Source organism: Bufo gargarizans, chromosome 6, assembly GCF_014858855.1.
Source record: "Bufo gargarizans isolate SCDJY-AF-19 chromosome 6, ASM1485885v1, whole genome shotgun sequence".
Classification (NCBI taxonomy): Eukaryota; Metazoa; Chordata; class Amphibia; order Anura; family Bufonidae; genus Bufo; species Bufo gargarizans.
Genome location: NC_058085.1, coordinates 39,448,092 through 39,520,180, shown reverse-complemented (window position 1 = coordinate 39,520,180; position 72,089 = coordinate 39,448,092). Strand labels below are relative to the sequence as shown.

The window sequence follows — 72,089 nt, the reverse complement described above, 5'->3', positions numbered from 1 at the left end:
AGTGTAGATAATGTAGAAAAAGTAGAAAAAAGAAGGCAGCACTCCAATAGAAAGTGAAAAAGTGGACGGTTTATTCACTCATCAGCTCAGCGACGTTTCGGCTCTCACTATGGAGCCTTTTTCCAGCTGAGTAACATGTGCCAAATTACATCCATATATAGTGCAAACAATTAATCAAATATAAATTGATGTAAAATATAATAAAGTGCAAATGCATACATATTACAATCATAATATCAAGCTGATAAATGTGACAAGGTAATTCAGAGTAGCAGCATTATACATACATTCAGAATGTTTCGTGATGTGAAGAAAACGATATAAAATCACAAAAACTTCATAATTGTTAATTAAAAGTGATCAGTGAACATATGTGTAAACTAGAAAAAATTAAAACCTTAGAATGAATCACATCAGGCATGGTGGACGTAATGGGAGCTTGTTGGCGTCCGGAAGGAAACACGGCGCATGCGCCGTAACAGCCGCTATCGCGAGATTCACAATGAGAATGCAAGAGATGGAAACCACATCAAAGATGGCCACTATGGATCATAACTTCAGGGCGCATGCGTGTGCCCGAACACCGCCCATAGAAATTTGACAGGTACTAATATAGTACCAGAGCGCCGCAGCAAAAAGCAGAAAGGGCTGTAGAAGACATCAGCGGCTGGCGGGTCAACGTCGGTCACCAATGCAGTATCTGTATTTACATGGTGGTACGGTTGTCACGCCGTCATCACCAAGTAATCCAGAATTACAGCGCATCCGCTCCATGGCCCTCAAACCAGTATAGCGTAATCCAAGTTAAGAAACCACCATCTGTCAGAGGGGCATGGAGAAAGCTGCATCGGAGCTCATAATATATCAATATCATATTTATATAATATGGCAGTAGCTGTCGGCCTGGGTGCCACCGGAGTCCCAGGAGGGGCTAGGGTTGCACAACCTCGCAGACAACAACTGTCCAAGGATAACCATAATATATATTGGAGAATACAGAAAAATAAACAAATGAATAGAGGTCGCCAACAAGATTCCTACAGTCATCGCCAGATGTGAATATTCTTATGCTGTGTTTCAGAATCATATCCTATAAAAAGAGAAGGAAAAAGAAAAAATGATTTTCTGTTATCATATAGCACATGTAGTTCTCCATATACATTATCAGACTAAAGAGAGAAAGAACACAAAGCATGACTAGACAATCCTAAACTCTACATTTAAACCATGAGGTTTAAGGGTGCCAAGTGTGTAGATCCAGTAAAGCTCGCGTTTTTTTAGAAGTTTTACTCGGTCACCACCTCGCCTAGAGAGAGATATCTGCTCCAAAATTCTAAAACGCAGGTCATTCTGTGTGTGTTTGGCTTCAGTAAAGTGTTTAGATACAGGGAGATCCATTTTTTGTTTTCTGATGGAGAACCTATGTTGATTGAGACGAGTCTTGACGTCCCATGTCGTCTCCCCGACATATAGGAGGCCACATGGGCACGTCAATAAATAAACAACATAAGAGGAGTCACATGTTAGGTACTGTCTGATCTTAAACCTCTGACCAGAGGTAGGGTGCATAAAAGAATCGCCTCTCTGCATCAATTTGCAATTGATGCAGTTGTAACAGGGATAACACCCTTTACGGGTGGAACCAAAGTAGCTTTCACATGTCTCCCTGTTGGAGCCAATATCGGATTTGACCAATCTATCACCTAGATTGGGACTACGTCGATAGGAGCATAGGGGTGGTAGTTTAAATTCTTGTACTTTATCAAAGTTACTAGTAAGAATTCGCCAATGCTTTTTAATTATAGCAGCAATTTTGCCACTATTGGTGCTGAACTCCGATATGAATGGAATTCGGGCCTGAGGACTTTTTTGGTTACCAAATCCCTCTCTAATAACATCTCTGGTGAGTGGTTTGACTCTATTGATCTGATCATGGATAAGTTTTTTCGGGTACCCGCGTATCTGGAATTTGGATCCCATTTCTTGCAATCTTTTATCAATTGTAACTGGATCTTGAACAATTTTTTTGACCCTTAAAAGCTGACTAAAGGGAAGAGACCTAATCATAGGCTTAGGGTGATGACTGTCATAACGTAGCAACGTATTTTTGTCTGTCGGCTTCACATATAGATCCGTTACTAATTTGTCATTGTAAATGCTAACTTGAGTGTCTAGAAATTGCAAAGAGGTCGCTGAGTGTGCCAATGTAAACTTAACACTAGGGTCAATTGTATTCAAAAAACTGTGGAACGCGATGAGGTCCTCCGTGGCGCCGACCCAAACCAGGAAAATATCATCGATGTAACGCCACCACCCCAGCACATGGCTGAAGTGGTGGCTCACATAGACGATAGACTCCTCAAGGTGTGACATGTAAAGATTTGCATAAGTCGGCGCCACGTTGGACCCCATCGCAGTCCCACGTAACTGTAAAAAGAAATCATCCTGAAATAGGAAATAATTTCTAGTTAGAATGAATCTCAACAAAGAAATCAAAAAACGTTGACAGATGAAACTATAGTCGGTTTTATGTAGAGCCTGTTCTACAGCCTGTATGCCCAGTTTATGCTCTATAGAGGTATAGAGGCTTACAACGTCGAAAGATGCCAATAATGCCCCCTGTGGAACATATAGACCGTCAATTTTAGTTAAAAAATCACTAGTATCTCGAACATATGATTTAGCTGATTTTGCAAGGGGACACAGAATCTTATCCAAAAAAATGGCAGTTCTACAAAACAGTGAGTCCATCCCCGCGACGATAGGGCGTCCAGGGGGTGAAGTCAGTGATTTGTGTATTTTAGGTAGGGTATACAAAATTGGAGTGGCAGGTTTATCACAGTATAGGTAAGTAAAGATCTTTTCATCAATAATATTTTTATCCCTGGCATCAATTAGTATATCCTTGAGCTCTCTCAGGAGTATAAATTTCGGGTCATTATAGATCTTTTCATAAACGTTGGTATCTGAGAGCTGCTGTCTAATTTCAGCAATATAGGATCTGGTATCCATGACCACAACCCCACCACCCTTGTCAGCAGACTTGATGGTGAGGTTGCGGTCCGAAGCCAGATCACTAAGTGCCGTGATCTCTGCTTTAGTCATATTTGCAAATTTAAATGGTTGCTGGAATGACTCCTGCTTGAGGCCTGCAATGTCGCGTTTGACCGCAAGACCAAAAGCCTCAATAGCAGGATGGTCAACAGGGGGAGTGAAATCACTTTTAACAAAAAGACCAAGATTTTTTAAGGTCAATTCACTGACCCTTACATTTTCAGTTGTAGGTCTATCAATTTGTTCAGCAAACCACACCTTTAATTTAATATTACGCAGAAATCTCTGTAAATCAACTTCTAAATCAAACCATTTAGTTGTGTTAACAGGACAAAATGACAGGCCCTTATTTAATACAGACAGCTGTGCAGTGTTCAAAGGTGTTGAAGAGATATTTACCACTATATCTTGCGCCTTAAAGTCCTGCCCTGGTGGGACTGTATATTTTTCCCTTTTCCTTTGTTTATGTTGTCTCCTGCCCCCTCGACGGGTCCTGCTGGCCCGGGGGTTCCCCCTAAAAAAGATGTGGATTGCGTGGCAGAATTTGAGTCCAACTGTGTAGCTGTAGCATTATCACGGCTATTGTATCCTTGGGGTTTCCTGGTGGTGGAGGGGGACCTGGATCCATATTTTTCGCCTGGAGTCCTGCGGTTTCTTCTTTGGTCACCCTGCCAGTTGTATATAAAGCCTGTAGCATAATCATCGACATCACGCATCCATTTATGACGTTTCTTGCTTTGCAGATCAGCTTTAAATTTATCAAAATATACCATGTTGTTGGACACATAGGCATCGGATTCCTCAATGGAAAGCACATTTTTCAATTTATCCGTCAATTCAGCCAAAATCACTTGTACTGCTGCTTTTTCTTTTTGTAAATATTCGACATTTAGTAGAATGATATCAAATGCATACTTGTTTGAAATTTGGACAAATCTGGCGCAGAACTCAGCATTATTGATAAAAAGATCCGGTCTCAAGTGGGACCGCATCCCTCTGGGAATTCTATGTGCAATATGATATTCGCTCAAAGTTGCAAGATGTAATTCCAAGCTGATTAGGCGTTTGGTTTCATTTTCGAATTTCTTTTTAATGTCAGTGGCAGAAAAAGTAGATAAAAAGGTAATGTCTCTCACCGAATCATGCAATATTCTCTCCTCATCTTCAGGCGTATAGGAGAACACATCTGAGTGGGTACATCCAGAGGTAGTATTCATATTGCAGGTGCTTGGCTTCCCTGGGTCCAGGAATATACAAATAGAAAAAAGAGAAGCAGCACACAAAACTGTGGGTGCAAAAAATCCTCCAAAGAGACCTGCGACCAAGGTCCCAAGTGTAGATAATGTAGAAAAAAGAAGGCAGCACTCCAATAGAAAGTGAAAAAGTGGACGGTTTATTCACTCATCAGCTCAGCGACGTTTCGGCTCTCACTATGGAGCCTTTTTCCAGCTGAGTAACATGTGCCAAATTACATCCATATACAGGTCCTTCTAAAAAAATTAGCATATTATGATAAAGTTCATTATTTTCTGTAATGTACTGATAAACATTAGACTTTCATATATTTTAGATTCATTACACACCAACTGAAGTAGTTCAAGCCTTTTATTGTTTTAATATTGATGATTTTGGCATACAGCTCATGAAAACCCAAATTTCCTATCTCAAAAAATTAGCATATTTCATCCGACCAATAAAAGAAAAGTGTTTTTAATACAAAAAAAGTCAACCTTCAAATAATTATGTTCAGTTATGCACTCAATACTTGGTCGGGAATCCTTCTGCAGAAATGACTGCTTCAATGCGGCGTGGCATGGAGGCCATCAGCTAGCTGCATTGACCCTGCCCTTGATAAAACACAGTGGACCAACACCAGCAGCTGACATGGCACCCCAGACCATCACTGACTGTGGGTACTTGACACTGGACTTCAGGCATTTTGGCATTTCCCTCTACACAGTCTTCCTCCAGACTCTGGCATCTTGATTTCCGAATGAAATGCAACAGTCCAGTGCTGCTTCTCTGTAGCCCAGGTCAGGCGCTTCTGCCGCTGTTTCTGGTTCAAAAGTGGCTTGACCTGGGGAATGCGGCACCTGTAGCCCATTTCCTGCACACGCCTGTACACGGTGGCTCTGGATGTTTCTACTCCAGACTCAGTCCACTGCTTCCGCAGGTCCCCCAAGGTCTGGAATCGGTCCTTCTCCACAATCTTCCTCAGGGTTTGGTCACCTCTTCTCGTTGGGCAGCGTTTTCTGCCACACTTTTTCCTTCCCACAGACTTCCCACTGAGGTGCCTTGATACAGCACTCCTGGAACAGCCTATTCGTTCAGAAATTTCTTTCTGTGTCTTACCCTCTTGCTTGAGGGTGTCAATGATGGCCTTCTGGACAGCAGTCAGGTCGGCAGTCTTACCCATGATTGCGGTTTTGAGTAATGAACCAGGCTGGGAGTTTTTAAAAGCCTCAGGAATCTTTTGCAGGTGTTTAGAGTTAATTAGTTGATTCAGATGATTAGGTTAATAGCTCGTTTAGAGAACCTTTTCATGATATGCTAATTTTTTGAGATAGGAATTTTGGGTTTTCATGAGCTGTATGCCAAAATCATCAATATTAAAACAATAAAAGGTTTGAACTACTTCAGTTGGTGTGTAATGAATCTAAAATATATGAAAGTCTAATGTTTATCAGTACATTACAGAAAATAATGAACTTTATCACAATATGCTAATTTTTTTAGAAGGACCTGTATAGTGCAAACAATTAATCAAATATAAATTGATGTAAAATATAATAAAGTGCAAATGCATACATATTACAATCATAATATCAAGCTGATAAATGTGACAAGGTAATTCAGAGTAGCAGCATTATACATACATTCAGAATGTTTCGTGATGTGAAGAAAACGATATAAAATCACAAAAACTTCATAATTGTTAATTAAAAGTGATCAGTGAACATATGTGTAAACTAGAAAAAATTAAAACCTTAGAATGAATCACATCAGGCATGGTGGACGTAATGGGAGCTTGTTGGCGTCCGGAAGGAAACACGGCGCATGCGCCGTAACAGCCGCTATCGCGAGATTCACAATGAGAATGCAAGAGATGGAAACCACATCAAAGATGGCCACTATGGATCATAACTTCAGGGCGCATGCGTGTGCCCGAACACCGCCCATAGAAATTTGACAGGTACTAATATAGTACCAGAGCGCCGCAGCAAAAAGCAGAAAGGGCTGTAGAAGACATCAGCGGCCGGCGGGTCAACGTCGGTCACCAATGCAGTATCTGTATTTACATGGTGGTACGGTTGTCACGCCGTCATCACCAAGTAATCCAGAATTACAGCGCATCCGCTCCATGGCCCTCAAACCAGTATAGCGTAATCCAAGTTAAGAAACCACCATCTGTCAGAGGGGCATGGAGAAAGCTGCATCGGAGCTCATAATATATCAATATCATAGTTATATAATATGGCAGTAGCTGTCGGCGTGGGTGCCACCGGAGTCCCAGGAGGGGCTAGGGTTGCACAACATCGCAGACAACAACTGTCCAAGGATAACCATAATATATATTGGAGAATACAGAAAAATAAACAAATGAATAGAGGTCGTGTGCTATATGATAACAGAAAATCATTTTTTCTTTTTCCTTCTCTTTTTATAGGATATGATTCTGAAACACAGCATAAGAATATTCACATCTGGCGATGACTGTAGGAATCTTGTTGGCGACCTCTATTCATTTGTTTATTTTTCTGTATTCTCCAATATATATTATGGTTATCCTTGGACAGTTGTTGTCTGCGAAGTTGTGCAACCCTAGCCCCTCCTGGGACTCCGGTGGCACCCACGCCGACAGCTACTGCCATATTATATAAATATGATATTGATATATTATGAGCTCCGATGCAGCTTTCTCCATGCCCCTCTGACAGATGGTGGTTTCTTAACTTGGATTACGCTATACTGGTTTGAGGGCCATGGAGCGGATGCGCTGTAATTCTGGATTACTTGGTGATGACGGCGTGACAACCGTACCACCATGTAAATACAGATACTGCATTGGTGACCGACGTTGACCCGCCGGCCGCTGATGTCTTCTACAGCCCTTTCTGCTTTTTGCTGCGGCGCTCTGGTACTATATTAGTACCTGTCAAATTTCTATGGGCGGTGTTCGGGCACACGCATGCGCCCTGAAGTTATGATCAATAGTGGCCATCTTTGATGTGGTTTCCATCTCTTGCATTCTCATTGTGAATCTCGCGATAGCGGCTGTTACGGCGCATGCGCCGTGTTTCCTTCCGGACGCCAACAAGCTCCCATTACGTCCACCATGCCTGATGTGATTCATTCTAAGGTTTTAATTTTTTCTAGTTTACACATATGTTCACTGATCACTTTTAATTAACAATTATGAAGTTTTTGTGATTTTATATCGTTTTCTTCACATCACGAAACATTCTGAATGTATGTATAATGCTGCTACTCTGAATTACCTTGTCACATTTATCAGCTTGATATTATGATTGTAATATGTATGCATTTGCACTTTATTATATTTTACATCAATTTATATTTGATTAATTGTTTGCACTATATATGGATGTAATTTGGCACATGTTACTCAGCTGGAAAAAGGCTCCATAGTGAGAGCCGAAACGTCGCTGAGCTGATGAGTGAATAAACCGTCCACTTTTTCACTTTCTATTGGAGTGCTGCCTTCTTTTTTCTACATTATATATATATATATATATATATATATATATATATATAGAGAGAGAGAGAGATAGCAGAGCTGAGTGTGCTGGGGCAGCTGTCATATATAGATATATATTAGAGCTGAGTCTACAGTAGTAGTCTCATATTTTTTCAGTCAGTGGCTATGCAGCTCTTATAGCTGTGTGGGTAAGTGCATTGCCTCTGATACAGAAAGTCATGGGTTTGAATCCCAGCAGACACTCCTCACCCTCTCCTTCTGCAGCACATGCAAGGTATTTGTATCGCTGTCCTGAGGATAGCAATACAGATGACCATGCCCGGGATTCGTTGGATTTGAATTTTGTAAATGAGGTCAGGATTCGTATCCAGCAAGATTCGAGGGATTCGTGGATTTGACGGATTCGTCGTCCCACCTCTAGTTTTTACAAATCCCCTACCTTGTGCAGACCTAACACTTCAAAGATAGATGCAGGTTATGATATTGTTAGCTGGACTCTAAAGAACTTATTAGTGATGAGCAAACATCTTGAAATTTGTTTTGTGTCCAATTCATTGAATTTTTCCCAAAATTTATTTTGTGGCCGAATCGATTCTACACGAATCAAATGTCCTCTATTTTCCCTGGTATATGAGACTCTGGTACGTGTTTGTGTTGGAACGCACATGACTTATTTTAACCCTGCAGATTTTGCACACGGCTGTGGCCTTGTGTGCCAGCGTTGTGGAGAAAAAAATGATCGGAGCAGCTGAGCTTGGTGACGGTCTGGCACGTTTTGAGCCTGCACCCTGTCACGGTAAGTGGGGAAAGGAAGAACTCCAAATAAACAAAGTACAACAGTGACATAGACTAGGCCCCAAAGCTAGTGAGGAGGGAGATGGTAACCTCCTAGTTATCCCTGAGTCTCTCCCTGACTGCTCACAGTATGAGCTAATCTTAATGGTGAAAGAACTCATACACAGGAACCTAACACCTGCTGAAACTATCACAAACCCTAAGTTAGGGAGCGGGGATGAGACTGCCGGGACCTTCCACCGTGAAGGGACTAGTGTCTCCCTGAGACCTAGACACAACACACACACACACACACAAAGTAGAAACAGGAGGACTTAGCTTGAGATGAGTAAAAAGCAGGAGAAACTCTAACAACCAGCTTAGAACTCCAGAAGGAAATAACAACCGCAAGGTCTGCAGTGAGAGGCGGGCATACATAGAGCCACTAAAAACCAAATGAGCAGAACCTGAGGAGAGGTGAGATCCTGCCCACAACAACAGAAAGACCTGTCAGATAGACTCATGTGCTGCAAGTCTATATTATCTTCTGATACCTCGCACAGGGCAGGCAGTGACAGTACCCCCCCCCCCCCCATCTTTCTACGGGTGACCTCCGGGCACCTAGGACCGACCTTATCCGGGTGTGCCATGTGAAAGGTCTTTAGAAGGCGACTAATACTTTGCACAGCTACAAAGTGAGTTTGCGCTCCCGCATTCAGCGTTCTATCAATTTTTACAATTGAGGCATGCATATCAGGCACAGTTTGCAGGGAGTGCAAAGGTTTTAGCTACTCCAACGATTATGCAACAGCTATTAAGTAAGGGCAATACGAAGGGGTTGATCTCATTATTCAGACATATTAATGGCATCATTTCTCCTTCAGAGACCCTTCCGGTTAAAGATAAATGGGAGACTGAAGTAGGACATATTACTCAGGAACAATGGAAGGATATGCTGTCCCTAACACTCTTTTTGACTCGCAATGAAGCACAGCGTCTGTCACAATTATACTTACTACACAGGGTTTACAAAACCCCTGTTTTTATGTACAAAATCATGTTGTCCTCGGTGCGCAATGGAAAATGTATCCTTAATGCACATGTTTTGGACGTGCTCTAAACTTGAAAATTTTTGGAAGGAGATAGTGAAGTTTATTAAGCAAGTTACACAGATAGACATACCATGTAACCCTAAAGTGTGTCTCTTGGTTCAATTGGAAGTGGAGGTCCAGGGTAATGATATATTTCTTTGTATACAAAGAATGCTCTTTCAAGCACGTGCACTCATCTAAAGAATTATTAGGAACACCTGTTCTATTTCTCATTAATGCGATTATCTAGTCAACCAGTCACATAGCAGTTGCTTCAATGCATGTAGGGTTGTGGTCCTGGTCAAGACAATCTCCTGAACTCCAAACTGAATGTCAGAATGGGAAAGAAAGGTGGGCTACAACAGCAGAAGACCCCACCGGGTACCACTCATCTCCACTACAAATAGGAAAAAGAGGCTGCAATTTGCACAAGCTCACCAAAATTGGACTGTTGAAGACTGTAAAAATGTTGCCTGGTTTGATGAGTCTCGATTTCTGTTGAGACATTCAAATGGTAGAGTCCGAATTTGGCGTAGAATGAGAACATGTATCCATCATGCCTTGCTACCACTGTGCAGGCTGGTGGTGGTGGTGTAATGGTGTGGGGGATGTTTTCTGGGCACACTTTAGGCCCCTTAGTGCCAATTGGCCATCGTTTAAATGCCACGGGCTACCTGAGCATTGTTTCTGACCATGTCCATCCCTTCATGACCACCATGTACCCATCCTCTGATGGCTACTTCCAGCAGGATAATGCACCATGTCACAAAGCTCGAATCATTTCAAATTGGTTTCTTGGAAATGACAATGAGTTCACTGTACTAAAATGGCCCCACAGTCACCAGATCTCAACCCAATAGAGCATCTTTGGGATGTGATGGAACGGGAGATTCGTGCCCTGAATGTGCATCCCTCAAATCTCCATCAACTGCAAGATGCTATCCTATCAATATGGGCCAACATTTCTAAAGAATGCTATCAGCACCTTGTTGAATCAATGCCACGTAGAATTAAGGCAGTTCTGAAGGCAAAAGGGGGTCCAACACCATATTAGTATGGTGTTCCTAATAATTCTTTAGGTGAGTGTATATTAATAGCTAGACATTGGATTGCACCTGACCCTCCCACGAGACGGGAATTTGTTAACAGACTGAGCGTTATTCTGTGTTATGAGAGAGGTATCTATCTGAAGACGAAACGTCCAAATAGGTTTATGTCTGTGTGGGGGGGTTGGGTGTCTGATCCAGGATTAGTCTCAAGGGCGCTAGCAGATGAATGTATCCGAGATCAAATGGCTGGGTTAGGTAGATTACGGTAATCTTGCCCACACCCTATAGACACTTTATGCAGTGTTGGTTCGCTGAGTGATGGAGTTTGACTCCGTGGATTGCCCCATACTCATGGAGAAATGATATGCTCTGTTAGCAATGACAGGATATTGTGTGATGTTGGGTTGGCCGTCTCGCCGCACAATGCAATATAATGCAGTACTGTACAACACTAGACAACACAATGCACTTTTTTGTTATGGGCTAGTGTTGGGGTGGGGGTAAAAAACAAATAGACAAATAGACATTGTAATATTGATGCACTTAATTGTGTCAACAAATGTCACTTGCTGATTGTCATTTTGCTGCAACTTGCTCGACAATAAAAAATACACTGATAAAAAAAAAAAGAAGGTGACTAGCACCGACATCAGTCACCAGAACCTACATTCTTCTGGACCGTAACCCTTCCAATGTACCAGATACTGAAGGGAACCACGAAGAATACGTGAGTTAATTATTCTGGAGATCTGAAACTCCAGATTACCATCTATCATGACAGGAGGAGGTGGCAAAGGAGATGGTTAAGCAGGCTCCACATAGTTTTTCAACAAAAATTTGTGAAACACATTATGGAGCTTCCAAGCCTACGGCAGTTCAAGACAAAACGCAACCGGATTAATATTGGCAGAGATCTTGTAAGGACCAATAAATCTTGGGCCCAACTTCCAAGACGGTACTTTTAACTTAATGTTCTTAGTGGACAACCACACCAAATGACCCACACACAGGTCCGGACCAGTCATACGACTCTTGTCAGCCAAAGGTTTAAATCTTTTGCCCATTTTTTTCAAATTGATTTGAATCTTCCGCCAGATAGATGACAATGAGGAAGAGAATATCTCCTCTTCAGTTATACCAGAGGACTTAGTCCCAGAAAAAGTACCAAACTGAGGGTGAAACGCATATGCACCAAAAAATGGTGACTTATCAGTGGACTCCTGTCTACGGTTATTCAAGGCAAACTCAGCTAAAGACAAAAATGAAGACCACTATTCTGGATTCTCAGAGACAAAACACCTCAAATTAGTTTCCAGGCTCTGGTTAGTGCACTCAATTTGTCCATTCGACTGAGGGTGAAAAGCCGAAGAGAAAGACAACTGAACACCCAAACGAGTACAGAACCCCTTCCAGAACTTGGAAACAAATTGCGTCCCCCTATCAGACACCACATCAGAGGGAATGCCGTGTAATTTTACAATGTTATCAATAATCACTTGAGCGAGAGTTTTGGCATTGGGCAAACCTGATAATGGTATAAAGTGCGCCATCTTACTGAAGCAGTCCACCACCACCAAAATCACAGTCTTCCCAGAGGAACTAGGTAAATAAGTTATGAAGTCCATGGACAAAGGAAGAAGAGATCCTGAAGGCCGATTATGAGTCACCTTGGCACGTGCACAGGTCTCACAAGCTGCCACATAGCCCTCCACACTTTAACGTAAACCTGTGTCACCACCAGACATCTTAGAAGCTCTGACAGATGTTCTTCAGAACCTCCTGCTTGAGGTTCCTTTTGTTTTGCTTTCGTTTTCTCATCTCGTTAGCCTCTCTCAGCTGTCATGTAGTTGCACTGATTGCATCCCTTTAAATCCCTTCCCATACTGCATCACTTTGCGGTTTATACAACTTCCTGGAGTGTGCTGATGCTAGAAGCTGTTACTACTGCATCCACAAGATAAGTCTGTTTTCTTTATTTCTGTTTGCCTGTGGGCTTGATCCTAGGTGACCCTGACTCCCTCCGTATTAAGTGTAGGGAGCCGGTGGTCGTGTCCCCTCACTATTATAGGATGTTCAGGTGCATACAGTCGAGGAACGGGGATATGCAATTTTCTACCATTGAGATTTTTGCATAGGCTGAGCAGTAAGGGAGAGAGCTAGGGCTCTTACAGGGCTTACCCTCCTGTTCCTTAGTTTTGGATCAAGTCAGTTCATTTGTGTCTTCTAGTTTTCTGTAACACCATCCGTGACATTATAAACCGCCAAAACAGTCTTAAGCATGAATCCGGTTTCAACCTTGATTGACCGCATGCAGGGTCTTTCACTGGAGGTAGCAGATCTCCGGAAAACTGTCTCTCAGTTTGAGGTGACCGTTTCTGCTTGCGTTCATTGAATTTGTTCTGAGCCTAAAATCTCGCTTCCGGATACGTTCTCGGGGGGTAGTGAGAATTTTGTTCGTTTTAGAGAGGCTTGCAAACTCCATTTTCGCCTACTTCCCCATTCCTCTGGTGATGAGGAGCGGAGGGTGGGGATCATCATCTCACTGCTCAGGGATAACGCTTAGTCCTGGGCCTTTTCGCTGCCGGTGGGGGCACGGCCCTCTGTTCAGTGGATGAATTTTTTTTTAGCCCTGGGTCAGATATATGATGATCCGGATCGTATTGCTCTGGCTGAGTCTAGACTACGTCTTTTATGCCAGGGTAAACAGTCCGCAGGGATATACTGTTCAGAATTTCGGAGGTGGGCAGCTGATACTGGTTGGAATGATGCTGCACTCCGAAGTCAATTTTGCCATGGTCTTTCAGAGGGATTGAAAGATGCATTTGCTTTTCATGAGAGACCTACCTCCTTGGACTTTGCCATGTCTCGGGCCGTTCGTATTGACAGGCGTCTTAGAGAGAGGCGTCTTAAGTTATAGTAGGCGGGTCTGGGAGAGAAAAACCTCCCAGGCTGTGAGCTGTGCGCTGCGATTGGCCAGCGCTGCAGCCTAGGAGAAGGAGATGCCCACAGGACAAGGGAAGACCCGCCTACTATAACTTAAGGAGCAAAGGTACCGGAGCCTATAACGGGAGAACGGAGCGGCGCCCGGGGATAATAGTAAGTGCAGTGAGATCCCCGGGCGCCGCTCTATATGGCAGCATACTCAGTTCACATAATTTATACAAGTGAAAGGTCCTCTTTAAGACCATGTCTGGATTTCAGGGAGCTGAACGTATCACAATTCGTGACCCTTATCCGCTTCCTCTGATCCCGGACCTGTTTAACCAGATTGTTGGGGCTAAAGTTTTTTCCAAGTTGGATCTAAGAGGGGCATACAACCTGGTCAGGGTCAGAGAAGGAGACGAATGGAAGACGGCCTTCAATACCCCTGAGGGCCATTTTGAGAATTTGGTTATGCCTTTTGGTTTGATGAATGCTCCAGCCGTCTTTCAGCTTTTTGTGAACAGCATTTTTTTATCATTTAATGGGGAAATTTGTATTAGTGTATCTAGATGACATTTTGATTTTTTTCTCCTGATTTCAAAACTCATAAGGACCACCTATGTCAGGTCTTGCTCATCCTGCTGGAGAATAAATTGTACGCTAAACTGGAAAAATGTGTGTTTGCGGTTCCAGAAATTCAATTTCTGGGGTTTCTTCTCTCCGCTTCTGGTTTTCGCATGGACCCCGAGAAGGTCCGCACTGTGCTTGAGTGGGAGCTTCCTGAGAATCAGAAGGCGCTGATGCGCTTTTCGGGTTTTGCCAATTATTACAGGAAGTTTATTTTGAATTATTCCTCTGGAGTTAAACCACTCACTGATATGACTAGAAAGGGGGTAGATTTTTCCTCCTGGCCGGTAGAGGCGCGTAAGGCCTTTTCTAGTATCAAGGAGAGTTTTGCTTCCGCTCCCATCTTGGTGCAACCTGATATCTCTCTGCCCTTTATAGTTGAGGTGGACGCTTCTGAGGTGGGTGTGGGTGCGGTCTTGTCTCAGGGTCCCTCTCCTGCCAAATGGCGACCGTGTGCCTTTTTCTCGAAGAAACTCTCCTCCGCAGAGAGAAATTATGATGTGGGAGATAAGGAGTTGTTGGCCATCAAGTTAGCTTTTGAGGAATGGCGCTAGTGGCTAGAGGGAGCCAGAAACCCTATTACCGTGTTTACTGACCATAAGAATCTGGCCTACTTGGAGTCAGCCAAGCATCTGAACCCGAGACAGGCCAGATGGTCTTTGTTCTTTTCAAGGTTTAATTTTTTTGTCACGTTCCGCCCTGGGGTTAAGAATGTGAAGGCGGATGCCCTGTCACGTTGTTTTCCGGGAGGTGGGAATGTTAAAGACCCGGGTCCCATTTTGGCTGAAGGTGTGGTGGTCTCTGCTCTTTATCCTGAATTGGAGGCAGAGGTTCAGGTAGCCCAGTCAGAGGCTCCTGATCTTTGTCCTCCTGGGAGGTTGTTTGTGCCTCTCGCTTTAAGACACAAGATTTTTAAGGAGCACCACGATACTGTCCTTGCTGGGCACCCGGGGGCAAGAGCCACAGTGGATCTCATCGCTCTGAGATTCTGGTGGCCGTCGCTTCGTAAGTCGGTTGAGGGTTTTGTGGCAACCTGCGAGACCTGCGCTCGTGCCAAAGTCCCTCATTCACGGCCATCAGGTCCTCTTCTTCCGTTACCCATTCCTTCCCGTCCTTGGACACATCTGTCCATGGACTTCATTACGGACCTGCCTTGTTCCTCGGGGAAGACTGTGATTCTGGTGGTGGTGGACAGTTTTAGCAAAATGGTGCATTTCATTCCTTTTCCTGGCTTGCCCAATGCTAAGACGCTGGCGCAGGCATTTATTGATCACTTTGTCAAATTGCATGGTATTCCTTCAGACATAGTCTCTGATAGGGGCACGCAGTTTATTTCCAGATTCTGGAAGGCTTTCTGTTCTCGCTTGGGGGTTCGGTTGTTATTCTCTTCTGCTTTCCACCCGCAGTCGAATGGCCAGACAGAGCGCGTCAATCAGAATCTGGAGACATATCTGCGCTGTTTTGTGGCGGAAAATCAGGAGGATTGGTGTTCTTTTTTGTCCCTTGCTGAATTTGCTTTAAATAACCGTCATCAGGAGTCCTCTGATAAGTCACAATTTTTTGGTGCATATGGGTTTTATCCGCAGTTTGGGACATTCTCTGGAGAGGGGTCTTCTGGTTTACCTGATGAGGACAGATTCTCCTCGTCTTTGTCATCTATTTGGCAAAAGATTCAGGATAATCTAAAGAGCATGAGTGAGAGATATAAGCGTGTGGCGGATAAGAGACGTGTGCCTGGTCCGGACCTGAATGTTGGTGATCTGGTGTGGTTGTCTACTAAGAATGTCAAATTGAAGGTTCCCTCCTGGAAGTTGGGTCCTAAGTTTATTGGGCCTTACAAAATCTTGTCCGTCATCAATCCTGTTGCCTACCGTCTTGATCTTCCTCAGACTTGGAAGATCCATAATGTTATTCATAAGTCCTTATTAAAACCTTATGTCCAACCCATTGTACCCTCGTCTTTGCCTCCTCCTCCGATTGTGGTTAATAGTAATCTTGAATTTCAGGTCTCTAGGATTGTGGATTCTCGTGTAGTCCGCGTTCTCTCTCGAGTACCTCGTTCATTGGGAGGGTTATGGTCCTGAGGAGAGGATGTGGGTCCCAGTGACGGACATTAAGGCCACTCGTCTCATCAGGGCTTTCCATAGGTCCCATCCTGAGAAGGTGGGCTCTGAGTGTCCGGAGTCCACTCGTAGAAGGAGGGGTACTGTCACCACCAGACATCTGAGAAGCTCTGACAGATGTTCTTCAGAACCTCCTGCTTGAGGTTCCTTTTGTTTTGCTTTCGTTTTCTCATCTCGTTAGCCTCTCTCAGCTGTCATGTAGTTGCACTGATTGCATCCCTTTAAATCCCTTCCCATACTGCATCACTTTGCGGTTTATACAACTTCCTGGAGTGTGCTGATGCTAGAAGCTGTTACTACTGCATACACAAGATAAGTCTGTTTTCTTTATTTCTGTTTGCCTGTGGGCTTGATCCTAGGTGACCCTGACTCCCTCCGTATTAAGTGTAGGGAGCCGGTGGTCGTGTCCCCTCACTATTATAGGGTGTTCAGGTGCATACAGTCGAGGAACGAGGATATGCGATTTTCTACCATTGAGATTTTTGCATAGGCTGAGCAGTAAGGGAGAGAGCTAGGGCTCTTACAGGGCTTACCCTCCTGTTCCTTAGTTTTGGATCAAGTCAGTTCATTTGTGTCTTCTAGTTTTCTGTAACACCATCCGTGACAACCTGGCCACCAGAATCTCTGAGAAATAAGATCTACAGTGGATCTGCTCCCAGGGTGTCCCGCAAGGACAGAATCATGATGCTCCTTGAACACCTTGTGTCGAAGCCCAGAAGGAACAAACAACCTCCCTAGAGGACAGGAATCAGGTGCCTCACCATGAGTTCCCAACACCTCCACCTCAAGTTCAGGATATAGGGCGGATACCACCACCCCATCAGCCAAAATCAGAGCAGGATCGTCCAAATCCCCCCCTCCCTCCCCCCCCCCCAAGGAAAGTTACTCAACAAAGCATCCGCTTTGACGTTTTTGGCCCCAGGGCGATAAGTGACCACAAAATTAAATCTGGTAAAAACAATGACCATCTGGCCTGCCTTGGGTTCAGAGGCTTCGTTTATTGCAGGTAAGTCAGATTCTAATGGTCAGTAAATACTGTAATGGAATGAATCGCTCCTTCTAACCAATGGCACCATTGTTCAAAGGCCAATTTAATGGCCAGCAACTCTCTATTACCAACATCATAATTTCTTTCGGCAGTAGAGAGTTTTTTAGAAAAAAAAGCACGAGGGCGCCATTTGCCAGGACAGGGACCCTGCGACAACACTGCTCCCACTTCTAATGCATCAACCTCCACAATGAAAGGTTGAGACACATTGGGTTGTACTAGAATGGGAGAAGAAGCGAAACATTCCTTTATTGCAAAAAAAAGCATGTAATGCCTCTTCCGACCAGACTGAGAAATCCACACCTCTCTTGGTCATATCAGTCAAAGGCTTGACAATAGTGGAATAATTCAGGATACATTTTCTGTAGTAATTAGTAAATCTTAAAAACCGCATCAGCGCTTTCTGATTCTCAGGTCGATCCCAGTCTAATACAGCACAAACCTTTTCAGGATCCATACAAAAACCTGAGGAAGAAAGCAAGTAATCCAGGAACTGCAGCTCCTGAACAGCAAACATACATTTTTCCAACTTAGTATACAACTTATTCTCCCGGAGGATCAATAATACTTTTCCTATATGATCCTGATGAGTCTCCATATCGGACGAGTAAATTAGTATGTCATCAAGGTAAATACAATAAACCTCCCGACCAAATGATGAAAAATGTCATTGATAAAGTGCTGAAAGACCGCTAGAGCATTAATCAAACCAAAGGGCATGACCAAGTTCTCGAAGTGGCCCTCAGGGGTATTGAAAGTCATCTTCCATTCATCCCCTCTCTGATTCTTATCAGATTATAAGCCCCTCTTAGTCCAACTTGGAAAACACCTTGGCTCCGACAATCTGATCTGATATATAATATATCTGAGGGGTATCAGGGTGAATTATACAGGAGGTAATATAACTAGGGGTATCAGGGTAGATGAGGGGTAATATAACTGAGGAGGGCTAGGCTACTATCAGACATTATACAGAGGTAATATAACTTATCTTACCCCTCACCCCTGTATTATGTCCCTGATAGCCCTCCTCAGTTATATTACCCCTGTATAATGTACCCTGATAGATACCCCTTAGTTATATTACCCCCTGTATAATCTTATTGGGGGCCCTCTTGGAGACCCTCGGGACGTTTAAATCAATAAACTAAACGGTCAATGGACCAGGACAAAAATCCCTTTAGGGGTCTCTACTAAATAGTATGATAAAATTAAATATCTTTATTATGACTCGATTAAAACTAAAAGGGTGAAAAGAAAAACTATGTCTTAAAATTATCAGTGACAGTGAGGTTGGATATTTTATTTTAGTAGCCGCCAGTGGTTGCTGACGGCAACTAAGGGATTTGTGATATGCCAACTTTCAATACACTTAGGTGCAGGTATTATTTACCCCTGTAACCTCTATAAATTATTACTTTTTGTATGAATTGGCAAACCACAAATGGTTAAGTGGATATATTAGACCCTTCTGGTTGCCGAGCTGCATGTGGTCCATAAGCATGTGGGTTTGTTTGTTTGCACTGTGAGGGTGGCCACATATGCTTCGTTATCTAGTTGTGTATGATCTATATTATACACTGCCATGTACAGGTTTTGAAAGGGCCTAGCGTGTATTGGCCATATACTTCCCACAAATTTTTGCAAGCCTGTTTATTTCACAGGTCACACATTATTACACTTGCTCTGGGATACCCCCTGTATAATGTACCCTTATACCCCTCAGTTATATAATATAACTGAGGGGTATCAGGTTAAATTATACAGGGCGGGGTAATATATAACTAAGGGGTATCAGTGTACATTATTATACAGGGTAATATAACTAAGGGGTATCAGGGGACATTATTATACAGGGGTAATATAACTGAGGAGGGCTATCAGGAGACATTATACAAGGGTAATATAACTTATATTACCCCTTTATAATGTGCTTGATAGCCCTCCTCAGTTATATTACCCCTGTATAATGTACCCTGATACCCCTTGGTTATATTACCCCCTGTATAATTTACCCTGCTACCCCTCAGTTATATTACCCCTTGTATAATATCCCCTGATAGCCCTCCTCAGTCATATGTCATCCACAAGTTCCCCATAACAGTATGTCATCCACAGATCTTGCATAACTGTGTGTCATCCACAGATGCCCCCAAATCAGTGTGTCATCCACAGATCCCCCATAGTGTGTCATCCACAGATACCCCATATCAGTGTGTCATCCACAGATGCCCCCATATCAGTGTGTCATCCACAGATACCCCATATCAGTGTGTCATCCACAGATGCCCCCATATCAGTGTGTCACCCACAGATGCCCCCATATCAGTGTGTCACCCACAGATGCCCCCATATCAGTGTGTCACCCACAGATGCCCCCATATCAGTGTGTCATCCACAGATCCCCCCATATCAGTGTGTCATCCACAGATCCCCCCATATCAGTGTGTAATCCACAGATCCCCTCCATATCAGTGTGTCATCCACAGATCCCCCCATATCAGTGTGTCATCCACAGATCCCCCATAACAGTGTGTCATCCACAGATCCCCATAACAGCGTGTAATCCACAGATCCCACATAACACTGTGTCATCCACAGATCCCCATAACAGGGCACCTGCGCACTGAGGAGAGACTGAAAGGAGGAGAAGATCCGTGGAAGCAAGCAGAGGACGGCACAGCAGACGACTGAATAGCCACTTTTGTAAGTAAATTATTTTATTATAGTGCTGAAACTGCTTTAAACTATAAAGAAAAGTTTTGGAGAGTGTTTCTCTCTTTCTCGGGTCTGAAGCAATACCGAGGAAGAAAGGAAAACTCTTGAAAGCTTGTCTTTTAAGTATTAGGATAGTGCAATAAAAAGGTATCCCTGCATACTGCAATACTCTTGTCTTTTGTAATCTTATTTATACAGTCCTGATCAAAAGTTTAAGACCACTTGAAAAATGGCAAAAAATCATATTTAGCATGGCTGGATCTTAACAAGGTTCCAAGTAGAGCTTCAACATGCAACAAGAAAAAATGGGAGTGAGACAAAACATTTTTTTGAGCATTCAATTTAATGAAAACAACGAATAAACTGAAACAGGCTGTTTTTCAGCTGTTCAAAAGTTTAGGACCACACCTCCAAAAAAAAACTAAACCCCCCCAAAACAGAAATCCAACTTCCAAACATGAACTCAGTAATGAGTAGCTCCGCCGTTATTATTTATTATTTTCAAAATTTGTTTCGGCATGCTTGATGCAATCGTTTCCATGAGGTGAGTGGGAACATTTCTCCAAGTGGAGAAGACGGCCGCACGAAGGCCATCTACTGTGTGGAACTGTTGTCCATTTTTGTAAACTCCCCTTGCCATCCATCCCCAAAGGTTCTCAATTGGATTTAGATCAGGGGAACACGCAGGATGGGCCAAAAGAGTAATGTTATTCTCCTGGAAGAAGTCCGTTGGCCTGTTGAAAAACCCAGTCGTTACCACACAGTCATGAGGAATGCTCTCTGCAATATCTGGACATAGCCAGCGTCCGTTTGACGCCCCTGCACTTCCTGAAGCTCCATTGTTCCACTGAAGAAAAAAGCACCCCAGTCCATTATGGCGCCCCCTCCACTGTGGCGCGTAGAAAACATCTCAGGTGGGATCTGCTTGTCATGCCAGTAACGTTGGAAACCATCAGGACCATCAAGGTTAAATTTTTTCTCATCAGAGAATAAAGCTTTCTTCCACATTTGAATGTCCCATGTTTGGTGCTCTCTTGCAAAGTCCAAACGAGCAGTTCTGTGGCATTCAAGGAGACGAGGTCTTTGAAGACGCATTTTGTTTTTGAAGCCCTTCAGTCTCAGATGCCGTCTGATGGTTATGGGGCTGCAGTCAGCACCAGTAAGGGCCTTAATTTGGGTCGAGGATCGTCCAGTGTCTTGATGGACAGCCAATTGGATCCTCCGGCTCAGTGCTGATGAAATTTGTTTGGGTCTTCCACTTGACTTTTTTTGTTCCATAACCCCCAGGATCATTTAAGAAATTCCAAATGACTGTCTTACTGCGTCCCACCTCAGCAGCGATGGCGTGCTGTGAGAGACCCAGCTTATGCAGTTCAACAACCCAACCACGTTCAAAAAGGGAGAGTTTTTTGCTTTTGCCATCACAAAATGTGACTATCTGACAGAAAATGACAATGAATCCACATCTTTGCACAGATTTGCCCTTTTAAAGGCATGTGGTCCTAAAATTTGGATCAGCTGAAAAACAGCCTGTTTCAGTTTAATCGTTATTTTCAATTAATTGAATGCTCAAAAAATGTTTTGTCTCACTCTCATTTTTTCTTGTTGCATGTTGAAGCTCTACTTGGAACCTTGTTAAGATCCAACAATGTAAAATATGATTTTTTTGCAATTTTTCAACTGGTCTTAAACTTTTGATCAGGACTGTATATACTTACGTGCGCGGGGCGTGTGTGTTTGTGCTTTAGGGTGCACACCCTAATGCAATAGGCTGCGCACGCCTATGACCGGACAATCATACTCTCGGTGAGGGGTAACTCCTGATCTCCACCCTCAGAGAATACGTGTCACGGATGGGAGTACTGGAAACCCCCATCGCGCAATGTCCTAGGCTACCGGGCTGCAATGCAGGGAAAAGGGAGCTGGTCATCTCCTAAAACTTCCCTCAATAGGCCCTAGTCTCCTAGCTGTATGAGCCCCCTTCAAAGGTAAGGGGACTCATACCCACGAGCCTAGAAGTCTAGGAATCCCTGCATTGCCCTACAACTGGTGACAGGGCAGAGAACACCTGTTCATCCACGACATGGATGACAGAGGTCTCCAGAGGCCCAGTAGCTGGCAGGGTGCAAGACTTTAAGAGAAATAGTACGGCAGGTAAATAGCACAGCAACATAACAAATGCTATCAACACTTACCTGCCGCAGCCGAGATGGAATGACAGCACAAACGACAACCCGGACCTCCCTGCGGCTACAAGATGCATGGAGGATTCAGGCTGGGAAGCACACAGTCTTGCTTTTGCTTAAGCCCCTCTGGGAAAACAAGCCCCTTTCGGAGCACCATATACACACCAATAGGAACATGTCAAGCAGCCATGCTGGTCACAACACCACAAATACCAGACATGGCACACCACTCTAGACATACAAAAAAAACTGAGAGGAAGGGTACAGGAAACAGACACTAGGGGGTAAGCAATGGACATAGAAAACAACAATGAGAACTAAGGGTGGCTCACACAGAAGGTACTCAAACAGCCCAGGAGCAGAGCTCCACACCAAGCTGACAACAAGCAAACTGACCTCAGACTCCAATACATCAGAATATAAAGAAACCTGAGGCCACACCCAACACATTCCAACAAGTTAACCCCGTGCAAACCAAAGCAGGGAAAACACCATGAAAAGGGAAAGACGCGCACATATAACCAAAATGTGGACCAGGCACCCACATGCGCGACAACCGTGCCTCGGCCAAAACAGCCAGCCGAGACACTTGTTGCCAATGGCAACCGCATGTGAGGCTAACATACATAAGCCACACATGCAGCAACCATCAAACGTTGCCACAGGCAACAAGATGAAGCCACGACCTTAACACAAGGTCGTGACAATACGTCTGAAAAATCTGAAAGAAACGGAGGTAACACCTTAGTGGATACCATAGAAAGTTATGCGCCAAGACAGTTGTCCATACAGAAATCACTTCAATTACGATATGTCTTGCTTGCCAATCTATGGTAGGATTATGTCTGCGCAAACCATGGTAAACCTAGCACTAGAGGAGCAGGCAAACCCTTCAGCACAAAACAAGAAATGAACTCAACATGAGAATCACCCACCCTCAAATGAATATCCTGCACCATATGAGTCAGACACCTTTGCGAGAGAGGAGCGGAATTAATAGCAAACACAGATACAGTGGATACAAAAAGTCTACACACCCCTGTTAAAATGTCAGGTTTCTGTGCTGTAAAAAAATGAGACAAAAATAAATCATTACATATAAAATATAGGAAAAAGAACTGGATCGCACATCCTCAATACTATGCTTTTATCTAACTGCTTCTCAGCATAATTAACATCGCTTCTCAGCGCAATATATTGTATACCTACCCCTATGCTACATACTGTACATGAGGCATTAGTATACAATTTGATCAAAAAGCATAGGCCCACTCACCGCGACAAGGCTGCCTCTTTGAATGGGACCCCAACCTAAATTTGGGGCAGCACTGCACAGCGACCACCAACACTGCAGCACCACCCCAGCAGGCAGCAGGACCCAGTAGCCAAACAGCGGCCCTGCTGTCTGGCAAAGCCACCTTGGCACTGGGCCCCGCCAACTCACTAGGACAGCACGCTGTTTGGCTACTGGGTCCTGCTGCCTGCTGGGGCGGTGCTGCAGCGTTGGTGGTCGCCATGTAGTGCTGCGCCAAATTTAGGTTAGGGTCCCATTCAAAGAGGCAACCTTGTTGCGGTGAGTGGGCCTATGCTTTTTGATCAAATTGTATACTAATGCCTCATGTACAGTATGTAGCATAGGGGTAGGTATACGATATATTACGCTGAGAAGCGATGTTAATTATGCTGAGAAGCAGTTAGATAAGAGCATAGTATTGAGCATGTGCAATCCAGTTCTTTTTCCTATATTTTATAAAGATAAATCATTTCAGAACTTTTTCCACCTTTAATGTGACTAACAAACTGTACCACTCAGTTGAAAAACAAACTGAAATCTTTTAGGTGGAGGGAAGAAAACAAAACAAACTAAAATAATGTGGTTGCATAAGTGTGCACACCCTTTTTCAACTGGGGATGTAGCTGTGTTCAGAATTAAGCAATCACATTCAAAATCATGTTAAATAGGAGTCCGCATACACCTGCCATAATTTAAAGTGCCTCTGATTAACCCCAAATAAAGTTCAGCTGCTCTAGTTGGTCTTTCCTGAAATTTTCTAAGTCACATCCCACAGAAAAAGCCATGGCCCACAGAGAGCTTCCAAAGCATCAGAGGGATCTCATTGTTAAAAGGTATCAGTCAGGAGAAGGGTACAAAAGAATTCCCAAGGCATTAGATATACCATGGAACACAGTGAAGACAGTCATCATCAAGTGGAGAAAATTGAAAACTGGACGTCCCTCCAAACTTGATGAAAAGATGAGAAGAAAACTGGTCTGAGAGGCTACCAAGAGGCCTACAGCAACATGAAAGGAGCTGCAGGAATATCTGGCAAGTCCTGGCTGTGTGGTCCATGTGACAACAATCTCCCGTATTCTTCATATGTCTGGGCTATGGGGTAGAGGGGCAGGACGAAAGCCTTTTCTTATAAAGAAAAACATCCAAGCCAGGCTACATTTTGCAAAAACACATCTGAAGTCTCCCAAAAGCATGTGGAAAAAGGTGTTATGGTCTGATGAAACCAAGGTTGAACTTTTTGGCCATAATTCCAAAAGATATGTTTGGCGCAAAAACAACACTGCACATCACCAAAAGAACACCATACCCACAGTGAAGCATGGTGGTGACAGCACCATTTTTGGGGCTGTTTTTCTTCTTCTGGAACTGGGGCCTTAGTTAAGCTACAGGGAATTATGAACAGTTCCAAATACCAGTCAATATTGGCACAAAACCTTCAGGCTTCTGCTAGAAAGCTGACCATGAAGAGGAACTTTAGCTTTCAGCATGACAAAGACCCAAAGCATACATCCAAATCAACAAAGAAATGGCTTCACCAGAAGAAGATTAAAGTTTTGGAATGGCCCAGCCAGAGCCCAGACCTGAATCCGATTAAAAATCTGTGGGGTGATCTGAAGAGGGCTGTGCCCAGGAGATGCCCTCGCAATCTGACAGATTTGGAGTGTTTTTGCAAAGAAGAGTGGGCAAATCTTGCTAAGTCAAAATGTGCCATGCTGATAGACTCATACCCAAAAATACTGAGTGCTGGAATAAAATCAAAAGGTGATTCAACAAAGTATAAGTTTAAGGGTGTGCACACTTATGCAACCATATTATTATTATTTTTTTCTTCCCTCTACCTAAAAGATTTTAGTTTGCTTTTCAATTGAGTTGTACAGTTTATAGGTCACATTGAAGGTGGAAAAAGTTCTGAAATGATTTATCTTTGTCTCATTTTTTTACAGCACAGAAACCTGACATTTTACCAGGGGTGTGTAGACTTTTTATATCCACTGTATCTCTTTGTTTAATGTGCTTGTTTTAAAACCATGACTCTGAACAAATTGATAATCAACAAGGTTAACCCCTGCATCACTGTCAACAAATACTTCTAATTCAACATTTTCGGAGTCTAGCGCCACCATGGCAGGCAGGAGAAATCGGGTACTACAGGTAAAAGACAAAAATACCTTCTCTGACTCCCCATCCACACTACCAAGAGTTAGAGAACTAGATCTATTAGTTAGAACCCCTTTTTTATTTTATTTTTCACCTTGAGGTTTAATATAAGGACAAATGTTAATAAAATGTCCTTCTTTTCCACAGAAGAAACAAAGTCTTCTCTGAACCCTGAGGTTCCTATTGCCAGGGCCTGAAGAGACCTGTCCCAACTGCATAGGCTCATCACCAGACACTAGCTCAAGTGACTCAGAACCCCGAGGGACAGAAGAGATTGTTTCCCCATATGACAGTGCATCCCGAGAGAAGGGAACCTTGCATCTCTCTCTCAGGCGTCTATCAATCCGCACGGCAAGGGACATAGCCGCCTCCAAAGAATCAGGGTTTTCATGGAATGCCAGAGTGTTTTTTGGTCTCTCAGACAGCCCCTGACAGAACTGACTACAGAGTGCTGGGTCATTCCACTTCGAATCAGTCTCCCATCTCCTAAATTCAGAACAATATGACCCTGAAGAACGTTTTCCCTGACTCAAGCTACGCAGCTTAGATTCGGCCAGAGAAACCTGGTTTGGGTCATCATAAATAAGGCCCAGGGTGCCGAATTTTTTTTCCACCGATCGGAGGGATTCAGAACCGATCGGTAGAGAAAAAGCCCAGGACTGAGCATCACCTTTCAGCAGAGAAATAATAATCCCCACTCTTTGATTCTCGTCCCCAGAGGAGAGCGGACGCAGACGAAAATACAATTTACAAGATTCTCTTAAGCAAACAAAGTAATCACTTCTCCCAGAAAATCTATCTGGGATAGCGACCTTAGGTTCAAGGCTGACCTGGTTCCCACTGGCTGAACCAGACGCCTTATAATCCCAAAGCTGTGCAACAGAATGACGGGGGTCAGCTAGCTCCAAAGATAATCCTTGCATATGATCCACTAGTGCATTCACAGTATCCATATCTGCACAGAGCAAGGAAAATAATGGCGGTAGTTAATGTCACGGTAAGTGGGGAAAGGGAGAACACAAAATAAACAAAGTACAACAGTAACACAGACTAGGCCCCAAAGCTAGTGAGGAGGGGTATGGTAACCTCCTAGTTATCCCTGAGCCTCTCCCTGACTGCTGACAGTATGAGCTAATCCTAATGGTGGAAAAACTCATACACAGGAACCTAAGACCTACGAAGACTGTCATAAACTCTAAGTTAGGGAGCGGGGATGAGACTGCGGGGACCTTCCACAGTGAAGGGACCAGCGTCTCCCTGAGATCTAGACACAACACACACACAAAGTAGAAACAGCAGGACTTAGCTTGAGATGAGTAAGAAGCAGGAGAACCTCTAACAACCAGCTAAGAACTCCAGAAGGAAATAACAACCGCAAGGTCTGCAGTGAGAGGCGGGCATACATAGAGCCACTAAACAGCAAATGAGCAGAACCTGAGGAGAGGTGAGATCCTGCCCACAACAACAGAAAGACCTGTCAGATAGACTCACGTACTGCAAGTCTATCTCATCTTCTCAGACCTCGCACAGGGCAGGCAGTGACACACCCACAGTATCAGCGACCTAACCAGTTCCAGAGCTGACCACAATAGAAGCAGATCTGGTCCTGTCAGCTTTTATATAAAGTTTTGGTCGTACATTGCCTCTGCTCTTTATTGTCGCTGCAGCCAGCTCCTTCCTCCTCTGATGTCACCTCCTCCTCAGCACCCGATCTGACTCCCAGATCCAGTCCAACACACAATCATCATCATCATCATAGTCCTCACCCTCCCCGACACTTTTATCAGACTGTGATACATCATCATGGGATCCGTGGCTCCTCTTTATTCCCTCCTCTGTATTTCGCCTTCCTTCCACCACCATGACTACACGTGCCACTACTACTACGACGACTACCAGCACCACCAACACAGCTATGAATGGGGTCTCCACCTGAACTTCATGACAGTCCAAATGTCGATGCTTCTCACACAAGTCTTCAATAGGAAGACTATCTTCAGTATCAGCAGCACATGGGGTTATGTTTTATTCTTCTTATGAAAAAGTGATGTATAACGTGAAGTGCACTGATGTTTTCAGCAGTACAGATGTGTTTGTCTCCAGTTCACGAAGCACACACATCACTTTTCCCCGCTAATGTGGAAACACATTCTTAAGCTTGACTCCTCCCACACATAGTCACATGGTCATGACATCATCACAGGTCCTTTACTTCCTCCAGCAGCACAGTTTGGTGCCTGACTCCTCCCACACATAGTCACATGGTTATGACATTATCAAAGGTCCTTTACCTCCTTCAGCCACACAACCTGGAGCCAGACACCTCCCACACACGATCACATGTCCATGACATCATGAAAGGTCCTATAGCCTACTAGTCTCTCCCCTCCCCCCTCCACCAAAACAATAGCTGATCTTGGGGAGACCAGCTACAAAAGGCACTGCGGAGCCTCATTAGAGTCTTAACATAACAATCCAAAGTGCAAAGCTCCCTGGAAAACAGTAATATGCAAAATAACCGTGGAGCCCCAGTTATGGGTCTTCAGCACAGTGAAAGCCAGATATCCCTCCAGGGAAGGGAAACCAAGCATTATAGAGATCACCAGATCCACCATATTTCTTTAACACCCCTATGTCAAGATCCAGCTCTGTTACAAGCCTTAGGGATGTAACAGAGGAAGACCTAAGCCAGTTATCCATTCACAGACAGCTGTTTCGGGATTTTGCCCCTCATCAGTGTGGAGTAGGATTCTGGCTAAGCGGGAGCAATGCCTTGGAGACTCCTCAAACACAACAATAGCTGATCTTAGGAAGACCAGCTACAAAAAACCCTGTGGAGCCTCATTGAAATGTCTCAACACAGCAATCCAAAGTGGAGAAAACCCTGTGGAGCCCCAGTTATGGGTCTTCAACACGGTGAAAGCCTGAAATCCCTCCAGAGCAGGAAAACCAAGCAAAGGGGTGTCCTCATTATAGAGATCCTCCAGCAGCACAGCTTGGAGCCTGACTCCTCCCACACAAGATCACATGGCCATGACATCATGAAAGGTCCTTTACCTCCTCCAGCAGCACAGCCTGGAGCCTGACTCCTCCCACTCATGGTCACATGGTTATGACATCATAAAAGGTCATTTAGCCCACCAGTCTTTCCTGTCCCCCATACATCTGCAGCTGGAGGTATGTGTATAGCTGGGTGCACATAAACGGGGATCCTCAGGCTTATTGGAGATTCTTTAATCAGAGCTCTGTGCTCGACAGTTTTGCTTCAATAAGCAAGAGTAGCCTACATAATTTCTGGAGATCCTTTAGCTTCGGTGGCTGCCCTATGAGGATGATTACAGAAGACTTATCAGATACCTTTTATAATGAGTTATCTGGACATAAATAAGATTGCCACTATGGATGAGCTTTGGATTCTAGATCCGAAATCTCTTCGCTTAAAACTTCGGATTCGTCTCTGTACAGCATTAAAATGTATGGCCTCCGATGAGGCGAAGTTTGTCATTCCCAAAGTATTGCAGGACTTTGGTGAATAACTTCGGGATTAGATTTTTCAGCTTTATATATGTGTATATAGTTTCTTAAAATTTGTAATACATTTGCACACGAAACGGGAGAAAAAAAATATTTTTTAAATGGTTAATCCTGTCTTAGATACTGTCTTAGATATATACACCACAGTCTTATCTTTTCGGTGCATGCAGATGAGAAGTGAAGATGTGTACTTGTAAGGCCTCTTTCACACGGGCGTCATATTTTTGGCCCGGATAAGAGGCGGGTGCGTTGTGGGAACACGCACGATTTTTCCGCGCGAGTGCAAAACATTGTAATGCGTTTTGCACGCGCGTGAGAAAAATCGCGCATGTTTGGATCGGTGTTCTGTAGATTGTAGAAATAATAGCATTCTGAATACAGAATGCATAGTAAAAAAGCGCTGGAGGGGTTAAAATTAACTCACCTTAATTCACTTGATCGCGCAGCCCGGCATCTCTCCTGTCTGATTGCAGTCAAAGGACCTGTGGTGACGTCACTCCGGTCATCACATGGTCCGTCACATGATCTTTTACCATGGTGATGGATCATGTGATGACTGGAGTGACGTCACCACAGGTCCTTTGACTGCAATCAGACAGGAGAGATGCCAGGCTGCGCGAGCAAGTGGATATGGGCGAGTTAAAAATTAAAAAAAAAAATTTTAACCCCTCCAGCGCTATTTTACCTATTACCTATTATTTTCCCTTATAACCATGTTATAAGGGAAAATAATAATGATAGGGTCTCCATCCCGATCGTCTCCTAGCAACTGTGTGTGAAAATCACACCGCATCCGCACTTGCTTGCGGATGCTTGCGATTTTCACGCAACCCCATTAATTTCTATGGGGCCTGCGTTACGTGAAAAACGCACAAAATAGAGCTTGCTGCGATTTTCACGCAACGCATAAGTGATGAGTGAAAATCACCGCTCATGTGAACAGCCCCATAGAAATTAATGGGTCAGGATTCAGTGCGGGTGCAATGCGTTCAACTCACGCATTGCACCCGCGCAGAATACTCGCCCGTGTGAAAGGGGCCTAAGGGAGGCATTTTTTTTTTACAGTAGTCTTATCTCTCTCTTCCGCTGCTGGTATTTTCAGTGAGCACTCTGGTATGTGGTGTACTACCAGCGGAGCTTTCCAGCTTTAGTTTAGAGCCAACTTCGGCTGAAGTGCCGCTGTAAAAAGGCAGCACCCCAGCCCAAGACCCCTTAGTGACTGCCATAAAAAGCCATATGGGTGGTGACTAAATGGTTAATACAGTGGCTCTTGACCCCCTGCTGTGTGGCTTACCATGGGAGTCCTGAGTTATGACCATACACTACTCCCAAAAAGTTAGGGATATTTGGCTTTCCGGTGAAATTTATGGAAAACATAAAAAGTTCCCGCTCCTGTGATATTATATCATGAAAGTAAGACATTTAAGTAGAAGAAGCAATGATGATCTCCTCATCTCAAACAATTTATTGAAACAAAAGCCAACACCAGTGCTGGGTACACCCCCACAAAATGTCAGTGTCTCAGTAACTTGTCATTTGGCCTTGAGCATCAATTACAGCTTGACAATGAGGTCTCCTGCTGTTCACAAGTCGACTTATTGTCTGCTGAGGCATGGCATCCCACTCTTCTTGAAGGGTCCTCACGTCATTGAAGTTCTGGGGTACAGAGTTACGAGCCTCTACATGGTGACTCCCAGCTGATCCCATAGGTTTTCAATGAGATTCAGGTCTGGAAAAAGTGCAGGCCCACTCCATTTAAGGAACCCCAGTCTCCAGCAGCCTTTCCCTAATGATACGACTTTGGTGAGCTGGTGCATTATAAAAGATGAAATTAGGCCTGTGTTGTTCATGCAGAGACACAATGACTGGATTAATGATGTTATTTAAGTAGTGTGGGCTTGTCACTGGACCATTCAGAAAGTGTATAGCAGTTCTGTATTGGTTAGACACACCTGCCCACACTGTAACACCACCACCACCAAACGCTCAGTTACCTGATGCATAGCATTCTCCTTGACATCTCCAACATCGTTGGTGGCCATCATTTCTGCACAGTGTGAATCAACTTTCATCGGTGAACAGCACTGAGGCCCACCGGTCCCTTGTCCAACGTAGATGCTCCCTGGTCCTTGCACAACGATGAAGCCTGTGGTCAGGTACCCTTGCAGGTCGTCTACCACACAGACCACACCGATGTAAATGGTTTCAACTGGTCTGACATGACATTTGGTTGCCTCTCACCTCCCATAAATGTGCCTGGAGTTGTGTGGCATTCATCATCCAGTTTCGCAGGACATTGTTCACAAAGAAGCGGTCATCAGTGTGGGATGTGGCCAAAGGACGTCCACTTCTCTGCCTTTCTGTGACTCTTCCAGTCTCTCTGTATCTCTGATACAACCTGCTGATGACTCTCTGTGACACTCTAAGCTCATTGGCCATATATGTCTGAGAACATCCTGCTTGAAGCCTCGCAATGTTGAGGTACTGTTGATCAATAGTTATGTGTCGTCTTGGTCTCATGATGTCAAAATGTGAACAGCATGATGAGGAGGACTGTTTAAATAGTTAGAGAAGAGCAAGTTGTGCAAAGAGTCCTGAAACATTGAACAGTTCGACATGTGCATTCAAAAGTTTAGAGAAGGTCACAAAAAGTTCACCTGTAAAGGTTAGACTGCATTTTAGGTAGTAGTGTATGTAGATTATGTAAGCTATCTGATCAAATTGACCAATGCGGATAAACTTGTTTTTAAAACTATTTCAGTAATCTTTTATGTCTGTTTCCAGGCCGGTCTTCCTGGAAAGTGCTATTTCCTCTCATTACTAAGAGTTTGCTGATGTATTCTCAAGGTGGAGACGATTTCACCTCACCCCTTTCTTTCATTGTGCTATTCCTCAATATTGGGTACTGAGCCTCCAAGCGGGGGGTTGCTTCTTTTGTCGTTGAGTCAGTGGCGATGTCTACTTTGGAGACCTCTCCTGCTGGTACAGTTTTCTTCATCAAAAAGAATAAAGATGGATCCTTGAAGTCCTTCATAGACCTTTGTTGTCTGGCTGAGGACTGAAACTTACAGATAGCTGCTACCTCTCATTTTGTAACATCTGAATTATATATATTAATGTTTTAACAAGATGAATCACTGTGGAGCATATTTGATTTGGATCAAGAAGGGAGATGAGTGGATGACTGTACGGAATAATCGTGATGTGCAGAATGAGCGCCTGGGAAATTTTTCGGCATTTTTTTTACTTACAGACGTGGACAAAATTGTTGGTACCCTTTGGTCAATGAAAGAAAAAGTCACAATGGTCACAGAAATAACTTTAATCTGACAAAAGTAATAATAAATTAAAATTCTATAAATGTTAACCAATGAAAGTCAGACATTGTTTTTCAACCATGCTTCAACAGAATTATGTAAAAAAATAAACTCATGAAACAGGCATGGACAAAAATGATGGTACCCCTAACTTAATATTTTGTTGCGCAACCTTTTGAGGCAATCACTGCAATCAAACGCTTCCTGTAACTGTCAATGAGACATCTGCACCTCTCAGCAGGTATTTTGGCCCACTCCTCATGAGCAAACTGCTCCAGTTGTGTCCGGTTTGAAGGGTGCCTTTTCCAGACTGCATGTTTCAGCTCCTTCCAAAGATGCTCAATAGGATTGAGGTCAGGGCTCATAGAAGGCCACTTTAGAATAGTCCAATTTTTTCCTCTTAGCCATTCTTGGGTGTTTTTAGCGGTGTGTTTTGGGTCATTGTCCTGTTGCAAGACCCATGACCTGCGACTGAGACCAAGCTTTCTGACACTGGCTAGTACATTTCTCTCTAGAATTCCTTGATAGTCTTGAGATTTCATTGTACCCTGCACAGATTCAAGACACCCTGTGCCAGACGCAGCAAAGCAGCCCCAGAACATAACAGAGCCTCCTCCATGTTTCACAGTAGGGACAGTGTTCTTTTCTTGATATGCTTCATTTTTTCGTCTGTGAACATACAGCTGATGTGCCTTGGCAAAAACTTCGATTTTTGTCTCATCTGTCCACAGGACATTCTCCCAGAAGCTTTGTGGCTTGTCAACATGTAGTTTGGCATATTCCAGTCTTGCTTTTTTATGATTCGTTTTCAACAATGGTGTCCTCCTTGGTCGTCTCCCATGTAGTCCACTTTGGCTCAAACAACGACGGATGGTGCGATCTGACACTGATGTTCCTTGAGCATGAAGTTCACCTTGAATCTCTTTAGAAGTCTTTCTAGGCTCTTTTGTTACCATTCGGATTATCCGTCTCTTAGATTTGTCATCAATTTTCCTCCTGCGGCCACGTCCAGGGAGGTTGGCTACAGTCCCATGGATCTTAAACTTATGAATAATATGTGCAACTGTACTCACAGGAACATCTAGTTGCTTGGAGATGGTCTTATAGCCTTTACCTTTAACATGCTTGTCTATAATTTTCTTTCTGATCTCTTGAGACAGCTCTTTCCTTTGCTTCCTCTGGTCCATGTCGAGTGTGGTACACACCATATCACCAAACAACACAGTGATTACCTGGAGCCATATATATAGGCCCAATGGCTGATTACAAGGTTGTAGACACCTGTGATGCTAATTAGTGGACACACCTTGAATTAACATGTCCCTTTGGTCACATTATGTTCTGTGTTTTCTAGGGGTACCATCATTTTTGTCCATGCCTGTTTCATGAGTTTATTTTTTTACATAATTCTGTTGAAGCATGGTTGAAAAACAATGTCTGACTTTCATTGGTTAACATTTATAGAATTTTAATTTATTATTACTTTTGTCAGATTAAAGTTATTTCTGTGACCATTGTGACTTTTTCTTTCATTGACCAAAGGGTACCAACAATTTTGTCCACGTCTGTATATCTGTATTTTATTCTGTATGTGGATCATATGCTGATCTTTTCCAAAGAACTGAGGAGCAAGTCAGGCAATGTTTCTTCCATCTTGCTCGATCAATGGACAAATTCTTTGTATACTAAGCTAAAGAAATGATTATTCACGCTCAAAGAACTGCCTTTCTTGGGTTAAATCAAACTAGCCAACTGTTGCATTGGGAAGAATTTGCCCTTGACAACCATGTCTCCAAGTGCTCTGGGAAGTTGTCCTTTAAAATTGTTTAAAAAGGGTTGTCATGGAATACCTAACTTTGAACTGATGCCCGCAGCCTACCTCCACTATGGAAAGAATCATGCCTGCTCCCAGCCTTTCTTCACCACTACAGTCCTGCGCTCTGGTTCCTTCATGTCTGTCTTCTATTCTGCAGCTTGTTTACTTCTCCCCGGACATGGGACATAGCACTGCCAAAGCCAGTGGTTAGTTGCATCGGAGGAAGTTAACAAGCTGCATATGGAAAAGTGGGCATGCGGGAGCCAGAGTGCCGAATTGGAGCAATTTAAAATGAGAGAATACATCTACACTTTATTGTCTCCTCCAATGTCTCCTCTTGTTATCTCCAGTAATTGTATTTTACATGATATTTTCTATGATTTTACATTCATCTCATCTTCTTTCCATTCAGGTTCCTACAATATAGGATCCCCTCAGTGGAGATCTTCTATATAAGATTCTACTCCTGATTGACCCTTCAAGGATGGATAGGGACAGGGACAAGATGGCGGAGAGTATAATAAATCTCACCCTAGAGATCCTCTTCCGGCTTACTGGAGAGGTGAGAGGTTCTGATGATGTCACTATTACATCATCTTATCTATGTACTAACAGATGGACATGACTGGAGAGGTGAGGGACTCTGGAGATGTATGGAGTGATATGTATTACTGTGTCTCTCTATAACCAGGACTACACAGTAGTAAAGACCTCTAGTGAGCGCTGTCAGGACCCTGTGTCTGAAGGATGGGGAAGAACCCTGAGCCCAATCACGGGGCCTCCACCTCACTCCCTGATATATGAGGAAATTAATAGAGAGAAGATCTTAGAACTCACCAACAAGATGATTGAGCTGCTGACTGGAGAGGTGACACTGCTGGGAATGCTAAGACATTAAACAGGAACTGTTATGAAGGGATCTGGGTGATGACTGTATCATTGTGTTGTCAGGTTCCTATAAGGTGTCAGGACGTCACCATCTATTTCTCCATGGAGGAGTGGGAGTATTTAGAAGGGCACAAACATCTGTACAAGGACACCATGATGGAGGATCACCGGCCCCTCACACCACCAGGTAATAGACATGACTATATACACACGTCCTCTCATTATCTGTATGTAAGGAATAAATTCAGTCACTGGATGTGTTTCCTACAGTTAAGGAAGAGAGAAGAACACCGGAGAGATGTCCCAGTCCTCTTCTTCCACAGGATGGTTCAGAAGAACATCATAATGTCCCACAGGATGATCAGGTAGATGGATATACGGGCATCATGATGGAGGATCACCAGCTCCTCATATCACCAGGTAATAGACATGACTAAGTACACACGTCCTCTCATTATCTTTATGTAAGGAATGAATTCAGTCACTGGATGTGTTTCCTACAGTTAAGGAAGAGAGAAGAACACCGGAGAGATATCCTAGTCCTCTTCTTCCACAGGATGGTTCAGAAGAAGATCACAATGTCCCACAGGATGATCAGGTAGATGGAGATAAGGTCTCATGAAATGTCCCCTATGATCTGTAGAAGGCTGTGAAGATCTTGTCTTCAGTCTTGTTTTATCCACCAGTATTATATAATTTATCCTTGTATAACGAGTAAGGTGGAGATGGCAGGATTACATCTGACCATAGACATTACATGTTGTCAGGATCTTCTCACATTTTTCTGCCTATGGAGAATTTTAAGTCACTGCACACAAGTTTATTTAATACAGAATGGTGTAACTAGCAAATTTTTAAATCACTTCATTTAAAAATATATGACTTCATTCACCTGAAAAAATACTGTAACGTCATGGCCACTAGGGGTCTCACTTCCACCTAATTTGCAGTCCACTGCCTGTTGTCAGGCAAGGTCTGTCTTGAGCAAAAGAGAGATAGAAGACTGTTCACAGTTGAGCTTGTGACCTGATCGAAGCACTGTTATTCATAGCTTTTTATAAGCAGAGGAGCAACCTGTCTGTAACTGTGTTCTCCCTCCCCTCATCTGCTGTGTGTGCTTCCTAGATGAAAACAAACATAAAGTAAGAGAATGGAAGTCGCTGCAAGTATAGCACTGGTCTATTGCTTCTGAAAGAAATGCATCAACCTGTGCAGGTGAAGCAGGCTGGCTGTTTGCCTCTGTTCAGCCTCCCTTCCGCTCTGGAGGCAGACACCAGACGGATCCGCACCTAAACGCAAGTGTGAAAGTAGCCTTACCTAACTACTCATGGCTGTAAACATGCAGTGTGCATATCATACATTAGAGGATGGTCCGATGACACCAGGTGGCCAACATGGTTCCAGTCCAGGTCCTTCATAATGCATACAGTAAATGTAAGGAACCACTGCCGCAATATTTTTTTAGTCTTGCACTTATGCTGCTTCTTCAAATACAGTAGAGAGCAACATTTTAACCCCTTCCTGACCAGTGCCATACATGTATGGTACTGGCCGGGCCTTTAAAGATGTTTTAGACAGGAGACATTTGGGGCTAATGTCTACGATTGGCTATAATGCTGATTGCACCCCTGATGTGACCAGGAAATCTGGGAGCTAAAAAATCAGAAACGATTTTTCCTAGAGATGATTGGGGGAGCTGTTCAGTGTCTAACAGCTCTGGTCCCTGTGAAGGATCCGAGGCTGTTACAGCTATGTTCCTATGGAGGCCCTGCATGTGAATAAATGGTGATCAAAAAGTAATGCACATCCCAAAAAAGTAAAAACTGCCCTCTAAATATTGAGCCGTCACACAGCTCCGTATACATAACTATAAAAAAAGAATATGGCAATGAATAGAAAAAAAATACATATTTTTCAAAATGTACAGAAAAACTGTACAAATGCGGTATCGCTGTAATAGTACTAACCTGGAGAATGAAGGTAACAGGTCAGATTTAACGCATAGTGAAAGCAGTAAAAAACTAAACAAACATAAAAATCTGGCAGAATTGCATATCTTTTTCTAATTCAACACCATTTGGAATTTTTCCTACTACATCGTATGCACTATTAAATGGTACCTTTAGAAAGTACAACATGTCCCTCTTTACTTTATTGATTAATATCTCTCAAGAATAATAATAAAATAAACAAAAAAACTTTATTCAGGTCTGCTATGGCTATCTGCCTCTTGTCATTTTTTTAATATAAAGAGGCGGGGAGACTGACATAGCCACCAATCCCACAATAACATCAACATAGAGTGTAGCGTTGGCGGTGTGGTTTTTCTGATCCCCACCTCTCTGAGGGCAAAGGATACTCGGCGCACCCTGGCAATATGTAGCTCAATACCAATAGTCGCACAATTATGATCACCGGAGCCTCTCACTGTGCTCACTTGAATCAGCGGCCAATGTGGGTTTGCTACTAAGAACCAAGTGCTGCCCTATCCTCAATCCCTATGTACATAGCCCTCAGTATATATAAGGCTACACTTTAAACTTGTTTCCTAACTTGCGTCCTGCTCGACGCGTTTCCCTGCTTGACAATGCCAGCAATTCATCACGAGTCGGCGCGTGATGTGAAACAAAGTAACAAATCAAACAAGCGCTGATATGGTGCGTGCAGCTCTGCGTAGCCACCGGCTCAAAAACTTTATGTGAAAGGAAAAAAAATAAGTTATAGTTCTGGGACGGAAAATGGCCCAGGGCTGAATGGGTTAAAGTAGAGAGATTATTGAGCAAAAGGGATTTACAAGGATAGTAAAAAAAAAAAAAGGATTAAGGGTGGAAAATAGAAATAAGTAGAAGTATGCTACATGGAGATCCCAAGGCACAGAGATCTAAGAGGCTTTTTGGCCATCTTTAAGGCGACGTGCCACTTGGGCATTCTACTTTTGCACATGAACCATTATCTACAAGGGTTATGTCATCTATGATGCTGTCTCAGTCTCCAACCATTCCGGCTGCCTTATCTGAATGAGGCTTCATCCTGGTGCCTGGTGTCAGAATGGCAGCACCAAGGTCATAGCACGGATTCCATTCTAGGATATGTAGATACAAGTCGCCCTTCTTACTTGCAAAGAGTATAACATAATATTGGAAGTTTATTATTGGAAAAGTCAGATATGTTCATTTTCATCAGCGCATATAATGATAAATCGCAACTATTTGCTAGATGCTCAGGTGCATCCTTACATTTTGAACCCTTTGATTATGGACACCTGGTCATGTGATCTCCAGTCTGACCACCAGTCCGAGGCTTGCTGTCCTGTCAGACAGGAGATCAGTCTGTCCTGTGTGGCTGACGTCATGTGAACTACAAGATTACAGCATCATTTATCAGATCCCTCTGGAGAGCTCCCTCCCCACCAGCTGCTCCTCCTTGTCTTCTGTATCTCCCTAAACATATCATGCTGCTGACGATATCATTTCTACTCTATTACTAATAAACTGGAAGAGCAAAGGTTTAGATAATGAGTCCCTGATATGATTATCTTCAGAGGTATATTGTCTATACTATCTGTGTGTGCTGAATCTCCAGTGCATTTCTATGCATTTTCTACAGCTTCACACTGCTCTCCTCTTCCACCTGCATGTGACAGCAATTAGGGAGAAACCTATCACAAGCAGGAGACAGGGAAGACAGGCTGAAGCTGCATCACATGAGCAGCACGGATTCCTCCCACACTACAAAGACAATATGTCAGTGCTATATAAGCGAGTATAATAAATAAATAATAGGAATAGACTAAGACTCTGAGTAAGTTCTAGTTAGTTCTAAAACTTGCTGCCCGTAAAGGGGGTTGAGTCATAAACTACTTTTCACTCTAAAGTTTATTTTCATCATTTACTGTAGCTCCCATTACTGCTTGAATTGTGTTTTTTGATCCACCTTATTTGCAGGTTTCTCGTATCCCCCATGCTTGAATCTCACTTCCTGGTTTATCATGTGACTGCTGTCCCATGATGCCTTAGGGCACTGAGATGTGTCCTGACATCAGCAGGACATGTGACACTAACCACACTCATTGTTCTTACCAGTGATGCTCGTGTGTCCTACATTATAAGGCTCCAATGCAGGACGTAGCCTACAGCTAATAACTTTAGATAAGACAGTTTTGATCAATGGTGGTATTTTAGGAAAGTGATATCCATTGGGCAGGATGCATTTCTATAAAGGTTGGCACAACCCCTTTAAGTAAAACTTTCATTCCGCTCATTTTGTCTTTGCAGAGGCATGATGGGAAATTTCGGTTGCATTAGGAGAACCATATCAGAACCATGCCATAAATGATACATCAACTAAAACAGATATGTACTAGGCATACACAGTGGCCTCTACACTTTAATAACAGTCTACACTGCACTATACAAGCAAAACATATTATTGCTGGAGTGCTTCTTTACCTTATAACATCAGTAATAACAGCAGCATCTTCACCTTGCATTACACATGACAATATATGAACCTTCACTTTACACGGGCGGAGGGATTTTCTTGCTATCCATGGGCTTGTCATTGTCTCTGTTGAGCACAGCAGCCAACGCTATCTACAGGACTTGGATGAACAAGACTTTCACTAGGCCTTAGGACAGTTAGTCTTGCACAACCAACTGATCACTCTTTCTGGGTCAGGGCTGGCACTTCTTCAGCCCAATCTGACCCAGAGATTTATCCTGTACTCTAACACAGTGTTCCTCAACTCCAGTCCTCAGGGCATATCTGCTGGTCACGTTTTTAGGATGTCCTTAGTATAGGAGTTGAGGAACATTGCTGTAACAGATTCTCTCTTGGCATTCTCTGCCATCTTTCCTGGAGCCATCATTCAGGATTGCTTGTGAGGCACCACTCAGGGACTTTGGATGCTCTTGTGCTGGTCCTCTGGCCTACTGGCAATTTTGTGGCTGGCTTACTGAAACACGCTGCACCTCTCTACTCTGGCTTTCTGTCCCCCTCTCTCTGTCTACAGTCCACTGGTGAACTCCATAGTGACTTTCCTTAGGCCTGCAACACTCACACACTCTGAGAGAGCTCCTTGGACACCTCACACGGTATAACCTTCCACACGACTACCAGCACCAAACTCTGCCTTTTCATCACTTCACCTGACCTGTCCTTAACAGGTGCAACTCTCTGTAACACAGTGCTCATCACCACATCACTGTCAGGTTCTACATTTGCCTGGGCTGCCTCCTAGGACCACCTTCTGTGGTATTGGCATGGTCTGGAATCCCATTGGTATATCTAGGATGGCTAGCAAGAGTAACAGGTGCACAAATAATGTAACGCTAAATACACACAATTTCTATGTTACGGATGGAATATAAGGACTACTCCCCCTCTGCTTTGTAAACTTCTGGTTGAAATAACAAAGTGATCATATTGGACGTATACAGGAGACTTACAGATATTTGGGTCAGATAACTCCTGCTGTCCGGTCATTCTTTGGTCTTCATTCTAATTACTGATATTTTCAGGTCGTATAAAACCTTCTACATGACTTCTTCAACCGTCTGATGACTTCTACAATATTTGTTTCACAGCTTGTAAATCCGGGTGAAGATCTGAACATTATATATGTTACAGAGACATATGTGAGGGGAGATGAGCAGGGTATAGAGGACATTTCTACAGTTAACCGCCCAGGTGAGTAGTAACGGACCATTGGCGTACTAAGGGGGAGGCGTGGGGGGGGGGGGGGTGGTCCGCCCTGGGTGCCAGCTCCCAGGAGGGTGCAGAAGCAATAAGCGCTTCCATCAATACAGATGGAAGCGCTCATTGCTGGGAGCTGCGTTCCTGTCACTCACTGCGCTCCTCCACTCCTTCAGGATGGCGGCGCACAGAATGGTGAAGCAGAAAGACTTCTCCCCGCTCCACCATTCAGCCTGCAGACACAAATTGTGCTGCCAGCCTGTGTGGGCAGGGCCTACAGCACAGAAATCAGCTTTTTTACTATGGAGGGGGCACAGAGGAGTTTATTACTATGGAGGAGGCACAGAGGAGTTTATTACTATGGAGGGGGCACAGAGGAGTTGATTACTATGGAGGGGGCACAGAGGACTTTATTACTATGGAGGGGGCACAGAGGAGTTTAAGTGAATAACCCTAATTTTGATAATCTTTCAGGGTACTGTAGTTGCCCCATTCCAGTTATTACTTTAGTTGCCCTCCTCTGGACCCTCTCCAGCTCTGCTATGTCTGCCTTGTTTACAGGAGCCCAGAACTGTACACAGTACTACATGTGAGGTCTGACTAGTGATTTGTAAAGTGGTAGGACTATGTTCTTATCACGGGCATCTATGCCCCTTTTGATGCAACCCATTATCTTATTGGCCTTGGCAGCAGCTGCCTGACACAGTTTTTTGCAGCTTAGTTTGCTGTTTATTAAAATTCCTAGATCCTTTTCCATGTCAGTGTTACCGAGTGTTTTACCATTTAGTATGTACGGGTGACTTGCATTATTCCTTCCCATGTGCATAACTTTACATTTGTCAGTGTTAAACCTCATCTGCCACTTATCTGCCCAAGCCTCCAATCTATCCAGATCCCTCTGTAGTAGTATACTGTCCTCTTCAGTGTTAATTACTTTAAAAAAGTGTCATCTGTCGAAATGTATATTTTAATATGCAAGCCTTCTACAAGATTATTTATAAATATATTGCAGAGAATAGGGCCCAATACTGACCCCTGAGGTACCCCACTAGTGACAGTGACCCCTCCAGTACTGACCCCTGAGGTACCCCACTAGTGACAGTGACCCAATCTGAGTGTGTACCGTTGATAACCACCCTCTGTTTTCTATCATTGAGCCGGTTACTTACCCACATACAGACGTTTTCTCCCAGTCCGAGCATTCTCATTTTATATATTAACCTTTTATGTGGTACAGTGTCAAATGCTTTGGAGAAGTCCAGATATACGACATCCATTGATTTGCCGCTGTCAAGTCTAGAACTTACCTCCTCATAGAAACTGATTAAATTAGTTTGACATGACTGATCCTCATGAAGCCATGCTGATAAAGCGTTATTTGCTTATTTTCGTTGAGATACGCTAACATAGCATCTCTTAGAAAACCTTCACGCAGTTTACCCACAACAGATGTTAAACTTACCGGCCTATAGTTTCCAGGCTCAGTTTTTGGATCCTTTTTGAATATTGGCACCACATATGCCATGCGCCAATCCTGTGGGACATTCCCTGTCAGTATAGAGTCCGCAAATATCAGAAATAAGGGTCTGGCTATGACATTACTTAATTCCCTTAGGATACGGGGGTGTATGCCATCTGGTCCTGTCAATTTGTCTATTTTAATATTTTTAAGTTGCTGTTGTACTTCTTCTTAGTGCCTATATAATTAATCAAATAAAATCCAAGCCCAGTAGGGGCTCCTACAACCAACATCATTTACAAACAACACAAGGCAGCATAAAACATTAAGATGCAAAGAAGGTTGGAAGTCTTACAGACCGGGATTACAGCAGGGACCTTCACCCCAACGCACGTTTTGCCTATGTTTCCTCCTATTAAAGGAGGCAGTAGAATGCAGGGGTTGTACAAAAAATATGGAAGTGCTGGGAAAGCATGGAGCCAAAGATGTCTGAGCGGCAAACTCTACAGACACAAGAATGGTAGCTGGAAGAAGTTATCATGATGGCCTGGGCCAGATGAGAAGATGGGGAAAGCAAAAACCTCCAGTCAGAGAAGGCGTTACCTGCGAGTCACTGGCTAGATATGGTTATTGCCTGGTCAGTATTTTATTATTTTTTCCATTCAGCAGTAGGGTGATACCCTGCAGACTGACTGCATGGGATATGACCACTGTAATCACCCACAGCATGGTGCCAATAACAGTTGAGGATAGGTTATCACTATCTAAAAGACAAATAAGGGCTTCAGGAGACCAATCAGCAGCATTGTCTCCATTTTTATTTAGAACAATAATGGGAGCCATTATGGAGGAGGCCACAAAAAAAAAAAAAAAACAGCACTAGCTGGATACCTGGAAGGATGAATAAAACAATTTTTAAAGGTTCTTTTTTACATACAGTATTGCTCCATTGCATATGTCTCCAGAGCAGGCAAGGAATAATTCCTTCCCTTGGACATCTTAGAATCGGGACCCAAAGGGGTTTTCCAAGTTCTATAATGCCCTCCCCCCATATGCCCAGGCCCCTCGCGGAGGTTGTACTTACCTCACTTCCTGGCACCCGCGCAGCTTTTCATACTGGCACGGCCTCCACTGCATCTCCCTGTCACCGGAGGGGGGCAGCCAATAGCAGACCGTGATGCGAACAAGCCTCCCTAGTGTCACCCGTGATTCTAGGGAGGCCTGTCCCCGTCATGGCATGCTATTGGCTGCAAACCACCCCCAGCCCTCCCCCCCACACACACACACACACACACACTCTCGTTGCCGGATGTTTTCACGCAGATACTCGGGAGTGAGGTAAGTACAACTTCTGTGAGGGGCCCGGGCAAGTACAGCAGTGCACACTAGACTAAAAGTACTGCATACAGTACTTTTAGTCGAGCTGCCTCTTGGGGTGCGCTGCCGTTCAGCCGCCAGAACTCCGCTGGAGACGCAGCGGCAGTCCGGGGGCACACATGAACTAGCGGCAGGACGGATCCAACAGGCTGTTCACCCGCCGGAACAGCCTGCCAGAGTCCCCTGCCTCTAGTATGAAAGTACCCTAAGGCAGAAAAGCTTTTTTTTTATAAGAAACCACACAAATGCATATAAAAAATGACCTCTCCCCCAGTATATATGTTGTACTATTACTGTATCAAGTAATTGCTGGTTACACATAAATGACAAGAGATTGTTAATAGTTATTGTACCTAATATGACTTGCAATATCAACAAAAATATGTGCATACCCATAAGGGATAGGGGCCATCGCGTTTAGGCTATAAAGCCTGGGGGTAGCATCCGGTGAGTAATCCCACTGTGTTCCTATAGCACTGATGACACATCTGCAACTAGCCCCACCAAAAAGATCTCTGCTCCGGTGTATAGTGACTTAATGTGCTGACCACCAAACCTTATGTCTAGAACAATTCTACTATATTACTATTTTGTTAAGCACACAAACAAATGTAACCAGACAAGACAGCAAAGATGGCTTCAACGGCACTAAGGGGGTTTTATACTTTGCCGGAGCACTGTGAGAAGGCACTAAGGGGGCATGCTACTGAGAAGGCACTAAGGGGGCATACTACCATTTGGGGGACTAAGGGGCATTACTACTGTGAAGTGGCAATAAAGGGAAATAACTGCTGTGTGGACACTAAGAGAACAGAGGGTCGAGGCAGCATACTGTAAAGTAAACTCTTGTTAACTCCTCTTTTCCAGTTGTAGTGTTTTATATTTTTTACATGACTGAGTGGGTGGGAGGTGAGGTTATGTGTTGACTATGGGTGGCCTTGGCTAGCCGGGGAAGGGGGGGGGACTTGCAGGGAGGTTGCTTGGGGAGGGGGTGTAGCGTTAACAAATTTGGTGTGGGGCCCAACTTTTAGTTTTAGTCAATTCATACTTATTTTTTCTCCGTGCTTTGTAATGTCTATGTGTAAATATTTTATTTTTAAAGGTATTTTAAGGATATACATCTTGGAGTTACATCACTCCAAATGAATAAATGTCTATGGAGTTTGTTTTATATATAGAAATGTTATAAGACATAAACAGAATTTTATGGTTAAATTATAAAAAAAATAATAAAAATGTGTTGTACTTTTGGCAGATGACTGTACCAGGAACTCAGAGAAACATGTGATATCATCACATTTTGAAGTATATGATCATGGTGTCACACGAGATACGTATGAAGGACATGCTAAGTTCCAAGATATATCCTCACCCATTCACAGCAAAAATGTATCACCTGATCTTTTTAAACAGGTCCGATCTTCTGATTCATCACAGACTGTAACACAAAATAAAAGTCACAGAAAAGGTGTTAAACGTCAAACAGCTCACATAAGAAAGAAGCCATTTTCATGTTTAGAATGTGGGAAATGTTATACCTATAAATCTGAACTTGTTATACATCACAGAGTTCACACAGGGGAGAAGCCATATTCATGTTCAGAATGTGGGAAATGTTTTCCTATAAAAAAATATCTGGTTTCACATCAAAGAACTCATACAGGGGAGAAGCCATTCTCATGTTTAGAATGTGGAAAATGTTTTAACGATAAATCAAATCTTGTTACACATCAAAGAGTTCACACAGGGGAGAAGCCATTTTCATGTTCAGAATGTGGAAAATGTTTTAACGACAAATCATATCTTGTTACTCATCAAAGAATACACACAGGGGAAAAGCCATTCTCATGTCCAGAATGTGGAAAATGTTTTAACTATAAAAAACATCTTGTTACTCATCGGAGAATTCACACAGGGGAGAGGCCATTCTCATGTTCAGGATGTGGAAAATGTTTTAACGATAGCTCATCTCTTATTAAACATCGGAGAATTCACACAGGGGAGAAGCCATATTCATGTTCAGAATGTGGGAAATGTTTTAACTATAAATCACATCTTGTTACTCATCAGAGAATTCACACAGGGGAGAAGCCGTTTTCATGTTCAGAATGTGGGAAAGGTTTTGTTGAAAAGCAACATCTGGTTAGACATCAAAGAACTCATACAGGGGAGAAGCCATTTCCATGCTTAGAATGTGGAAAATGTTTTAACGATAAATCACATCTTGTTAAACATCAGAGGAGTCACACAGGGGAGAAACCATATTCATGTTCAGAATGTGGGAAATGTTTTGCTGTAAAAAAAGATCTTGTTAGACATCAGAGACTTCACACAGGAGAGAAGCCATATTCATGTTCAGAATGTGGGAAATGCTTTGTAAATATTTCAGATCTTAATGAACATCATATAATTCACACAGGGGAGAAGCCACTTTTATGTTCAGATTAGATTGCGGGAAATGTTTTGCTTTAAAAAGTTATTTGGTTACGTATCAAATAACTCACATAGGGGAAAAGCCATTCTTATGTTTAGAATTTGAAAGATGCTTTAACCGTAAACCAGATCTTGTTACACATCAGATAATTCACACAGGGGAGAAGCCATTTTTATGTTCAGAATGTGGAAAATGTTTTAACCAGAAATCGCATCTTATTAAACATGAGAGAATGCACACACGGGATAAGAAATGTTCATATTTAGCCTGTTAGTGACCACCCATACCTGTTTTTATGGCAGATCCTAAAAGGCAATTTATATCTCTTCCTGCAAAAAAATGTACTGTTAATTTTATAGATTCCATTATGAATCTTTCATATTTTATAAGTTTCTTTAATCTTTGTAAGTTTATTATTTAGACATGATTACCATTAAATAGTATCAGTCATCTATTTGATTCATAGATACAGGAACTAACACCTGCATGACCAATAAATGTATTACTCTTTCTTCTAAAATTTTTGCAAACTGCATGAACTTTTCATTGAAATAATCACTAAGTTTGTGGAAGGAGTCACTACACGTGGAATTATGTAATCCCGGGGATAAGACAATCATTAACCTTGGACTTGGAGAGATTTTCCTCCAGGATTCCACAAACCATATACATCTTCCTTCCACAGGACTTCTGGCGTCATTTCTTTGTTGTTACTGAACTGTTGAGATTAAACAAAAATCTGTTATGTTTGCTTTGTTTATAATTTAAAAAAAATTGATATTTCCTATTCATATCATCTGAAAAAGTATTTTTAGAGTCTGATGCTTTTTTAAGAATGTTTTTAGGTCTTTAGCAAGAAATTGTTCCCCATAAAATGGAATTTTAATTATCAGCAGGTGCAAACCCACTGTCCCACGTGACCAACCAACCTCTCATTCTTCACAATACCTCTGATGGTGAGGATAGACTTTCCTGAGGGGTGTTCTTAGGTGGGTTGGAACACAAGGGAACAGGAACCTGGGTGTGGACCCACTGAACTGACCTCCAGATAGTATGGTGCACCCAGAAGGTGCTAGGAGGCCAGAGGCTGATAAGGTGTTGGCAAGGCAAAGTCTGAGCACAAAGTCCAAGGTCAGGGCAGGCGACAATATGGCGGTCTGTAAACGAGATCAGAGGGCAGGCTACAAGATAGCAAAATCTGTAAGACAAGGGCAGGTGGCAGTAAGGCAAGGTCCGTTAAACAAGATATAGGGTCCATTACACAGTAATGACAAGAATCACAGTAACACCTTCACTCACAGGAATTTAGACAAGGCTACGAACAAAAGTTGGAAACCAGCCCTAGGGTGGGGAAGACTGAGGGGGTGCGCACGCGTGCCCTATACACAGTCATAAGATTCTGAGCACAGAGTCTGAGCTCCACCCAGAGCAGAAAGGATGATGCCGGCAGCAGGCACCGCCGCTGGTAAACTACATGAGGGAACAGATCTAGATTTTCTGATCCAGACTCAGAGGTAGAAGAGGAGTAAGTAGGGGCGCATCTACTCAGATGCTTCTGTTTTCAAGTAGACAGAAAGCAAGAAATTGATGACTTTTCTGCCATTGCTGAACGGCTTTCTTGCCGTACTAAGTCCTTAATTTCATCTTTCAAGGAAGACACTTCCTCCCTTTACAATATCATCAGTATTCATGCTATTTAACCATACAAATTCCTGTGATCTAGATTTTTTTTTAACTGTTTTAGGTCTAACAGATGTATCCTTATCACTGTATTCCATATCAGAGAGAGATAGAGGGAATACACACATTAGTCACAATACTCACAATCTTGACATGAAAACATTACTTCATGCACTCACAGCAGCACCAATGTCAGGCTCTGCACACTCCCACTTTGTCAACATGGAAAACGTCACAGCCTTTTCAAGACATGTTGTTCTTTGGTCAGAGGGTGACTTCCGACTTAACCCACGTGCCAGATTCTGGCAAATTGGCTTGTTCAGATGTCCCTGGTGATGTCATCCACCGGAGGAGAAGATCTCAGACAGGAAGCTGCTGGTAAAGACTTGAGAGACTACCGGAGTTTCTCAGTCGCTGCTGCGAGGATACAGGGATCTAAAGCATCACAGCAGGCATCCATAGAAAATCAGTCATACTCAAGGTAGTCCCTCTGAATTCACTTGCAACTATGTTGTTGCTTCTCTCCCCACCTGAAAGGGACAGGAAGGAGAAAATATTTTAACCTTCCTGTCCCTGCATGGTGGTAGGAGGATCTCTCATGATTTATGGTGCTGTCATGGAGGGTGAAGGGGAAAATATATTTTTGTTAAATATTTTGAACATTATGCATGCATATGTGTGACATAATTATACTTGAAAAGTTTTTTTTTCTTTTTACATTCTTGAAAAAAATATAGTACAATTGTATGTGTTTACCAACTAAATAAAGTACAAAATATTATATAAAACATTGTCAGAATTATTAGGAAGTGCAAAACCCTTACAGCTTAATTATTCTCTGTGACACATGCCATGAAGGCCTAAACAGGCCTGGTCACTAAGTGGTTAGAATGTGGGAATGTTTTACAGATAAATAATACCTCATTCTTCAGAGAATTCACACAGGGGAGAAGCCATTCTCATGTTCAGAATGTGGGAAATGTTTTATCCAAAGATGAGGTCTTATTAGACATTAAATAAATCACGCTGGGAAGAAAGCATTTACTCAGATGTTGATATCACATAATTAACACAGGGGAGAAGCCATGTTCCTGTTCAGGATGTGGGAAATGTTTTTACTCTGAAGTCCTTCTTGTTGATCATCATAAGACTCGTGGTGGGAAAGGCCATTTTCATTTTTTTCTACTTTTGCTATTGAGAACTAGAACAATACATGTAAAGTAAAGCCACGCGTCATACAAGAGTAATAATGTAGAGTAGATAATGAACATTTATTTCAAGCAGTGAACACAATTTTGTGTGGATAAAACTAAACAGTATTATATTTTGCCTCAGATAAAATAGCTGCCTCAAAGAAGTCTGCTTTACGTCTACCACCAGACAAGTATGTACAGGCAGCAATGATCATGCCAGAGGACAGAAACAGCAAATGTTTTCTGAAATGTGTAGCCTGGGTTTTTGTCCCACCCAAACCCCCATACATAATCACCTCCACGTTAGAACACAGACTACAGTCATCACTAACCCTTTCTGGATGCTCATTTTGTGGATACTACAACCAGTAGATTATCTTCATCTCTAAAAAGACAGATAGTACACCTAAGATAGAAATGTTGGATTGCTGCAAAACTCGTCCTGCAGTTATGTCTCAGGCAGATATGTAAATGAATACAGGTGAGGTGATTACACACTGGGTCTTGCCACAAGAGGGTGTAAAAGTGCTTCTGCTAATGCTCTATAAAACAGTTCTCAGTGGTCTCTTTTAGGTAGTGTACCTCTTGATGACATATCATTGACAATTAGACATGTCTCCACAACGCACTAAAAGACATTTTGCTCAGTTCAAAGATTTTAAGAAGGGGGGGGGGGGGGCATTATTGGAACGAGAGAAGAAGGATGTTCATTTCAACAAATTGCTAGGAAGTGTTGGTAGCAGAGGCTACGTGACAGTGCGCATCCGTGGAGAACAGGCTCTGTATGACCCCCAAAGACCACCAGTAGAGGGAATCGTTTAATCTGCCGATAAGCAGAAGCAGCTCCCACTGTTTTGTTCTTCACCATACAAACCTAGGCGGCCCCTTCTTTACACACCCATGTCTCTGCCAGGACATTTCCAGAAGCCTAGCAGAAGAAAATTTCCTGTCATGGTGCCCATTACATATCCTGCCAATGACAGTCAGCCACCATCGCCTTCCTTTGCAGTGATATGTACCATATATATCGATCAGCACAATGGTAAGTTTAGAATGGCGGTGCGTGTATTTTAGGGCAGGCGTCCCGTGAAGATAGCAGTAAAGGAGAATCAGCACTCGCTGTTAGTAATAATATTACTCTGTTTATTGCCACATATTAGTTGACCTGTTTCGGCACGCTATGTGCCTTTCACAAAGAGGTCCCTCCCTTATTCTCAATATCAGAAGGTAAAACTCATAGTTAGTTAAGAGGTGAGACCAGATTAGATGAAATGACCACCAAATTTTTAGCTAGAGGCTATCCACAACATTTACTGGAAGAACAATGTAAGAGAATTGACGAGACTCAGGGGGAGAGAGCCCCAAAAGTACCATGCATTCCCTTTGTTATAAAATACCATCCTTGGATTAATAAGATTAGAGCTGTCAAAAATAAGCATCGGAATGTAGTTGCCCGTTCCTCTACACAAGTAGAGGAATTTCAGACACCACCCATGATCTGTTCCAAAAGAGCCTACAACATCAGAAACAAAATAATTTGCGCTGACATTGGGAGAAATAGGAGGTTTCTCTAGACAAAACACACTTTCTGCTCCAAGACAAGGTACTTTTCCTTGTTTGAGTTGCATACACTGCGCCAGTGTGATAAGGGGTACACATCTCACTCACCCACATACAGGAAAGAGGATACCCATTCGAGGTACATTCACGTGCAACAGTCAATTCATCATAAACATCTTGAAATGCCCGTGTGGCTCACTATATGCCGGAGGGACATCCTACAGAATGAAGGACAGATTGTCTAAACATAAGTCCACCATAAGAAAAGGAAATTTGATGTTACCCGTACACTTCCATTTACAGAAACACACAATTGAGCAATTACGCTTTCAAATCATTGATAGTGTCTCACAGCCACGCAGAGGAGGAGATAGGAACAAACTTTTGCTCAAAGGGGAGGATTATTGAATTCACTGACTCCGGACATTGGAGCCCAGAGGACTTAATCGTGACTATGCATTAAATTGTTTTTTATAATCATGTCACTAATTATACATTTATTTTTTCTACTGCAGACTTGAACTGAATTATTGATTATATATTACTCATCCCTGGAGTAACAATGTTTTCATGGACTCATTAATTTTTGGATGGACACTGTTGACCACATGTGCACTCTCGCTTTCATTTATATTTGTTTATATTTGTTTCATTTATATTTGTTTATAAGATAAAAAACAGAAAGAAATAGAAATGAAAGATAAAATACCACCCATTATAATCCCATATAACACACAATCCTATATCCTCAAAAAAATCGTCGGAAAATATTGGGACATACTAAAAGAAGATAAAATTGTAGGCAACCTCATACCAACAAGACCGGTCTTCATATATAAAAGGGCAACCAATATAGGTAGTAAGATTGCTTCGACCAGTAAAGGTGCAGGAATTGTGGGGAGAAAGGCAAATATAAAAACCAATCTTCCACAAGGATTTTTTCCCTGCAAAATATGTGCCCCATGTAAAAGTACAGCTAAAAACACAGTAAAAATGCAGCACATAAAAAACCTTGAGGGCACTTTTGAACAAAAAATAAGGAGCCACATCTCCTGCAATACAGAAGGGGTTATTTATGCCATCAAATGTCCCTGTAATAAGTTATATATTGGACGCACTAAGAGAAAATTGAAAAAACGCATTAGCGAACATATATACAATATAAAGAAAAAATCTATAGGACATCCCCTATCTAGGCATTTTACGGAGGAACATGGAGGACAATTAGAAGGTATGTCCTTTATGGGCATAGACAAAGTAGAATCAGATGCCCGAGGAGGAGACTACATTAAGAAACAATCGAAAAAAGAAACAGAATGGATATTTCACCTAGATACCATGTTGCCCAAAGGCCTTAACTCAGAAATTGAACTATTTGGTTTTGAATAAGTACAGAGACAAAGGGGTGGGAAGGATGGACAGCACGGACTATAAATAACAAGCAGTAATGCAGTGGAGGTAACATTCCCTGAGGAAGAGTGCCGTTGCACTTGAAACGCGTAGGATTGATCTCCACTGCTACCCGTAGCTTACCAGCGGTGACGTCACCAGCTCAGACGTGAGCTTTAATCTAAAACAGGTAACCGGTGTAGTTTGCTACCGGCCGGGGCGAACTATATCCTAGTGCCTTAATACAAAGCCGACGCCACAGCCATCCTCCCCTGGATCCACGTCTCCTGCCCTGCATCAAACACAGAACAGACACGTGGACCATCACAGAACACTACAACGCGGTAGATACATCTGAGTGAAGGTAGGACCTGTACTCAGATATATTATCTATAGCAGTTTGCATAGTACGTGATAAAGAGGAGAGCGGTCTGTGTAACTTCTTCGGTATTAGTTTTACTATAGTGCGCGGTGTTGCACTATTATTTACAGGTATTTATCTGCGTTTTGTACAGCTGGTCTGCACATTACTTTATTGGCAAGTTACGGGACTGCCAATACACCGCTGCGAACTCCATGTGGTGTAGCGCTAGTTGACAGTATTGTATGTCGAATTATTGATTATATATTACTCATCCCTGGAGTAACAATGTTTTCATGGACTCATTATTTTTGGATGGACACTGTTGACCACATGTGCACTCTCGCTTTCATTTATATTTGTTTATATGGTAATCATATCACTGTGATTTGGTGGGCTATTTAAATGGGATTATGTTGCTTGTATGTTCACAGTTTGAGAAATGCACATAGCGTGCCGAAACGCGCCACTAATATGTTGCAATAAACAGAGTAATATTATTACTAACAGCGAGTGCTGATCCTCCTTTACTGCTTTCCTTTGCAGTGATGTCATGAAGTAGAATCCTGGACTGCTATGCACTGGAACCGTATAAACTTTAGTAACAAATCAAGTTCTGTTTGGGATCCTATGACGGTCAGGTTCGAGTATGGAGGCGAGTGCTTTAATCCTGCCTTTGCAGTGAAGGGACACACTGCCCCAACTGCTGCCGTGATGATCTGCAGAGATATCGCATACGACAGTCAGTCACCACTAGTAGTGATACGAGGAGCACTAACATCTTAGAGTTATGTGCGGGACTGTTCCTCCCATGGCTGTTTTCTTCCAACTGCCAATTTTCTGCATGATAATTCTCTAACACACGCATCAAGGGTTTTCTAGGAATGTCTTTGCCAGATTTCAACACTGCCTTGACTGCCAAGTCACCAGATTTATCACCAGTCTTCCTTTTATGGTACTAGGTGGGAAGTCAGCTTCAGCAACCTACGATCTAAAGGCCCAGCTTCAACATCTGTGGGCAAATGTGCTGCAGGTTACATAAAGAACCTGTATGCCTCCATGGCCAACCATATTTCATCTGGTATCCTGGCTTGAGGAGACCCAACGGGGTCCTAGAGCCTCCTTTCACTCTAATATTGGAATCACTTACATATATCATCATTACATTCACAAATAGAAAGCTTCCTTCTATTCTGTAACAGCAGCTGCTGTGTGCCACTGTTCCCCTGCTTACCGCCGTGGTCCCGGGCACCGTGTTCAGCGTTGATCTGCTGCGAGTGCTTCCCATTCACCGCTGCAGTCCTGGGCTCTGTCTGTGTGGGTGCTGTTGTTCTGGGATCCGCTCCACAGTTTTCTCTCAGCCCTGGCCACAGCATGCTTGCTGCTTGTTCCCTGCAGCACTTCCTTAGGGCTGGCACGCGTCACTCCCTGTGCTTTATGGTTTAGGTCATGTGACCTCGCTGACCAATCCTAGCCCTCCTGCACATATATAAGTGGCTCAGCCCCCTTCCTAGATGCCTCAGTGTCAAGGTCCTTGTGTCTTGCTAAGGTTCCTGATATCTGCTTTTGTTCCTGTGCTTCTGACTCATACTTGTATTCCTGGACTCTGCTACCTGCTTGCCTTGACTCTCCTATTGCTGACCCGGACAGCCTGACCCGTACCAGTGCTGCCTGCCCTGACTATTGCCTGTATGACTTTGCCTCTGCCTCATCTTTCGGTCCTGCACTGTTGCTCTTGGTTACAACTCAGCCTGCTGACAATGCCTGTATCTTTGGTACTTTTCTCAGGTACCTCTTGGTCCACCTGGACCAGCTTCCTCGTGTGCCTATCCTCCTCTAGAGGTAGCAACCTGGTGTTCCCCACGGGAAAGTCTATTCCCACCATCAGGGGTACTGTGAAGATCAAGGGGTTCACTTAGACAACGTCTTTAGAGGAGGTTGGATACGTAGCACAGTGGGTCCACACCCGCTGGTTTGTGACATTTTCCAACATCAACTTCTAGATGCATTATGCTTTTTTGTCAATGAGTGTATGCTCATCCAGAACCCTGTGGGAATATGACGGATCAGGTAATCAATCTGCCTTTGTTTGAATGTACTATTTTCCTTGTAAGTCTTCTTTGGAGGAACAGTACCATTATTGACAGACTATAAATTACTCAGATATTGGTCTTTTGTCCAATGCAAAAAAGCTAACCAATCATTTTTTTCATAAAACAATGACTACACGTGTTACATAGTGAAACCAAGAAGCCCGGGAACGCAAGATGACCCATAATGCCGTGGAGGCGGACCATCAAAGGTTTTGGTGGAGGTGGTGACCCCAGTGATAAGACCCCAAACATCATTAGAACAGTCGAGTCTGTCTCTTGCTGCTAAAGATGGATTCAAGGCTGGATAATAAACTTTTTATTAAGCCTGTCTTCAGTAGTGCGGAAAGCCAGTGCTTTGTGTGAGCCCATCCTCATTTTAGTGGTTGCGGCAGAGATCTAGGACCTCGTACCCCCACCGTTAAATATCTTTTATATATCACAATGACATCTCAAAAGCTTTGGTGGCATACAGATACACATTAAATGCACATCATATTCTGATTCACATAGGGGGATATTAAAGTACTACTCTGTCTCACTACTATCTCGAGCGCTCTATGAATTTCAAAACCCACACAACCAGTTAATGAAGAAGCTTTGAGATGCAAACCCTAATTACAGAGGAATGGAGAGAAATGATTGGGTACCTGACATGAATTATTATAAGTAAACTAGAAACTGAGACCAATCATCATGTAATCCTGAGACATCACACCAGGTTTGGTTAACATCTGGTTCCCTCTCTCTGTCTGACCTTTAGGCATCTTTCACACGTCAGTGGATTGTGGACATATGCTATCTGTGTTCTCCATAGACAGCGGACATGCAGACTGTGGGTTAGTGGGAAAAAACACTGAGACATGCGCTACTTTGGTTCAAAAACACCCACTGAAGTATATGGGTTTGTGAAAACCACCTACAGAATACTGGTGGCAGGAAAGGCTTTGAAAATTAGTTTTCAGCCTAGTCATGTACGTGGAATACGGATGACACACACAGAACAACAAAAGGACAAACAGACCAAGCATAGACTCTTCAGGGACATCCTCATGGATAAACTACTGACCATCTTGTCACAGATGTTAGCACAGACATGTGTAAGAGGCATAATAAGAGCACTGCTTAAATTGTCAGAGAAAGCTTTCTAAAACCTGGCTACAAACCGTGGACGCCTGTCAGACACAATGTTTTCTGGTTCACCATGAATGGTATGAAACATGTCATTGTGCTGAACCTTCCTACAATGACCCAAATGGTATCCCACTCATACAACTTGGAAAACTCAACAATCAAGTTCATGGATATCTAAAAACCGACCATAGCACTCTAGATATGACGCAAGGATAATTTTATTGACGTCATTCAAAGGTAAAATAAGGTGCGATGTTTCGGTCTAACAATGAACTTTCTCAAACACCTTTTGCAGAGGAACAAGAGGAGAAGCAGAGAGGTTATAGGGAAACAAGAAAAGTCCATGGATATCTGCATCCAAAGTATCTTGTAGGTAAAGGTCTCCACTGACCAAGAGAGAGGGACCTAGACATCTTACTGCAGGCAAAAATGACACATTCTACAAAAAACCTCTCCATATCTTTAGCTGGTCAAGAGAAGGTTTTACCTATCTTAGTGATACCCGGATGACCAGCCAATGTACCACCATGATACTCTGAAAGAACAGCAGACCTAAGATTTCTAGGAACAACCAACAGTTGAACAGATTTCTGTGGAGGTGTCTGGGATTGAACCTGAAGAGTAGATCCAAAATGTGCAGCGCGACGCCCCCTGCAGCCTTATTAGGGGAGTTGGGGTACCCAGGTATAGGAATGGCCAAGTGGTATAGTGTGGCCTAAAAATGCTGTATGAGTGTCACGGTGCTCCTACCTGGATACGGCTGGATCCCAGGCGTTGGCTCCGAAGCAGACAAATAGAGAGAATAATTTAGGGACAAAAGAATAACTTGAGTCCAGACCTTAAGATGCAGTTGAAAAGCAGCTTTACTTTGGTAAACGTTTCTCCAAAACGGTTTACAGACTTAGTCTTGGTCCAAGCAGGCTTTAACATTAAACTTGGCAGGCAAACTCAAACTACTATATCTGTTGCTCTCTGGCTCTGCTGTACTGACAGGCTTGCTGTATAACTTAGCTTCTTCTTTATGCTGCAACTTCTCTCTTTGTAGTCTAGTCTCTTAATTATGCCGGGGAACTCTCCTCCTGGCTCCTAAGGCTTTAAGCTGTGGCCTCCACATCCAGCAGAGCTGAAGGTGCTCTGGCTGGCTTTACCTGGGCATGTCCAGCAGAGACGTGCCCAGCACAACCTCCTTTGGCAGGGGGTAAGCTGTAACTCTTAGAAACTGGTCCCCACCTTACCTGCAGGAAGTGGGCCTCACCCAATCATCCACATGGCAGAATGCTCCATTCTACCTAACTGTATCTCTGCCGTGTTTGCTGCCACCTGCTGGTGAACCAGGCATATTACATTAGAACATAGCAGTTACAAACATTATTAGTGGACCTGAAATAAATACACAAGATGTCATGATACTAGCATACACAGATAGAGGCAGGGTGTAGGAGTGGTAATGCCACTCTGCGGCGCTACAAATGTCCTGCATTGACCCTGCCACACCTTTATCTGGGGGTGTCATGTAGGCCACTGACAGGGGTTACTCCACTGTGTCTGCTCGACACAAACCTTTAGTCCAAGGCAACAAACCAGTTAAGACCAGTCCACACAACACACTGTAACGACTCCGCGCTGCGCCGAGATGCCAGCACTATATTACACAGTACTCAGGAGCCATGTGCGCTTCAGCCTATTCTATAATACTAAGCCAAGCCTCTAACTGCGCCCAGTGCACATCTACACATGTCCAGGCCCACCCCTTTAGTGTCCCCACACAGTACAAATGCCCAAACTGTCCCGGGACTGAGTCCCTGGATCTGACTGGGACGGCTGGGAGCGTGTTATCTATTATATACTCCTAGAAAACAGACTGGAGACTGGCTCCTCCCAGAAATGGTCACATGGTCATGACATCATCACAGGACCTTTACCTGAGCCAGCAGTACAGCCTGGAGCCTGACTCCTCCTACACTTGATCACATGGTCATGACATCATGAAAGGTCCTTTACCTCCTCCAGCCGCACAACCTGGAGCCTGACTCCTCCCTGACATAATCACATGGTTATGACATCATGAAAGGTCCTTTACCTGCTCCAGCAATACAGCCTGGAGCCTGACTCCTCCTACACATGATCACATGGTCAAAACATCATGAAAGGTCCTTTACCTCCTTCAGCCACACAACCTGGAGTCTGACTCCTCCCACACATAATCACATTGGTCAAGACATCATCACAGGTCCTTTACCTGCTCCAGCAATACAGCCTGGAGCCTGACTCCTCCCACACATAATCACATGGTCATGACATCATCACAGGTCCTTTACCTCCTTCAGCCACACAACCTGGAGCCAGACTCCTCCCACACACGATCACATGTCCATGACATCATGAAAGGTCCTTTAGCCTACTAGTCTCTCTCGCCTCCCCGATACATGTAGTGTACAGCGGTGCCAGTGGAGGTATGTGTACAGTCGCCATTGTCTGTCAGGATTACTGGGGCAGAGGGGTAATTAACCCTTTCACACCTAGGAGTTATGGTAAGTGATGGAGCGGCAGCTGCACCCTGGATACTGTTAATGGAAGGACTTTTCTACTTATTTATCTGCTGTATAGTAGAAGGACTTTTATCTGATGGAATTATACAAGGGGCCCCTGCTCCTGTCCTGTCTCCTCCACCATCATAGAAGCGGCCCCTGTTCCTGTCCTGCCTCCTCCACCATCATAGAAGGGGCCCCTGCTCCTGTCCTGCATCCTCCACCATCATAGAAGCGGCCCCTGTTCCTGTCCTGCCTCCTCCACCATCATAGAAGGGCCCCCTGCTCCTGTCCTGCCTCCTCCACCATCATAGACGGGCCCCTGCTTCTGTCCTGCCTCCTCCACCATCATAGAAGGGGCTCCTGCTCCTGTCCTGCCTTCTCCACCATCATAGAAGGGCCCCTGCTTCTGTCCTGCCTCCTCCACCATCATAGACGGGCCCCTGCTTCTGTCCTGCCTCCTCCACCATCATAGACGGGCCCCTGCTCCTGTCCTGGCTCCTCCACCATCATAGAAGGGGCCCCTGCTCCTGTCCTGCCTCCTCCACCATCATAGACGGGCCCCTGCTTCTGTCCTGCCTCCTCCACCATCATAGAAGGGGCCCCTGATCCTGTCCTGCCTCCCCCACCATCATAGAAGGGGCCCCTGCTCCTGTCCTGCCTCCTCCACCATCATAGACTGGCCCCTGCTTCTGTCCTGCCTCCTCCACCATCATAGACGGGCCCCTGCTCCTGTCCTGCCTCCTCCACCATCATAGAAGGGGCCCTGCTCCTGTCCTGCCTCCTCCACCATCATAGACGGGTCCCTGCTCCTGTCCTGCCTCCTCCACCATCATAGACGGGCCCCTGCTTCTGTCCTGCCTCCTCCACCATCATAGACGGGCCCCTGCTCCTGTCCTGGCTCCTCCACCATCATAGAAGGGGCCCCTGCTCCTGTCCTGCCTCCTCCACCATCATAGACGGGCCCCTGCTTCTGTCCTGCCTCCTCCACCATCATAGAAGGGGCCCCTGATCCTGTCCTGCCTCCCCCACCATCATAGAAGGGGCCCCTGCTCCTGTCCTGCCTCCTCCACCATCATAGACTGGCCCCTGCTTCTGTCCTGCCTCCTCCACCATCATAGACGGGCCCCTGCTCCTGTCCTGCCTCCTCCACCATCATAGAAGGGCCCCTGCTCCTGTCCTGCCTCCTCCACCATCATAGAAGGGGCCCCTGCTCCTGTCCTGCCTCCTCCACCATCATAGACGGGCCCCTGCTTCTGTCCTGCCTCCTCCACCATCATAGAAGGGGCCCCTGATCCTGTCCTGCCTCCCCCACCATCATAGAAGGGGCCCCTGCTCCTGTCCTGCCTCCTCCACCATCATAGACGGGCCCCTGCTTCTGTCCTGCCTCCTCCACCATCATAGACGGGCCCCTGCTCCTGTCCTGCCTCCTCCACCATCATAGAAGGGGCCCCTGCTCCTGTCCTGCCTCCTCCACCATTATAGACGGGCCCCTGCTCCTGTCCTGTCTCCTCCACCATCATAGAAAGGGCTCTGCTCCTGTCCTGCCTCCTCCACCATTATAGACGGGCCCCTGCTCCTGTCCTGCCTCCTCCACCATCATAGAAGGGGCCCCTGCTCCTGTCCTATATCCTCCACCATCATAGAAGGGGCTCTGCTCCTGTCCTGCCTCCTCCACCATCATAGAAGGGGCCCCTGATCCTGTCCTGTATCCTCCACCATCATAGAAGGGGCTCTGCTCCTGTCCTGCCTCCTCCACCATCATAGACGGGTCCCTGCTCCTGTCCTGCCTCCTCCACCATCATAGAAGGGGCCCCTGATCCTGTCCTGTATCCTCCACCATCATAGAAGGGGCTCTGCTCCTGTCCTGCCTCCTCCACCATCATAGACGGGTCCCTGCTCCTGTCCTGCCTCCTCCACCATCATAGAAGGGGCTCTGCTCCTGTCCTGCCTCCTCCACCATTATAGACGAGCCCCTGCTCCTGTCTCCTCCACCATCATAGAAGGGGCTCTGCTCCTGTCCTGCCTCCTCCACCATCATAGACGGGGCCCCTGCTCCTGTCCTGTCTCCTCCACCATCATAGACGGGGCCCTGCTTCTGTCCTGCCTCCTCCACCATCATAGTGCTGGTCCCCAGCTATAAATGGAGAGAACACAACATCTACACTTTATTATCTCCTCCAACGTCTTCTTTTATTATCTCCAGTTATTGTATTTTACATGATATTTTGTAGGATTTTACATCGTCTCATCTTCTTTCCATTCAGGTTCCTACAATATAGGATCCACTCAGTGGATATCTTCTATATAAGATCTTTCTTCTGATTGATCAAGGATGGACAGGGACAAGATGGAGGAGGGTATAATAAATCTCACCCTAGAGATCCTCTTCCGGCTTACTGGAGAGGTGAGAGATTCTGATGATGTCACATTACATCATCTTATCTATGTTACTAACAGATGGACATGACTGGAGAGGTGAGGGACTCTGGAGATGTATGGAGTGATAGTTATTACTGTGTCTCTCCATAACCAGGGCTACACAGTAGTGAAGAAGACCTCTAGTGAGCGCTGTCAGGACCCTGTGTCTGAAGGATGGGGAAGAACCCTGAGCCCTATCACGGGGCCTCCACCTCACCTCCTGATACATGAGGAAATCAATAGAGAGAAGATCCTAGAACTTACTAACAAGATGATTGAGCTGCTGACTGGAGAGGTGACACTGCTGGGAATGCTGGGACATTATACAGGAACGCTATGAAGGGATCTGGGTGATGACTGTATCATTGTGTTGTCAGGTTCCTATAAGGTGTCAGGATGTCACCATCTATTTCTCCATGGAGGAGTGGGAGTATTTAGAAGGACACACAGATCAGTACAAGGACATCATGATGGAGGATCACCGGCCGCTCACATCACCAGGTAATAGACATGACTAAATACACGCGTCCTCTCGATCTGTATGTAAGAACTTAATTTATTAACTGGATATGTTTCCTACAGTTAAGGAAGAGAGAAGAACACCAGAGAGATGTCCCAGTCCTCTTCTTCCACAGGATGATTCAGAAGAACATCACAATGTCCCACAGGATGATCAGGTAGATGGAGATATGGTCTCATGAAATGTTCCCTATGATCTGTAGAAGGCTGTGAAGATCTTGTATTATCCATCAGTAATATACACTGCCTGTCCCCAAAAAAGCCACCACTTGGATTTAACTAAGCAAATAGTTATGAGCCTCCTATTGGATAATTACTGCATGGGTGATTATCTTTCAGCTGGAAATAAGTTATTTAACCCCAACTGGGGCAATGAGTTGCTTCTAATTTCTTGAACAACCATGTCGAAAGACACATCTCGTGGTCGTGGAAAAGATGTTAGTCTGTTTGAGAAGGGTCAAATCATTGGCATGCATCAAGCAGAGAAAACATCTAAGGAGATTGCAGAAACTACTAAAATTGGGTAAAGAACTGTCCAACGCATTATTAAAAACTGGAAGGATAGTGGGGACCCATCGTATTCGAGGAAGAAATGTGGTGGGGAAAAAAATCCTGATTGATCCTGATCGGCGATCACTTAAACGTTTGGTGAAATCAAATCGAAGAAAAACAACAGTAGAATTCAGGGCTATGTTTAATAGTGAAAGTAAGAGCATTTCCACATGCACAATGCGAAGGGGACTCAAGGGATTGGGACTGAACAGCTGTGTAGCCGTAAGAAAACCACTAATCAGTCAGGGAAACCAGGAAAAAAGGCTTCAATTTGTTAGGGAGCATAAAGATTGGACTCTGGAGCAATGGAAGAAGGTGATATGGTCTGATGAGTCCAGATTTACCCTGTTCCAGAGTGATGGGCACATCAGGGTAAGAAGAGGGGCAGATGAAGTGGTGCCCCCATTATGCCCAGTACCTCCTGTACCAGCCTGTGGGGGCAGTGCTATGATCTGGGGTTGCTGCAGAGCGGTTCAGGGAGCGTGAGACATCATTGTCACACATGGATTGGCCACCACAGAGTCCAAACCTTAAAGGGGTTGTCCAGGTTCAGAGCTGAACCCGGACATACCCTTATTTTCACCCCGGCAGCCCCCCTGAGCCTAGCATCGGAGTATCTCATGCTCCGATGCGCTCCAGTGCCCTGCGCTAGATCGCGCAGGGCACGGACTCTTTTGTTTTCAATAACACACTGCCGGGCGGTAACTTCCGCCCAGCGGTGTGTTCGGTGATGTCACCGGCTCTGAGGGGCGGGCTTTAGCTCTGCCCTAGCCGTTTTACTGGCTAGAGCAGAGCCAAATCCCGCCCATCAGTGCCGGTGACGTCACCGGGGTTCCTGTCAGCCCCATAGAGAGCCCCGGTACGTCACCGGAACTCTGAAAAATGCCTTTGCCCTGTGCAATTTAGCGCAGGGCAAAGGAGAGCATCGGAGCATGAACTGCTCGGATGCTCCTGTGAGGGGGGCTGCCTGGGTGAAAATGGAGGGCTGTCCAGGTTCAGCTCTGAACCTGGACAACCCCTTTAAAGGGGTTCTGCACTTTCATTTAACTGATGATCTATCCTCTGGATAGATCATCAGCTTCTGATCGGCAGCGGTCAGACACCCGGGACCCCCGCCGATCAGCTGTTTGAGAAGGCAGCGGCGCTCCAGCAGCGCCACAGCCTTCTCACTGTTTACCGCCGGGCCGCCCGCCCTCTGACGTCACGACTTGTATCAACTAGAGTGGGCGCGGCTAGGCTCTGTTCACTTGAATGGAGCTTAGCCGTGCCCACGCTAGTTGATACAAGTCGTGACGTCAGTGGGCGGGCGGCCCAGCGGTAAACAGTGAGAAGGCCGCGGCGCTGCTGGAGAGCCGCTGCCTTCTCAAACAGCTGATCGGCGGGGGTCCCGGGTGTCGGACCCCTGCCGATCAGAAGCTGATGATCTATTCAAAGGATAGATCATCAGTTAAATGAAAGTGAAGAACCCCTTTAACTCCATTGAGAATCTTTGGTATGTGCTGGAGAAGGCTTTGTGCAGCGGTCGGACTCATCCATCATCAATGCGAGATCTTGGTGAAAAATGAATGCAACACTGGATGGAAATAAATCTTGTGACATCGCAGAAGCTTATCGAAACAATGCCACAGCGAATGCGTGCCGTAATCAAAGCTAAAGATGGTCCAACGAAATATTAGAGTGTGTGGCCTTTTTTTTTGGTGGCAACTTTTTTTTTTTTTTTTTGGGACAGGCAGTGTATGTTTTATCCATGTATAGTGAGAAAGGTGGAGATGGCAGGATTACAGCTGACCATACACATTACATGTCTGGATCTTATCACAATCTTCTGGCTATGGAGACTTTTAAGATGGCCTCGTGTGTCAACGGCCAGGACAATGCCATACCATAACTGGTCAGCCAGCATTGAGTTGTGCCCAGATTGTCAGCTTTTGCCTATCCTACAATGTATCTCTAGGTTTCTAGGAGACTACTCTCTTCCATATCCTGCCCCATATGAAAATTTGACATAGAGCTTCACCATTCACTGAGAAAGGATGCTACTATGCACATTCATGGTTCTGTGTGGCCCATACTACACATCCTTCCATGACTTTCCTAACTCCCCACGACTATAAGCATATCACACAATAGTGTACATTACAGTATAGTCCTAAGACAGCAATTTATACCACAGATTACATTCTAGCACATCTACAATGGGGAATATGTCTGTAATTTTTACCATAGGTACACTTCAACTGTGAGAGACAGAATCTAAAAAAAAAAAAAAAAACGGGAAGTTTTTGAGACCGTGTGGTAGGTCCGGGTGATCTGACAATGTAGTAAGAGGTCCTGGTAGATGTGCCAGGCAGAGCTTAGCTGCGAATCTAAACCATGTCCTGGCAAGAGAATAAATAAGCTGGTTGGATTTGCACTGGGGTAACCTATAAAATGTCGGTTTTGGGAGCCAGAATATTCCAGTCGCCAAATTAGGGGCCTCCTCAAGTTCCAGGTCTACCCACAGCTTTGATGCACGGTTAGTGTGTAAGTCTAGAATACAGTTCATAATCGTAGCTCTGTAGTAAGTGAGGAGATTGGGAAGACCCACACCTCCCGCCAATTTAGCTCTTGTGAGAGTCGCATAGCTTAGTCTACCTCTGAGTATTGTTTGGAATATGTATAAGAGTCGAGGTAAAATATCCATCTTAATGGTGTTGATTTTACCAAACCAGGATATGTAGAGGGAAGACCACTTCTGGAGATCAGCCTCCACCGTTTTAAGCATGGGTTGGTAGTTCAGTTTAAAAAGAAGGGCAAGGTTTAATGGCCCGGGGGGCCCAACGGAAAGAGAAGGATTCTTTAACCGCTTGCCGTCACATTAACGCCGAAAGGCGTGAGTGCGGCGGCTCTCTCAGGTCACACTAACGCCGAAAGGCGTCATCTCGTGAGACCCGAGATTTCCTGTGAACGCGCGCTCACAGGAGTGCGCGTTCACAGGATCGCGCAGTTCAGAAGTTCATCTACAGCCTGCCGGCAGCGATCATTGGCTGGCAGGCTGTAGATTTTTAAAGGATTCAATCAAAGAGGTATGTCAGATGCTATTTTGTAAATAGCGTCTGATATACCTGCTACCTGGTCCTCTGGTGGTCCCTTTTGCTTGGATCGACCACCAGAGGACACAGGTAGCTCAGTAAAGTAGCACCAAACACCACACTACACCCCCCCCCCCCCTGTCACTTATGAACCCCTGATCACCTATATTAGACTCCCTGATCACCTCCCTGTAAGGGTCCCTCATCACCGCCAGGTAGTTAGCTACTTGCTAGGTAGTTAGCGCCCAGCCCACCGCACCGCAGTCACTGATTAGCGTCATCGCTGTCGCTAATCAGCACTAGTACTATATAGTGTCTGTAAGTGATCAAGACTGATCGCAATCAGATCTATATCAGTACATTAGGGTCACCTTAGGCTCTACAAAAAACGCAGTGTTCGCCCGATCAGGCCTGATCTTGTGCGCACACTTGTGTTCAGTCCGCCCCCACCGCAGTGACAGAATTTTTTTTTTCTGATCACTGCAAAAACACTGTAAAATCGCTTTACCGCTATAAAGATCACTTTTGAGCTTTTTGGATCTTTATTAGCGATCGCAGCTTTACTTCGCAAGCTCTCCTTTTTTACTAGGTAGGTGTCCTCTTTTTCCCGGGTAGTCTCAGAGGAATACCCCCTAAATTTAGTGAACCCAAAATGTCAAACAAGGGGTATTCCGCTGAAGAGGCCTACAGGATTCTGGCCGTGATGGATGAAAGCGATGGGGACGCCTCACCCGCTGAATCCAGTGGTTCAGAATATGAACCTGTAGACAGCAGTGGCACTCTAACCGCTAGCGAAGATGACGAGGTTGAGGTCCCTGCTACGGTCAGGCATACCCGATCCCATGTCAGTGTTCTGCATACCCTGCATGATGAGCCTCATTTTCAGCAGAGTGGTGCTAGCGCTGATCTTTTTCATGGTGCAGCATACACCAGCAGCGCAGCACAGCCTGAACCTTCTACCAGCACTGCCGTATTCCCTGGTGAAGTGGCGAGCACCAGAAGGGCAGTTCAAGCTGGTACGGTGGCACGTGCAGTAACTCCCCCGTCGCAGCCACCATGTTTACAGGCCCGTAGAGCCCTTAGTCTCCCAGAGGCGCTGGCAAACCCTAATTGGCACTCCACTGCTTCCGCCGCACCTGTATTGCCCCCTTTCACCGCCCAGTCTGGAGTTCGCGTGAGACAGCTCATTTAGGATCGGCCCTAATCAGGTATTATAATTATTCTATTTATTTATTTTTTTAAAAGCAGTCATATAATCGCATAGCGAATTAAGCTTAGCTGTCTCTATAGTAAACTTTCCTATATGATTGCTAGAATTAGCGAAGTTGACGAATAGGGAGCTAAAACGAAGATGCCGAATACTTCGTTATCTTTGTTTTGTGGAATATAACGAATATATTCGTCATATTCGCTAATTCTACCAAGCCAACCATAGTAAAACAGGTTCAAGTTGTAATCGCAATTCGATTATTTCAAGTTATAATAATCGAATTTCAATTTTAACTTAAAGGCTACTCTCCTATTGAAATAGCAATGCGATTAATTCAAGTTATAATAATCAAATTTCGATTTTAACTTAGCACTGCTATATTCCATATTCGTTAATTCTAGCCTAATATGGAATATAGCAGTGCTAAGTTAAAATCGAAATTTGATTATTATAACTTGAATTAATCGCATTGCTATTTCAATATGAGAGCAGCCTTTAAGTTAAAATCGAAATTTGATTATTTAAATCGCATATTAATCGCGATAACAAGAATAATGACAAATATTCGATTTCGACGAATATTCGCGAATTTCGTCGAAATCGAATATGGCACCTGCCGCTCATCACTAGTCCCTAGTACATTTTACCGAGCCCCTTGGCATCAAACAGTACATCCCCAGCAAGCGCGCCCGGTATGGGGTCAAACTATATAAGCTCTGTGAAAGGGCCACAGGCTATACATAATCGTTTTAGGGTCTATGAGGGAAAAGACTCAAAACTGGAGCCGGTCGGATGTCCTGACTACCTGGGGAGCAGTGGCAAGATTGTCTGGGACTTGGTGTCACCCTTACTCCACAAGGGGTACCACTTATACGTGGACAATTTTTACTCAAGCGTGGCCCTCTTTCGACACTTGCATCTAGTCGGAATTCAATGCTGTGGCACCGCGCGACCTAGTCGCCGGGGCTTCCCCCAACGGCTCATTAATAACCGACTTGCACGGGGGGAGGGCTGTCTTGTGTGACCAAGAACTGCTTGCGATGAAGTGGAGGGACAAGAGGGATGTTTACCTTCTGTCCACCATTCACGCAGACACGACAGTGCAAATTGAAAGGGCAACTAGAGTCATTGAGAAACCCCTCTCTGTCCACGACTATAACCTTTACGTGGGAGGGGTGGACTTCAATGACCAAATGTTGGCTCCCTATTTAGTGTCCCGCCGCACCAGACGCTGGTATAAGAAGGTGTCTGTTTATTTAATTCAATTGGCTGTATATAATAGTTTCGTTCTCTACAGTAAGGCTGGGAGAACAGGATCCTTCCTAAAATTCCAGGAAGAGATAATTTCGGAAATCCTGTATCCAGGAGTGTCCGTGCCCCAAGTCCCTGATGTAGTGAGTCCCTGATGTACCGAGTGTCTATCCGTGGAATAAGGCGTGACACCACCTTTTTTTTGTCCTGACTGTCCTGACCAGCCTGCCCTATGCATAGGGGAGTGTTTCCGCAAGTACCACACACAGGTACACTATTAGTGTAGGGATTGCGTGACACAGGACAGGCATACAGGGGTCTTAGGGCCCTTTCACACAGAGCTGCCACAAACCTCTCCTTTCACCTGGGACAAAGTGCATAATGTACTTAGCCACATCTCTGGGCGATTTGCGCTTTGCACATTGTGTAAAAAAAAAATCACAGTTAAGCAAAAAAGTTAATGTTCTGTTTCAAAAGTTCAATAAAGTTTATAAAAGTTAATGTTCTGTTCAATGTTAAATAAAGTAAATGTTAATAAATTTATTGCATTGCAGGCCAGTTTTTTTTTTTTTACCTTCTAGGTGGACCAAGCGATCAACCAGCTGCAGCACTGATGTGCATTCTGACAGAAGCATTGCGGTGTATGCGGCGCTGCAAGACGCTTTGGCAAACATTTTTTATATAAAAAAATAATAATTCTGGCTGATTTATTCATCCACATCGATTGATGTGAATGGAGAAATCGGGTTTGCCAGGGCATACGAGCTGAGTGGGTTTGGATGTTGGGCGGAGCTCCTATGTCCTGGCAGACGCCTTTCCCCTCCTTTTTTTTTTTTGCACATTTTTTGGCAGAGATTTTTTCATCCACATTGATCGATGCGAATGAAGAAATCTGTGCCGTTCATTTTTTCTTTCAGCCCAGAGGCTGAACGGAAAATAAAAAATCTCATTACCCGTATGCTCAATATAAGGAGAGTAGCAGAAACTCCTAATGCTGGCCATACATGTAATGATTGTGGAGACCCTCAAATGCCAGGGCAGTACAAACACCCCACAAATGACCCCATTTTGGAAAGAAGACACCTCAAGGTATTCGCTGAGGGGCATATTGAGTCCATGAAAGATTTAACTTTTTGTCCCAAGTTAGCAGAAAGGGAGACTTTGTGAGAAAAAACAAAAAAAATAAATTTCCACTAAATTGTGCCCAAAAAAAAAATCTTCTATGAACTCGCCGTGCCTCTCACGGAATACCTTGGGGTGTCTTCTTTCCAAAATGGGGTCACATGTGGGGTATTTATACTGCCCTGGCATTTTAGGGGCTCTAAAGCGTGAGAATAAGTCTGGAATCCAAATGTCGAAAAATGCCCTCCTAAAAGGTACTCATTGGAATTTGGGCCGCTTTGCGCACCTAGGCTGCAAAAAAGTGTCACACATGTGGTATCGCCGTACTCAGGAGAAGTAGGGCAATGTGTTTTGGGGTGTCTTTTTACATATAGCCATGCTGGGTGAGAAAAATATCTCTGTAAAATGACAACTTTTTATAAAAAAAATGGGACAAGTTGTCTTTTACAGAGATATTTCTCTCACCCAGCATGGGTATATGTAAAAAGACACCCCAAAACACATTGCCCTACTTCTTCTGAGTACGGCGATCCCACATATGTGACACTTTTTTGCAGCCTAGGTGCGCAAAGGTGCCCAAATTCCAATGAGTATCTTTAGGATTTCACAGGGCATTTTTTACGCATTTTTTGTCACAAGTTAGTGGAATATGAGACTTTGTAAGGAAAGAAAATTAATAAATAAATCATTTTCCGCTAACTTGTGCCAAAAAAAAAAAATATTCTAGGAACTCGCCATGCCCCTCACGGAATACCTTGGGGTGTCTTCTTTCCAAAATGGGGTCACTTGTGGGGTATTTATACTATCCTGCCATTCTTGCACCTCAAGAAACATGACAGGTGCTCAGAAAGTCAGAGCTGCTTCAAAATGTGGAAATTCAAATTTTTGTACCATAGTTTGTAAACGCTATAGCTTTTGCGCAAACCAATAAATATATACTTATTGGATTTTTTTTATCAAAGACATGTAGCACAATAAATTCTGACACAAACTTGTATAGAAATGTAGTTATAGTTGAACAATTTAACCAGAGAAAGTTAAAAATACACTTTTTTTTTTAGAAATTGCGGCCTTTTTTGATTAATATCGGAAAAACTAAAAATCTTAGCAGCAATCAAATAGCACCAAAGGAAAGCTGTATTTGTGAGAAGAAAAGGAGGTAAAATTCATTTGGGTGCCAAGTTGCATGACCGAGCAATAAACCGTTAAAGTTGTGAAGTGCCGATTTGTAAAAAAGAGCCTGGTCACTAGGGGGGTATAAACCTGTGGTCCTTAAGTGGTTAAGAGACGTCTCCTCCCGCTTAGGTAATGAAACATTTAGTATCTCTGACTTTTGGAGGTTAACTTGGAAATACTGAGGACGACCGAACATCTCAAAAATTTTTAAGTACAGATGATAAACCAACTCTGGGGGCAGTTAGATAGATGAGCAAATAATCAGCAAATAATGATAATTTGTGTTCGGTTTTACTAACTTTAAAACCACTAATGGAGGGGTTAGCTCGGAGGGAATTCGCAAGAGATTCCATCACTAGGATGTATAAAAATGGCGATAAGGGGCATCCCTGGCGTGTCCTGTTCCTTATCAGAAAAGGGGATTATAGCAATCCATTAACTCATACGCAGGCTGAGGGAGAGGAGTATAGCACCATGATCTTTTGGAGCATGTTAGAACCCATACCCATGTGAATTAATGTTTCTTCTAGAAATCGCCAGTTGACCCTATCAAATACCTTCTCGGCATCGACCACGAGGAGGCACCAGGGGGCTTTGAGTGATTTCGCTCTGGCTATTAGGCTTAAAGATTTAAGGGTATTGTCTCGGGCTTCCCAGCCTGGGACGATTCCCACCTGCTCCCTATGTATACACTCCGGGACAAAGGGGTGTAGTCTCAGGGCGAGGAGTTTGGCATAAAGTTTGAGGTCAACATTCAGGATGGAGATATGGAGATAGGTCTGTAATTTGAGCACAGCAGTGTGGTCCCGCCCCAGGCACGGGGATAACTCTAATATGCATTTGTAGGGCCTGCGGCGGAAAGGGGCAGTCCCTAGATATAGAGTTGAAAGTGTTTGCGAGGGTTGGACTAAGATCATCTGATAGAACCTTGTAGAAATGGGGTGACAGTCCGTCCGGGCCTGGGCATTTACTAACTTTCAAATCATTAATAACATGTATGATCTCCGAATGAGTGAAATCTCCCTCAAAGAGGACGCTGAGTCATTGGATATCTGTTTGGGGCCGAAGAGGGATAGATACAGTCGCATATTGTCATCTGAGTGAGAGCCGTGTGCTCCCTCCGCAGGGTGTAAGTTATATAGAGTTGAGTAGTAAGATCTAAATTCCGCCGAAATGTCTGTCGGTGCATGAATTAGCCCTCCCGAGGAGGAATTCAAGGCCTTACATGGGTCAAAGGAGCCAGAGGGTGAAGCAACCTAGCAAGCCACCTCCCACACTTATTATTGTATTTGAAACACCCTCGTTTAAATTTGTCTCTAGCACATAAGGATTTCTGTTCTAGGATCTGTAGGATTTGCTGTCCTAGAAGGGAGATATCTGATTTTATGGCAGTATTGGGACAGGCCTTATTCTGGGCCTCCTTACGGTCTAGTTCGACCAGGAGACCTGACAACTTCTGGGTACGTTCCTTTTTTCAGTCTAGAGCCATGTCAGATAAAGACACCCCGCAGCACACATTTGAGGGCCACCCATGTTAGCGGTGGGGTGGTTGGGGTTTCCTGGTGGACTAAGGTAAAATCTTTTATGGCTTTATTGTCATTCAAACTATCGAAAATGATCGTGGACGAGTATCTTGGCAAGCAAGAAGGCCCTAAACTAGTGCGTGATCAGACCAGATGAAATTGTCGATGGAGCTTTTGGGGTTGGCGTCTAGAAGTCGTTGTGACACAAATAGCAGGTCTGTGTACCAGGGAGTGAAAGCTATAGTCTCTGTCGCCTGGGTGCAGAACACGCCAAAGGTCTACCAATCGGAGTGCGGATAGCGCCTTTTTAAAATTTCAGAGAGCCACCGAAGGGACTGAGGACCTACCGGAGGATGCATCCACGTCGGGGTCCATCACTAAGTTGAAATCCCCACCAAGGATGATCGAAAATACACGTTGGCCACCGTATACACTGTACGATCGACCAAGAGCTTTAAGAAGAGGAATCTACCGTTAGGCTCAATATCAGAGGCTATTACTGAATGTCGTAGGTTTTTACGAAGCGCTATGGATACCCCTCTGGATTTACTGGTGGGATTGGGGCTGTGGAACCAAGAATGATAATACCTATTGGTGCACTTCAGAATTGAGGAGGCTTTGAAATGGGTTTCTTGAAACATGGCTATCAGAACCCTCCTTTTTGTGAAAATGATAGAGAATCTGACTCAGTTTTTCAGGTTTATTAAAACCACGGACATTGTAAGTACAGAACGAGACACCGGCCACCTCTAGTTTATGGTAGCGCCTCTTGATCTACGAGGGGAGTAGCTTATAGAAGCTAAGGGAAGGTGGTATGAGGGGCAGGGAGACACACTCGGGGAAGTAGACAGACGTTGGACACATGAATTGGGTATAACAGGACAGAGAAACAAAAAGAGCTGCGTAAATGGGCTCAGTACAGTACTAATAGGTGACCCTTGTCACAAGCGACAGCAGGGGTCGCTATCCCTAGATGGGGGAAGAGAGGGAAAGACACAAAGCCACCCCCCTAGGCTCAGCGGCAAAT

At 44.1% G+C, this 72,089-nt stretch overlaps 1 protein-coding gene and 1 long non-coding RNA gene across 2 annotated transcripts; both read left to right on the top strand.

The window, feature by feature from the left end:
• Positions 1 to 28,921: 28,921 nt before the first annotated feature.
• Positions 28,922 to 48,711, top strand: LOC122939852 (oocyte zinc finger protein XlCOF22-like). Its single transcript, XM_044296040.1, has 7 exons — positions 28,922 to 28,940; positions 34,843 to 34,992; positions 35,122 to 35,298; positions 35,382 to 35,505; positions 35,589 to 35,683; positions 40,904 to 41,006; positions 45,104 to 48,711. Exons 2-7 carry the CDS (start codon positions 34,915 to 34,917, stop codon positions 46,294 to 46,296), a joined length of 1,770 nt encoding a protein of 589 aa, XP_044151975.1. The 5' UTR covers positions 28,922 to 28,940; positions 34,843 to 34,914; the 3' UTR covers positions 46,297 to 48,711.
• Positions 48,712 to 58,086: 9,375 nt separating this feature from the next.
• Positions 58,087 to 60,810, top strand: LOC122939874. Its single transcript, XR_006390193.1, has 3 exons — positions 58,087 to 58,220; positions 60,485 to 60,624; positions 60,754 to 60,810. It is a non-coding gene; the product is annotated as an uncharacterized LOC122939874 (long non-coding RNA).
• The last annotated feature ends 11,279 nt before the right edge of the window (positions 60,811 to 72,089 follow it).

Bases quoted from the DNA above. Each gene is read 5' to 3' on its own strand.
- LOC122939852 (XM_044296040.1), top strand. From the start codon at position 34,915: ATGGATAGGGACAGGGACAAGATGGCGGAGAGTATAATAAATCTCACC. The intron at 35,684-40,903 runs GTAGATGGATAT...TTTGTTTCACAG, and splicing joins ATGTCCCACAGGATGATCAG to CTTGTAAATCCGGGTGAAGA. The intron at 41,007-45,103 runs GTGAGTAGTAAC...TACTTTTGGCAG, and splicing joins TTCTACAGTTAACCGCCCAG to ATGACTGTACCAGGAACTCA.